This window comes from Sarcophilus harrisii, chromosome 1 (genome assembly GCF_902635505.1).
Source record: "Sarcophilus harrisii chromosome 1, mSarHar1.11, whole genome shotgun sequence".
NCBI classification, from domain to species: domain Eukaryota; kingdom Metazoa; phylum Chordata; class Mammalia; order Dasyuromorphia; family Dasyuridae; genus Sarcophilus; species Sarcophilus harrisii.
The window spans coordinates 336,865,116-336,936,573 of record NC_045426.1 but is presented as its reverse complement, the minus strand read 5'-3'; the positions used below and the strand labels follow the sequence as shown (position 1 = coordinate 336,936,573).

Here is a 71,458-nt window from a genome sequence, read left to right as displayed (position 1 = left end):
TATGGATACATGATTAGAAAAATATATTTAATTTGTACATATATACACTTGCAGATTCGTAAAAGAAGATTCTCTCTTTTTTTTTTAAGCGATCCCATTTTAAAGATCCTATTTTAAAAGGGATGTCTAACAATGATAACAATGTAGACATATACACTTCCTGTGCTACATGACTTGTTCTGTAGTTTAGATTAAAGTACCGGTTGGGCAATGAGAGATTAAACGATTTGCCCATAATAACTGCTGGTATTTATATTACTACTTAATTACTCTATTAGCTACTACTATGCACTGTGATTCAATTAATATGTATCAGTTAAAAGACTTGTTTGTACCCAAGTGTTTCTGGATTCAAGGCCATTCATTCCCTAATCCTGTAGTCAAAGTCATTTTTGTTGCAGATGAGGACACTGAGACTCAGACAGAAAAAGTGTGTTCCTGGAGAGAAATACACTTTATCATAGCACAGACTAAAACTTGATAGTATTTTTATACGAACCACAGAAGTTAATTTGGAATTAGTTAAAACAAAGTCTAATTTCTCATCTATATAACTAAAAGTCTAGCTTTTAGTCTAATAAATAAAAGTTCTGGGGTAAAAAGAAGGCATGGTATCAGAAGTGGGCTTTTGTTTTATTCTTAAAAATCTTAAAAAAAATCTTAATTTCAGGGCTTTATAATTTATAAAATTCCTCCAAACCCTGTGAGTTAGATAGAAGAAGCAATTTCCCCATTCTTTTACAAAAAAAAAAAAAAAAAAAAAAAAAAACTGAAGGAGAGATTAAATGACATGCTTTCTCATTTCAGGTGAATTAGTCTGTGGGGGATCCTATATTCATCCTTAAATCTCCCAAATTCAATTCCTCTTCCCTATCATACAACATACAGAATTGTCTTCCTAGGCTGCTGCTTCTTCCATTTTTGCTCTTATTTATAGTGTATACTACTATCAGATAACCAGTATCTATTCTTAACTTCTGCCACCATCAATCAGCATTTATTAAGCACTTAACTTGCCAGTTGCTATAGGATGGACTTAAAATAGAAAGACAAAGTATTTCCCCTCTAGATGTTCACAGTCTGCTGAGTTGTGGAATGGAAACAATGCACATATATTGGTTATATATAAAATAAAGTAAAAGATGGCTTTGAGAGAGATCACTAGCAACTAGGAAGTGGAAACATATAGAAAGGCTTAATATAGAACTAATTTTTAAAAGAATCTAAAAATTCTAAGAAGCAAAGGTGATGGAGGAATACATTCTGGGTATTGGAGAAATAAAAAAACAAATATTAAACACTTACTGCATGCTCTAAGTAAGTTCTAAGTGCTAGGGATAAAAACAAACAAAATAAAGAGTTTCTACTTTCAAAAGTTCACATTTTAAACAGGGACACAACAAACACATAAGGAGAGTTTCACCATGGGAAAAGTCTCATGTTCTTTAGGTAAAAGGTAAAATTAAAGATACTATAAAGGTATCTATATAACAAGAGAGAAAACAAATTTCCATTAAATTACATTGTTTTTATTGGTGAAATTCAAAATGTAAAAATAATAATTGAGTATAATTATTTGTAATACAGATCTACTAATGAGAAGACTTGGGTTTTTGGGGGGAGATGACCTTTCACTTAATTGGGGTTCAAAGGTAGTGTTCCCCATATACTTGATCATAATCAATTGCAAATATTCATCAATGCTAATATTTATTTCATCTGTAAAAATGTCTTCACATAGTTACTGTTAAATATTTATATCAATCCATGAGCTTATGATTTTAATTATGATTTTAATTGAGTATATTCATCACTTGAAAGGCATTTATAGAATTCGTTTGATATTTTTTTAGTATGGCATTCTAATTACAAATTAAGCACTTTAAATTGAAGTTTAGGTGAAAATTCCTCAATTGCACAGTTAAATAGATTTTCAAATACAGAAATTTCCACTTGCATAGAGATCCAAAAATATTGTTGGAACTCTAGTTTGAATATGTGCTTCATATTAAATGGGGAAATAGATATCTTGCTTCTTGTTTTCTCTTTTAATAGAATAAGAAGTATATAAACAGTAAATTGTCATTATTTGTCATTCAAACATTACTCATCATCAAATTAACTATATCTGGTGTCCAAGGTCAGCAGTGAATATAGTGGAATAATCCTATTCAGCCACCAAATAAATAACTGGGTTGGGCCCTGGGGCAAAACTATAGAGTGGATCAAACTCTCTAGATTCAGTACATGGATTTTGGAGGTCCTAAATGCAGTTTAGGTCTGGAGGTCTAGATCAGGTATATAGTATGTGGAATACTGGTTTAGTAGTAGCATATTGGTAATAGTAAGATAGTCCCAGTGGAGAGCTGAATGGGACAGCATCTCCGAGTTGGGAATCCCTGGATCCACTGTGACTACAGAAATGATGTTGCATACCTTCCTATCCCAAATCCTTTTGCTTTGCCTAATGTCCAGCTCTGCTGGACCTCCAACAGGTCTGTTGGAATCTGAAGGTGACTCACCTGACACATTTGAAACTTCAAGCATAATTCAAGTAAAGCAATTCCATAAGTGGGTATTTGTGGAGGTTTTCTTGGAGGCAGCCTTTGTTTCAGTTGAAATAAATAATTACTCCAATATCGCAGCCAGCTGGTAAAAATGCAAACGTTTATTTCTCCTTCCAAAATTAGCCCGGTTAGTTGAGGCCTATCTCTCTGCCTGGCTCCAAGAGATCTTGCAGCTTTGTCCTTGGCTTCTGCCTCTGCTTTCTTCAGCCTCCAGTCAGCTCTGACTTGTGGCTTCTCAATCTCCAGTCTGTTCCAAGCTCTAAGAGCTCCCTCTATTTATGTGATCTCTCTTTTTTTTTTTTTTTTTTGTCTTTTTTTTTTTTTTTAATTTAATAGCCTTTAATTTACAGGATATATACATGGGTAACTTTACAGCATTAACAATTGCCAAACCTCTTGTTCCAATTTTTCACCTCTTACCCCCCCCACCCCCTCCCCTAAATGGCAGGATGACCAGTAGATGTTAAATATATTAAAATATAACTTAGATACACAATAAGTATACATGACCAAAACATTATTTTGCTGTACAAAAAGAATCAGACTCTGAATTATTGTACAATTAGCTTGTGAAGGAAATCAAAGATGCAGGTGTGCATAAATATAGGGACTGGGAATTCAATGTAATGGTTTTTAGTCATCTCCCAGAGTTCTTTTTCTGGGTATAGTTAGTTCAGTTCATTACTGCTCCATTAGAAATGATTTGGTTGATCTTGTTGCTGAGGATGGCCTGATCCATCAGGACTAGTCATCATCTAGTATTGTTGTTGAAGTATATAATGATCTCCTGGTCCTGCTCATTTCTATGTGATCTCTCAAAGGTTAACTCCGCCTTCTGGAGGGAGAGGGATTCTGGGTTATCTCCCAGAGTGCTCTCTGGTCCTGAGAGAGGTGTGAATTCAGACTAAGCCCTACATGTGTGAACTCCATTGAGTACTTAGATACTTATGAGCTCTCTAAAGGTGTGAACACAAGCATTGTTTCCATCAGTATTAGCAACTTATCACCTTGTAAGGATTCACTCTAAGGTGTGAACCAATAAGCACTGTATCAATTCTATTGAGTTAACACCAGGATTCTGACATCACCCTTGAGTTTTCACCTTGTTTCAAGTTGAGTTGACACTAGGATTCCAACAGGTATTTGCAATAAGAACAAGCAGGAGTAGGACAATCTCCCTTTTTCTATGTTGAAAGACCACTAGTCTGTAGTTTATGAGACAAAACTGGCAAATTCATAAAACTGTTCCCTAAAATACTGAGATGTATTTCTTCAGTGATGATAAAAGTATTAAAAAGATGAAGTGTGCTGCCTGAAACAATATAAAATAGTGAATGTTATATAGAATAGAGAGTAGATTGGCTTCTTTTAACTCTAAGAAGGAAAAATGGTTTGAGGGGAAAGGAACAGGTGCAGGAAGAAATTTAATGATTTCAGGCCAAAAGTGAAAATGAGATGACTCACATCACACCCCACTGCTACAGGAAACAGTGGCGACAGACCACAAACACTCAGTTATCCCAGAGCCAAGTCCAGAAGTTCACTATGAGGGTGGTGGTGACATTAAGCTAGCAGGCAAATATGATGTCTTGTAGTTTAGTAGGGCTCTAGTGTGAGAGAACATAGGATGTTGAATTCTAGATAGGGGTCATTCTGAATTGGGGGCAACATAAGGGAAAACCTTTGGAACTATCTTTACCATGACAAATAATTAGTTCAAAAAAATTCCATATTCCTGAAGAAACTGATTCAATCAGAATCATTATGAAGGACCTTGTTAGAGAGCGTGGTATATTTCATTATTAATAAGTATAAATTCCTTGAAGTTAAGGACTGTTTTTCCTTGCTCTTTATTCCCAGGAATGGAAATGGAGAGTACCAAATATCACATAAAAATGCAATTAATTATATTTTAACAGAAGGGAAAGGATTCTTAATGATATAGGAGTCATTTTTCAACCATCTGTCTGTGTACAATTAGATGGCTGTTAGAACAAAGATCAAAATGATTGTAAACTAGAAGAAAAACTAAAAATTTGAAGAAGAAAAGAAAAAGATGATATGTGATTAAAATAATCCTCTGAAAAAGGAAAATGAAAGATGGGACAATTATTGTTATTAATATAACAATCTTGCCCAAAATCTATCCACTGAAAAATCTATAACCAAATGAGACAAAAGAAATCTAAAAACAGCATTTCCAGGCAGTTGATCTTTTTTTTTTTTTTAATAATTATAACTTTTTATTGACAGAGCCCATGCCTGGGTAATTTTTTATAACATTATCCCTTGCGCTCACTTCTGTTCCGACTTTTCCCCTCCCTCCCTCCACCCCCTCCCCTAGATGGCAAGCAGTTCTATACATGTTAAATATGTCATAGTATATCCTAGATACAATATATGTGTGCAGAACCGAACAGTTCTCTTGTTGTACAGGAAGAATTGGATTCAGAAGGTAAAAATAACCCAGGGAAAAAAAATGCAGTTTACATTCATTTCCCAGTGTTCTTTCTTTGGGTGTAGCTGCTTCTGTCCATCATTGATCATTTGAAACTGAATTAGATCTTCTCTTTGTCAAAGAAATCCACTTCCATCAGAATACATCCTCATACAGTATCGTTGTTGAAGTACATAGTGATCTTCTGGTTCTGCTCATTTCACTTAACATCAGTTCATTTAAGTCTCTCCAAGCCTCTCTGTATTCATCCTGCTGGTCATTTCTTACAGAACAATAATATTCCATAACATTCATATCCCACAATTTACCCAACCATTCTCCAATTGATGGGCATCCATTCATTTTCCAATTTCTAACTACTATAAACAGGGCTGCCACAAACATTTTGGCACATACAGGTCCCTTTCCCTTCTTTAGTATCTCTTTGGGGTATAAGTCCAGTAGTAGCACTGCTGGATCAAAGGGGATGCACAGTTTGGTAACTTTTTGGGCATAATTCCAGATTGCTCTCCAGAATAATTGGATTCGTTCACAACTCCACCAACAATGCATCAGTGTCCCAGTTTTCCCACATCCCCTCCAACATTCGTCATTATTTTTTCCTGTCATCTTAGCCAATCTGACAGGTATGTAGTGGTATCTCAGAGTTGTCTTAATTTGCATTTCTGATAAATAATGATTTGGAACATCTTTTCATATGGCTAAAAATAGTTTCAATTTCATCACCTGAAAATTGTCTGTTCATATTCTTTGACCATTTATCAATTGGAGAATGGCTTGATTTCTTATAAATTAGAGTCAATTCTCTATATATTTTGGAAATGAGGCCTTTATCAGAATCTTTAACTGTGAAGATGTTTTCCCAGTTTGTTGCTTCCCTTCTAATCTTGTTTGCATTAGTTTTGTTTGTACAAAGGCTTTTTAATTTGATGTAATCAAAATTTTCTATTTTGTGATCAATAATTGAAAGATCAATAGTTCATCTTTGGTCACAATTTTTTCCTCCTCCACAAGTCTGAGAGATAAACTATCCTATGTTCCTCTTATTTATTTATAATCTCGTTCTTTATGCCTAAATCACGGACTCATATTGATCTTATCTTGGAATATGGTGTTAAGTGTGGGTCCATGCCTGATTTCTGCCATACTAATTTCCAGTTATCCCGGCAGTTTTTGTCAAATAATGAATTCTTTTTTTTAAAATTATTTTTATTTAATAGCCTTTTATTTACAGGTTATATGCATGGATAACTTTACAGCATTGACAATTGCCAAACCTCTTGTTCCAATTTTTCACCTCTTACCCCCCCACCCCCTCCCCCAGATGGCAGGATGACCAGTAGATGTTAAATATATTAAAATATAAATTAGATACACAATAAGTATACATGACCAAACCATTCAAATAATGAATTCTTATCCCAAAAGTTAGGATCTTTGGGTTTGTCAAACACTAGATTGTTATTGTTGACTATTTTGTCATGTGAACCTAATCTATCCCACTGATCAACTAATCTATTTCTTAGCCAATACCAAATGGTTTTGGTGACTGCTTTATAATAAGGTTTTATTGATCTCCTTTTTTAAGCAGAACAAGAACACAAATTTGGAACAGAAATTCATCTGTAAAATTTTGTGGAGAGGGATCAAGATGCCAAGGAACTAAAAGGCAATTTAAAGAAAACTAGATGAGATTTCCAGGTCATTTTCTCTGGTTTCTCAGAGAAAAATAGATATTTTCTCTGATCCTCACAACCTTTCAAACCTTTTCAAAATTAAAACAAAACAAAACAAAATAATTGCACCTGCCTCTGAAGGTTAAAACCCTAATAATTCTAACAATAGCCCGAAGGATTTTTTCATTAATTTTTTTCCACATAAAGAAAGAAAAACAAAATCCTTATTGCACGTACATTCAAGCAAAATAAGTTTCTACATTGACCATGCTGCCAACATAGTTTCAATCTACACGCAGTCCCTCACTTTTCTATTAGGAGGCAAATAGAATGTTCCATAATGATCCCTCTGGAATTGTGACTGGTCATTGTGTTGATCAGAGTTCCTAAGTAAGTTTGTCAAAAGGAGATGGCAAAATAAAGGCAGGGTGTCCACCTGAGCTCTCTTAAATTCATCTCCAAACAACCATCTTGAAATTAATCCTGGGGGAGCAGGACCAACAAGATGACAGGGTGAAACAATTTTCTAGCCAAGATAACTTAGGTCAACAGGAAAAGTCTGTTTTACTGGAAAGAATGGAGTGCAGTATAGCACAGAATAGACCAGGCAAAGAAGCAGCAGGTCTTGGAGTAATTGAACCTGTGATAGTGACTTCTGGAGCTCTCAGCCCACAGACAGGGCATTGGACAACTGGCCCAAGGAGACTACAGGGATCCTTTGCTGGCACTGGGTGCAGGATGTGGTTTCATTTCTCAGACAGGGATCTGGGACTCAGACCCAAGTCACAGTTCCAGAGCAAGAAGAAGCACTAATATACTAAAGCATGAAGCTTTAGCTTAGGAGGGAAATCCTATTCTCCATTCCAGGGGATGTAAAAGAATGTTTGAAGTTGCTCACAGACCATAACACAAATCTAGAGAGCAATGACTGCACCTCTCTATAGATGATACCACCTTAAAAAGAACTAAAAATTCATAGACCACAGAACTAGCTCTGAAAACAGAAGCAGCATATACACACAGACACACAGACACACACACACACACACACACACACACATGCACACATAATCCCTGAAGAGCTTTGGACAGTGCTCTCTCTGTCCCGCAAGATCAGAATCAACTTTAACACAAAGTTAGAGGACAAAGGCACAGCCAAAGTGGCAAGGAGGAAAAAGACAGTCAGTCATCAGACCTCTCCAATTTCTATTAAATAACTTCGACTCAAACCTTGAAATGAATTCTAGAGCAACAGAACTAACAAAAGCATGGGGTGAAACAATTTTTTAGCTCAAAATAATTTAAGACTGAAGGAAAGGTCTGTCTCATTTGGACAAAGGAAGATGTCCGTGTCTGAGTAAGCTAGCAGGAGATGCTCTAATCTCAGCCTAATAAGCAAATGAGATGCTTTGGTCCCAGCTAAGCAGGTCAACAGCACAACTGTGAGGCCTGCTGCTCCAGTGAAGCAGGCTAGTGATTTCAGCTAAGCCAAGTGATCCCAGCACAACAGGTGAGCCACGAGCCCCACAAACCCTACCAGAGGACAAACCAGGGACCAGGGCCCTGTCCCAGATGCAAAAAAATGTGGAACAATGCCCTCAATGCCTCAGGAGCAGAGCTCAATTTTCAAAGATATAAAATAGGCTGGAAAATAAACAAAAATAAAACAAAACCAAAAAACCTAGGAAACTACTACACTTACAGGGAAGATCAAAACACAAACTCAGGTGAGAACAAAATGCTTACATATGAAGCTTCAAAGAGAAATATAAATTTCTCTGGGGTCCAAAACATCATACTGGAAGGGCTTTAAAAAGATTTTTAAAATCAAATAAGAAAGGTAGGAGAAAAATTGAGGGAAAAAATGAGAATTAGGAAAAAAGAGTCAACAGCTTTGTAAAGGAAGCACAAAAAAATGGAAAAAGATGTACATAACTTCACCAAAGAAAACAACTTAAAAAGTAGAATTGCCATATGAAAAAGGTGGTACAAAATAAAGTGGGCTAAACAGAAAAAGATGTACAAAAACTCACTGAAGAAAATAATTCCTTTAAAAGTAGATTTGGCCTGGCAAAGAACTGGAAATTGAGTGGATGCCCATCAGATAGGGAATGGCTGAATAAGTTATGGTTATATGAATGTAATAGAATATTATTGATCTATGAGAAATGAACAGCAAGACAATTTAAGAAAGACCTGGGAAGACTTACATGAATTGATGCTAAGTGAAGTGAGTAGAACCAAGAGAACACTGTAGAACAACAAGATCTGATAACCAATTGTGATGGACATGGCTCTTTAGGGCAAAACCAACAGACTTGAGATGTAAAGAATCATCAGCATCCAGAAAGAGAACTGTGGGGACTGACAGTGGATTACAACAGTATTTTAATTTTTTTTCTTGCTATTTACTTTTTTTATCTTTCACATTTTTTCCCTTTTTGATCTGATTTTTCTTGTGCTGTGTGATAAATGTAGAAATATAGTTAGAAGAATTGCACATGTTTAACATATATTAGATTACTTGATGTCTAGGGGACAGGGTTAGGGTGAAGGTAGGGAAAAAATTTTGGAACACAAGGTTTTACAAGGATGAATGTTGCAAACTAACTTTGAATATATTTTTAACATAAAAACTCTAAAAGTCAAGTTGGCCAAATGGAAGAGGAGATACAAAAACAAACTCAACAAAATAATTCATTAAAAATTAGAATTGGCAAGCCATTCTCCAATTCATAAATGATAAAAGGATATGAACAATTTTCAGATGAAGAAATTGAAACCATCTCTAGTTGTATGAAAAGGTGCTCTACTCACTATTGATCAGAGAAATGCAAATTAAGACAACTACTACACACCTATCATATTGGCTAAGATGACAGAAAAAGATAATGATGAATGTTGGAAGGGATGTGGGAAAATTGACACACTAATGCATTGTTGATGAAATTATAAACTGATCCAACCATTCTGAAGAACAATTTGGAACTATGCCCAAAGGATTATCAAACTGTGAATACTCTTTGATCCAGCAGTGTTTCTATTGGATTTATACCCCAAAGAGATTATAAAGGAGGAAAAGGGATCCACATGTGCAAAAATGTTTGTGACAATTCTTTTTGTAGTGGCAAGAAACTGGAAATTGAGTGAATGCCCATCAGTTGGAGACTGGCTGAATAAGTTATGGTATATGAATGTTATGAAATATTACTGTTCTATAAGAAATGATCAGCAGGATGATGTCAGAGAGGCCTGGAAAGACTCACATGAAGTGATGCTAAGTGAAGTGAGCAGAACCAGGAGATCACACAGTACATGGCAACAGTAAAAGTATATGATGATCAATTCTGATGGACATGGCTCTTCTCAACAATGAGATGATTCAGGCCAGTTCCAATGATCTTATGATGATGAGAGCCATCTACACCCAGAGACAGGAATGTGGGAACTGGGTGTGGATCACAACATAGCATTTTCACTTCTTTTGCTGTTTGATTGAATTTTATTTTCTTTCTCATTCTTCTTTCTTTTTGATTAGATTTTTTCTTGTACAGCAAGATAATTGTATAAATATGTATGGCTATATTCTATTTACACATATTTTTTCATGTCTAACATATAATGTATTACTTGCCTCTAGGGGAGAGGGTTCGGGAGTGGGGATTGGAACACAAGGTTCTGTAAAAGTCAATGTTGAAAAATTATCCTTGCAAATGTTTTGAAAATAAAAAGCTTCAATTAATTTTTTTTAAAGAAGTAAACAATTTTTTATAAAATTAGAATTGGACAAGTGAAAGCTAATGAATTTGAGACATCAAAAATCAATCAAATAAACAAAAATCAAAAAGTGAAAAAAATAGAAGAAAGTATAAAAAATATCCCATTAGAAAAACAACTGACCTGGAAAATAAAACTTGAGGATTATTGGGCTACCTGAAAGCCAAGGTTAAAAAAAAAAAAAAAAAGAGCCCAGACAGCATCTCTCAAGAAATTATCAAGGAAAATTGCCTAGATACTATAAAACTAAAGGGCAAAAGAGAGATTTAAAGAATGCACTGGGGGGCAACTAGGTGGCACAATAGATAGAGCACCAGCCCTGAAGTCAGGAGGACCTGAGTTCAAATCTGGCCTCAGACACATAACATTTTCCAGCTATGTGACCCTGAGCAAGTCACTTAACCCAATTACCTCGGGGGAAAAAATGCACTGACCACTTCCTGAAAAAGATCAAAATGAAAACTCTTTGGAATATTATAACCAAATTCCAGAAGTCTCAGATCAAGGAGCAAATAGTACAAGGAGCCAGAAATAAACAATTCAAAAATAATAGGATAATGTATTATTTAGCAGCTTCTACCTCAGGGACAAGGAACCTCTTTATTGCCAGGAGCCATCTGAATATTTATAACATCATTCACAGGTCATATAAAATTATCAATTTATAAAACTGAAGCAGTGGGAGGTTGATGTACCTAACTTTCAGCTCATCATTGCCTTAGCAAACTATTTTGCTTGTCTTATGTGGCCCTTAGGTGGGATGTTCCCCACCTCTGTTCTATATTGAAGGCTTGTAATATGATATTCCAGAGGATAAAGAAGCTAGGATGGAAACCAAGAATCACCTTCCCACAAAAATTGTATTTTGGGGGAAATACGGATATTTGATGAAGTAGAAGACTTTCAAGCATTTCTGTTGAAGAGAAAATTTGGCTTTCAAATTCAAGACCCAAAAGAAGCATAAAAAAGTAGACAGAAACAAGAAATAATAAAGGATGTAATAAGGTTAAACTGTTTATAATTCTACATGAGAAGATGATATTTGTAACTCCTATGAATTTTATCATTATTAGAGCAGCTAAAAGGAGTATAAATAGAGGGGATGAGTATTAATTGACTATACTGGGATTCAGGGATGACCCTGAAACGCTAAAAAATCCTTGAAGGAGAAAATCTCCTTCAACCCTGCTTCAGTGAGAGACCCCCCAGGGAATCAGATAAAGTGGTTTACCTAGGCAGGGCTGATTGAGTCTTGAGCTAGACAATTCTAACCCTATTCAAATGTAGATCTTCCATTCAATTCAACTCAAGCTGTACTCAGCCCCATCAAAAGCAACCCCCCAGTTCTTAGCCAACTTGAGCTGTCCCAGCCCCCAATAAGACATTCAATATAAAAGAACCAAATTAAAACCCTCTCTTTGCAGAGGTTTCAAACATGCCAGCTATGCCATGCTTGGGATGCCAAGGAGCCTCTGTCCACTGGAATGTTCTTTTCCAGTATTATCCTTTCTTTATCCTCACCTATTTCCCTAAACAAACTTTATGCCTCTCTGTCAGGATTTCTAACCTGACTTCCAATCTCCATAATAAACCCTTTTATCAATCTAGGTTTTTGGGTCTGTAAATTCCTTTACAGAGAACCTCTGCACCGCCAGAAGGGAGTCCCCAAATCTCCCTATCCTTTTGCCAAATCCCAAGGGGTGAAGGGGAGCCAAACCTCTCCATTTGGTTCCCTGAACCCCAAACCTGCCACTAGACCATATCATTTAACTCCTGACCACCAGAAACCCTGATCTCATTTTGGTTCCCTAAATCAAAACCTTATCAATATAAAAAAAAAAAAATTAAATTAAATTAAGAGGTGAGACAGAAGGATGCACTGGTGAAAGAGTGAAGGAAGAGGTAGAATGAGGTAAATCATCTCACATAAAATATATGCAAAAGAGCTTTTACAATGGAAGTGAAGATGGAGAGAGATGACCAAACTCTTAATCTTTCTCTTTTTGAAATTGGCTGAAAGAGGGAATAACATATAAAAAAGATATTGGGTATTTAAAAAACTATCTTACTCTACAAAGAAGTAGGAAGGGAGAAGTAAAGAAGGGTTGACTGACAGAAGTGAAAACAGATTGGGAGAGGCAATAGTCAGAAGCAAGACACTTTTAAGGAAGGGCAGGGTAAGGAAAGAAGGATAAATGAGAAAAGTAGAATGTGAATGTAGATGGTATGAATTTGCCCATAAAACAGAAATGGATAGCAGAGTGGGTTAATGTTATTGGCCAGAACTTGAAACAAGGTGCTAAGTCATTGAAATTGATAGAGACAATGATTATGTACTTAGAGTTCACACCTTTAAGAGAGCATATATAAGGAGGAGCTCCCACAAGCCCACAGAAGCCCACAAGCCCACTCTCTCGGAGGCAGAGTCAGATTCATTCCAACTTTAACCTTTGTAGTAGTTGGGGACTTCGGGAGATTCATAAGTCAGGATTCAGTCCAGGATATTCACAAGTAAGAAGCCCACAAGTCCACTCTTGGAGGCGGAGTCAGATTCATTCCAATTTCCACCTTTGTGCTGGCTGGAGGCTTTGGATTCAGAGGGAGCTAGAGGCAGAAGCTGGAAGAGACAAAGGACTAGGGACAAGAGCTCTCAGAACCAAGGAGAGAGATAGGCTTCTAAGAAAGCTAACTGGGCTACTTTGAAAGAGACAATAAAGGATTTGGACTTTAACAGCTGGCTGCATTTGAGGTGATTATTACTCTGAACTGAAATGAAGGCTGCCTCCGGAAGCCTCCCAAAAAACCTGCTCACAGAAAACATTATATTTTTAGAGAAGAGAACATTACAGGTTAAAGTCCAGAATCTGACAATATGTTGTTTACAAGAAACACATTTGAAATAGAGAGACACGGAGAATAAAGGTAAGAGATCAGAGTGGAATCTATTATCTGACAAAAACAAAAATATATTTAATTTAAAAGTATAAGCAAGGAAATTATATCTTGTGAAAAGGTACCATAGATAATGAAGTGATATTAGTAAACATATATGCATCAAATAGTATAGCATCCAAATTATTAAAGGAAAAGTTAACTAACTTAGAGGAGTTAATAATAAAATCAGATTAGTAGGGGACCTCAAATTTCCCCTCTCAGAATTAGATAAATCTAATTAAAAAATAAACAAGAAAGAAGTTAAGGAGATAAGTTCAATTTTAGATAAGTTAGATATGATAGACCTCTGGAGAAAACTGAATAGGAAAAAAAAAAAGAATATACCTCTTCTTTCAGAAGTATATTACACTGGGACAGCTAGGTAGTACAGTGGATAGAACACCAGCCCTGAAGTCAGAAGGACCTGAGTTCAAATCTAGTCTCAGACACTTAACACTTCCTAGCTGTGTGACCTTGGGCAAGTTACTTAACCCCAATTGCCTCGGGGGGAAAAAAAGAAGTATATGGCACTTACATAAAATTTGACCATATATTATGGCACAAAAAACTCATAACCACAGAAAAGTAGAAACACTAAACGCATCCTTTTGGGATCATAATACAATAAAAATTACATTCAATGAAAGACTTTGAAAAGAGAAATTCCATTTAAAATAACTAATGCAGTAAAAAATACTTGGGAAATCATGCCATGATTCAGGAACTTTGTGAACATAATTATAAAACACTTTTCACAAATAAAGTCTAATCTGAAAATTCTTAATTATTCATGGGTAGGTGTAGAGGGCCAGAACTTTGGAAAAGTATACTTGAAACAAGGATATTTACAACAAGGTGTTAACTCAGTGGAACTGAGGAAATGATGGTTCTGTACTATACATATACTTTGTACTTAGCATGGTAATGTAATGGGTTCTCTAATTCACACATAATCAGTATGATGTAATGATGTAATTGTAATAGGGTATTTAACGGCTGAGAAAGACTGGAAATGAGATATTCCATTTTTGACCATCCTCCTAATGGCTCTCCTGACTCCTGCACTCCTCCACTAAGATCATTTGGGCCAGAATAAAGACTTTAGACTCTATTCCTGACCATTCTCATTGGTATCTATCCTGCTGAGACCAAAGCCTGTCTAAAGGATCTTCAGAAAGCTAGCCCAAACATTACATTTTGGCTCCCAAAAATGGATGTTAAGGACCTACACTCAGCAGTTTAACTGATGCAATCCTAAGTTCAGTGGAGAAGTCCCTATGATCTGGAAATAGGGTGAATACTAGTCGCTTTCATTTTTTAACTAAAATGGGGCAAATACTAAGTCTTCCCCACCCCAAGGGAAGTGTGTAACAAGCATAGTTACATTAATATAGAAGCAAGGTTTGTTGGTAATTTGGCAGCAGATCATTCGACGCTTGGATACATTAGAATATATGTCTCCTTTGTTCTCTAAGGAAGAAAAATTAGTTCCAGATAAGTAGAAACTAGTGGGAGATCAACTAATTGAATATTACAATGATAATGGTTCTGATTCAATTCCTAAGGAAACATTGTATATATATAAAACTGTAATGGGCTGAGGTTTGAGCTGATGCACTGAGGTCCCAAGTACATGAGGCTAGATAGTAATTGGGCTATACTCTTATTAATATACATGATTGGATTAAGAATGGTCCCTGCCCACTCTCCTTGCAAGTCCTGATGTGTTGTATAGGAAATGACGATTTTGGTGGGTGGAGAGAGAGAGGGAGCAAGACAAGTGGGGAGAGATTGGGCTGAGTTCGAGACTCCGAGCTGCTGGTTGTGTGGCTGCTGGTCGAGCTAGCTTCTTGACTCAGCTGCACACATTGCTATCGCCGATTCTCTTCCACCTCCAATCCTTCTTCACTGAGAATAAAGACTGACGATTTTCCCCTAACCTGAATTCCTGTCTCGTGCTGATCTTAAAATACACGATCATAACATAAAACAATACAATTGGCTTTTCCCATAAGTTTTAAAATAAGGAAAAAGGAGAAAGAGCAGGAGGGGGATAGTACTGACAAAATAGCTTCAATGCATGAAGAATTGGACAAGAAAGGAGTTAAGTATAGTGCTGATGAAATTAAGGAGTGTGGTGCTTCTCAGTCAGCACCACCCATGCAGCAGCTTTGTCCACCCCTTATGACACAATTACAAAAGGCATAAATTAAATCTAAAAATGAAGGACAGGATATCTCTGATTTGAGAATAGAAGTGTACCCTGTGATTGAAGAGGTTGACTCATCAAGTCAAAAAAAAAAAAAAAAAAAAGGAAAAGAAAATACACTCCACTTAAGTTGGAAATTATCAAAGATCTGAAAAAACCTTGCATTCTTTATGGGTCTACATCATCTTATGTTAAGATGTTATTAGAGAATTTGGCTTTTGAAGTTTTAACCTCTAATGATTAGAAATATATACCAAGGACGTGTTTATAAACTGGACAAAACTTGTTGTGGCTTTCTGAGTATAATGAACTCTGTAGAAAACAAGCCCAATGAAATAGACAACCTAGAGTTAATATACCAGTCACCTTTGCTCAACTAGCAGGTTTAGGTCTTTATGCAGACACTTTAGCACAGATTAATTACCCTATAGCAGCATATGAGCAAATTGTTGCTGCTGCTATCAAAGCATGGGGCATCTTCCCAGGAAGACAAAATAGAGGGGATGCCTTCACAGAAATAGTGCAAGGTTCAAATGAACCCTTTACTGATTTCATGGGATATCTAGAGATAGCTGTCATATGAACTATTGGTAAAAATGCAGCAACATGAATAATAATAAGACAACTTGTCAAAGAAAATGCTAATGAGGTTCGTAGAAGAATTATTCTAGTACTACACAAGGATGCACCTTTAGATGAGATCATAAGACACTGTGCCACAGTGGGCACAAATATCTTTTATACCCAGGCTATGATGCAGACTTCTCAAGATCTGAACATAGGAAGACAGGGTCCCTTTTGGCAAGGAAATTCTAGAGAGACTCCTCAATGCTTTCAATGTGATAAAGCAGGGCATCTGAAAACTCAATGTTGGCATAGAAGACAGAGTGGGAGAACAAGACCAAAATCTTATGTCCAAAATGCAACAGAGGCTTCCATTGGGCATCAGAATGTAGATTGACTCAGGGAAATGGGAAGCGAGGCCCAGCTCCATGGCCCCAGGCAAAAAACACTGGGAGCATTATGGCAGCTGGTGTTACACCCAGAGAGTCTTTAGAAGTTCAGTACTCTGACATGATCAATCAGCTGAGAAGTAACCTGATGAGAGAAAGGGATTACATGATCCATCAGCCAAGAAGAATCCTGGTAGGAGAAAGGAATTACAATTGGGGAGAATAGAGTTGTATGCAACTGGGACTACTGAGATATCCCCTGGAGAGGTGAAATCTGTCCCTGTTCAGCCTATAGATCCTTTGCCTCCAGGCACAGTAGGCTTGACCATTTCACCTCCTGAGACTGCTTACAAGACAGTGTCTATCCATACATTGATTTGGGAAATTGGAGAATGTGTAGCTAATATCCCAGTCATTTATACAGGTAGACAATGTGTGACTTATCACTCCGGAGAAGTAGTAGCATCAGGTTTATTGATATACACTCCTGATAGGCAATCTGGTGATATTAACCAGATTTTGACTCCCAACAACAGAATCCAGGAATATTCTGGACTGCACCTGTTATAGATGACCATCCTATGCTCACTATCTATGTAAATGGCATATCATTGAAAGGGTTGGAAGATATGGGGGCAGACTGTACAGTCATTAGAGGTGACAATTGGCCCAATCATTGGCCAAAGATTAAGGCAGACACCTATATGTCTGGCATAGGAGGATCAATAGTAGCTGAAATTAGTGCTATCCCTTTGAGATGAAGGTAAAACAGGAGTTTTTACTCTTTTTATAGTAGAAAAAGTCCCCAAAAATCTATGGGGAAGAAACATCTTATAGCAGTTAGGATTACAACTGAGTACTTCGGTTTTTTAGGCAGGGCTACTGTTGAAGGCCTGCCTGCATTCTCACCTGTTTCTATTCAAAGGAAAACTGGATACACCAGGGTGGATAGAATAGTGGCCCTTAACAAGTGAAAAAATTCAGGCCTTATTAGATATAGTACAGGAACAACTTGACCAAGAACACTTACAACCTTCTCTAAGTCCTTGGAATTCCCCTATATTTGGTGTAAAAAAGTAATCTGGAAAATGGAGGATGTTAACTGATTTAAGAAAAGTAAATGAACAGATGGGAAACTATGGGAACTCTTCAGCCTGGACTTCCATCTCCTATTCAATTGCCTAGAGAATGGCCTCTTTGTTTTTATTTTATACCTCTAGATTAGGAGGATGTGAAAAGATTTGCCTTTTCAGTATCCAGTGTTAATTTAGCTGAACCTTATAAAAGATATGAATGGACAGTTTGACACAGGAAATGAAAAATAGCCCTACTATGTATCAAATATATGTTTGCTGCTGCTCTTGCTCCAGTAGAATTTCCAAAAGTTATGTTGTTACATTACATGGGTGATATCTTGGGGTGTGCACCTGAGGAGCAAATGTTTGAAGAATGTTTACAGAAAACCATAGAAACACTAAGGAAATACAAATTGCATATAGCTCCAGAAAAAAATTCAAAGACACACTCCTTTTCAATATTTAGGATACGAAGTATATCCTACGGTGCTTATAGTATAAAATCTTTCTTTAAAAACAGAGAAGTTGAATGCCTTAAATGACTTTCAGAAATTGATAGGAGATATCCAATGAATATATTCAGTTTTAGGCTTAACTACTATCAATTACAACCACTATATGACATTTTAAGAGGAGACAGTGCTTTAAACTCACCATGTCACCTTACAAAAGAAGCTCAAGAGATTGTGAGAGAAGTTGAACTGGTTTTATCCAATGTAGTTGAAAGAGTCACTCAAAAACCCTTGGAAATATCAATTTTTGCAACAAAAGAGGCACCCAAAGCAGTCCTTCATCAAGGACACTGTGTGATAGAGTGGGTGAACCTCCCAACACAACCAGAACAAAGCCTTACTCCTTACCCAGTGCTTGTGGCTAGAATTTTTTTAAAGGCCATTAAGAGAGTAGTACAATTTTCTGGGATAAGACTTGACAAGATATACACCTTTTATACCAATGCACAAATTAATGTATGCTGTGAAACCATCCCAGAGTGGCAAATTTTATTGGCCACAAGTTCAAATTTTACACATGGGTCTCCATTAAAGATAAACCAGCTATTTCATAATTGGCAATGGATTTTTGAAGAAAAGGTTTCTAAGGTTCTTCTTAAAGGACTAACTATATTTTTTTCCATTGTCATTTTTTATTTTTTTTAATTATAACTTTTTATTGACAGAACATATGCCTGAGTAATTTTTTACATTATCCCTTGCATTCACTTCTGTTCCGACTTTTCCCTTCCCTCCCTCCACCCCCTCCCCTAGATGACAAGCAGTCTTATACATGTTAAATATGTTATAGTATATCCTAGATACAATATATGTGTGCATAACCAAACAGTTCTCTTGTTGAACAAGGAGAATTGGATTCAGAAGGTAAAAATAACCTGGGAAGAAACAAAAATGCAAACAGTTTACACTCATTTCCCAGTGTTCCTTCTCTGGGTGTAGCTGCTTCTGTCCATCATTGATCAATTAGGACTGAGTTAGATCTTCCCTTTGTCGAAGATATCCACTTCCATCAGAATCCATCCTCATACAGTATGATTGTTGAAGTATATAATGATCTCTTGATTCTGCTCATTTCACTTACTATCAGTTCATGTAAGTCTCTCCAAGTCTCTCTGTATTCATCCTGCTGGGAGGATCAACTATCTTAACAGATGCTTCCAAACATAACATTTGTGCTATGTACTCTCATGGCAACTATAAAGAGAGTAGTCAGAACTCCTTTTCAGTCCACTCAGCAGAATGAATTGTATGCATTCATGCTAGCTCTTACTTATTATCCAGGAGATGTAAATATAATATCTGATTTAGTCTATTCAGTAGGTGTGGTACAAAGAATTGCCACAACCCAATAAAATGTGTAGCCTCTAATATATATCAGCTCTTTAAGGAACTTCAAGAGCAAGTGAGAAAGCATCCAGGTAAGATTTATAGTTTGCATGTCCACTCTCACAGTGGACTTCCAAGTCCTATTTTTTATGGAAATTCAAAGACAGATAGCCTTCTAGCCATGTTAGCCAATACTCCTTTATTTCAGGCAGCCCAAGAATCTCATTCTAAGTATCATCAGGCTGCTTGAGCTTTACTTTGCAGTTTGGGATAACAAAAGAGGAAGTTAGGAGCACAGTAAAAGCCTGTACAGCTTGCCTTCCTTTCCACGCTCCTACACTCCCTTCAGGGAAGAACCCTCATGGTTTGAGACCCATTTGGCATGGGCATGAAATTTGGCATGGATGTGACCCATTATAAATCTTATGGTTGTCTTTCATCCATGTTATAGTAGACACCTTTTCAGAATTTACTTTTGCAATAACAGCAGCAAAAGAGTGGTCACTGACAACCCAAGTGGTCATTGAATTCCTTATATAAGCATTTGCAATTATGGGTATGCCACAAGCAATAAAAATAGATAATTGACCTACATATACTTCTAAACATTTTGCATACTTTTGTGCACAGTATCAGATTTTACACACCACTGGCATAACTTCTAATCCTCAAGGACAGGCAATAGTAGAGAGGAGAAACAGAGACATCAAGACACTCCTCCAAAAACAAAAGAAAGGAGGAGCCACAGGTAACCCTAGAGAATTGTTAAATTTAGCTCTTTATACCATTAATTTTTTTATTTTTGATAAAGATGCATTGGCTCCAGCAGACAGGTTTTTATCCACTAGAAAGGAAGTGTCCAGTGTAAGCAGCTCCACTATCTTTAGATAATCGCCAGGTGATGTGGAAAGATCCAGAAAGTGGTAAATGGAAGGGACCAGATAGGTTAACTGCTTGGGGGAGAGAGTTTGCTTGTATCTCTACAGATGGAGAAGGAATCAGATGGGTGCCAATGAGCCGTATTCGCCTTGTCCATCAGAGAGAGACGAAAAAAGAGAAGATCCTTGAAACAGTGGAAAAGATCCAAGAAAAATCAGATGGTTCAGCTACATCCAGTGAGAGAACACTAAGAAATGAATGTGGTCCACACCATAGCATTTACACTCTTTCTGATATTGTTTGCTTACATTTTTGTTTTTCTTCCCAGGTTATTTTTACCTTCTTTCTAAATCCAATTTTTCTTGTGCAGCAAGATAACTGTGTGTATGTATATACATATATATAACTGTGTGTATGTATATACATATATATATGTATATACATACACACACATATATTGTGTTTAGCATATACTTTAACATATTTAACATGTATGGGACTACCTAACATCTAAGGAAGTGGGTAGAGGGAAGGAGGGGGAAAGTTGGACCAGAAGTTTTTGCTCAGGTCAGTGTTGGAAAATTACCCATGCATATGTTTTGTCAATAAAAAGCTATTAAAAAAAGAAATAACGAAGAAGAAGAAGAAGAAGAAGAAGAAGAAGAAGAAGAAGAAGAAGAAGAAGAAGAAGAAGAAGAAGAAGAAGAAGAAGAAGAAGAAGAAGAAGAAGAAGAAAGAAGAAAGAAAGAAAGAAAGAAAGAAAGAAAGAAAGAAAGAAAGAAAGAAAGAAAGAAAAGAAAAGAAAAGAAAAGAAAAGAAAAGAAAAGAAAAGAAAAGAAGAAAAGAAAAGAAAAGAAAAGAAAAGAAAAAAGAAAAGAAAAGGAAAAATCATGGTTCTATCTCTAATTACGTGTAGCAATGAACAACAAAATTTGTTAATGAGACTACTACAGAACTTCAAAACCTACAGGAATCATTGGATTCCCTAACACATAATAAGACTGTTTCAGGATTTCAAAACCTGCAGGAATTATGATGGGACTGTTGCAGGACTTCAAAACTTGCAGGAATCATTAGATTCCCTGACACATGAAGTAATGGACAATAGATTGGTTTTAGACTATCTCTAGGACTTATGGACATGTATAATTCCTCATGTTGATTCATATTATTTGTTACATCACTACTAGCCTGTCTTATATTACTATGTGCTTGTGTAATACCTCCCATGCTGATGGATTTATGTATACCTGTTTCAAGTAAGACGGTTCAGTTCAGAGGAAACCCGCTAACAATATCGGGTTTAGTGTTCTCATCTCCCTGAGAAGTCAGGGAGGGCATGATCACCTCCTTTTTTGGTATTTTCACCTCTCTTCCTGAGAAGTTAGGGAGGGCATGGACCACCTGTGTTCTAAAACGAAAGAAAATGGGAGATATAGAGGACCAAAACTTTGGAGAAGTATACTTGAAACAAGGATACTTACAACAAGGTGTTAATTCAGATGAGATGATAGTTCTTTAATATACATATACTTAGTACTTAGCATGGTGATGTAATGATTCTCTAGTTCACACATAATCAGTATGATGTAATGATATAATTGTAATAGCATATTTAAGGGCTGAGAAGGACTGGAAATGACTTTCTATCTTTGACCATCTTCCTGGTGGTTCTCCTGCTTCCTGTACTTCTCCACTAAGATCAAGAGTAAGTCAATCAGAATGAACAGACTGTGAAGGACCTCCTCCAGCTAGCCTAGACATTACAATGCCTGAATTCAAATCTGTCCTTAGACACTTACTAACAATGTGACCCTGACCAAGTCACTCAATCCTGATTGCCTCCAAAAGGAGGTAAAAATAATTTTAAAAAGCTATTTCAAGCAGGAAGTGGTTAAATGTCTAGCTCAGGGTCATTAGTCAGTATAACTGAGAGTGGATTATAAAAGCAGATCTTCCTAAGGCTAAGATCAGCTTTAACTATGCTATGATGCCTCTCACCTGAAATTCTTAATTGAAATTTTCTGAAAAAAGTCTGACTGACCACTTCTCTTAACTTGTCCAGATTATCTTGCAATGAGGTGACCCTTCACTAACATCTGATAAGTAGTATCTGTTGTTTTTCTTCCCAGATCTCAATTTAAAACTAGACTGAAACATGATACTAGATGTCCTTGATAACTGGAAGATATTAGTTGAAGGACAAGGTCTCACATAATTTAATTTTTTGTTTGTTTGGTTTTAGTTTTGGTTTTGGAGGAGTAGCCATCTTGGACAGGTAGGTTGAACCAATATAATAAAAATGATAATTCTAACTAAATTAATTTACTTTAAAAGTACAAATGCTACTAGTTTTGCATTCAAGAGTTTTTTTTAAAGGAAAAGAACCTATTTATGGAAAAATATTTATAACAGTTCATTTTGTAGATGCAAAGAATTAGAAATTGGGTGAATGCCTATCAATTGAAGAAAGATTGAACAAGTTATGGTATATGACTATAATGGAACACTATTGTGTCCTAATAAATGATGACCAGGATGCTTTCTGAAAAACCTAGAAAAATTTACATGAACTGATGAAAAGTGAAATAAATAGAATCAAGAGAACATTAGACATTGTAACAGCAATATTGTACAATGATCAATTGTGAATGATCTCACTATTCTTAACAATACAAAAATCTAAGACAGTTTTGAAGAACTTATGATGAAAAATGCTATCCACCTCCAGAGAAAGAACTGATGGAATCTGAATACAGATAAAGACATATTATTTTAAACTTAATTTTTTCATAGTTTTTTGCCCATGTTTTTTTAATAACATGAATAATACGGAAATATGCTTTTTATGTCTGTACATGTATAACATATCAAATTACCTGACTTTTCACTCAGGAGGGAGGAGATGAAGGTAAGGAGAGAATCTGAAACTCAAGATATTAAAAAAAAGTACTGTTAAAATTGTTTTTACATGTAATTTTTGAAACATTAAAGTAATTAATTTTTTAAAGACTGACAAAAATGAAAATGAATAGCATCCCTTACATAACAACCCCTATATTCTGGCAGAGCTGCAAAATGGGATTCATGGGTGTGTTATTTGGAGTCCATTGAGCAATCTTCTTGCTACTGCTATAGTATCTGCCAGCATATACTCTCACCTCTGCCATAACTCTACCATTTCATGGTAACAAACAACACATTCACCATGTAATAAGGAGATGCAGGTATAGAAAAATGAGAACATCCTTTTCTTGGGTAGCATCATGTAAATTACTTTGCAGCAGAATTGAGCCAGAGAACTGAAGAACCATGATAGTTTTGAAGTATTATCTTCAAGAAACTTGCCATCAAAGGAGAAGGATTCAGAAAATGAATAATAAGGAAAAATAAGGGAAAAGCCTGAAATTACTTAGTGTCTCTGGAGGAAAAAACATATAAATCTTGACGACAAGCAGAGAGATCATGAGAAAAGATATTAATAACAAAAAGAAAGAAGACACTCAGGACATCTAAGCAAGATCATATATTTCTATACAAATATTTCAAAACCACGGAATATGAATTAATGTCAAATGAGACAGAAGACCCTGTAGATTTCCAAGAGCACATGGAACCACAGCAAGATATTCCTGAAAAATTTAAGACAGAAATAAGAATTTTGAAAATAGAATGTATGATCTACACAGCAGAAATAATTGACATAATAGAAAAGTTTGAATCCTCAGTGACAAGTCTTACCAAAGAAATAAAAGTGACAACAACTTATTAGAAATACAAATCCATAAAAGTAAAGGAAAAATCTGATATGAAAAAGCAAAAAGCAATGATGTTGAGAACATGTGATTTCTGTACTAGGTAAATGTTTTGTTTTTTGAAAACAAGGTACATATATACTGCTTAAAGATTCTAGGTCTTCTGGAAGAATTTGACACCACAATTTAAAAAGTAATACAAGAAAATTTCCCAGAACAACTGAACACAGAAAACAAATTATCAATCTAAAGAATCCACAGATCAAATACAAACAAAACCAAACAAAAGTTATGCAACAAATTCCAAAACAATATTTTAATTTACTAATTCTAATAACAAACAACAAATTCTGCAAGTGATGAGGAAAATTTTTTTTAAATATAAAGAAAAAAGATATTAAAATAATAGTTCCCAAAGCAAAAAAAAACCTTGGATGCAACACAAGGTGGCCTACTCTGAAAAACTTGAACTAATCATCTTTGAAAAAGGATGGACTTCCAATAAAAGAGAAGCATTTGAAGACTTTCTACAACAACAACAAAAAAGAAAACAAACAAGCAAACAAACCCAAACCCCGACATGAAGAAATTATTTGCTTTGCAAACACTCCTGAAAACAGAAACACAAGAAAGGCAAATGAAGCAAAGAAAGCAGAAACAATAAATTACCCTAGGAAAGAAAGTCATGAAACTAAAATAAATAAATAAATAACTACATAGTATATAGTTATATAGTATATATTAATAACTAATAAAATAATAACAAACTATTAAGTAATAACTTTCTATAAAATTCAAGAGACAAGGGAGAAAACAGAACTTCCATAGAAATGATAGATGAGGAATAAGATTGGCATACTATAGATAAAGCCTCCCAACAACACTCTTCCTACAAGTGAATCAATGTTTGTTTGTTTTTTGTTTTTTTGTGTGAGATTAATGTGCAAAACAGGAAACTATATAAAAAGAGAAAGGGGTGGGGAAAAGAAGAATGTGCGGTACACCTTAATCAATAGTAAATAATGTATGAGCTGATGCAAAATGAAATGAGTAGAGCCAGGAGAACACTGTACTTATTAACAGCAATATTATAAAATTGTCAGCTGTAATTGTCTTGTTATTCTCAGCAATACCATGGTTCAAGACAACTATGAAGGGCTTATGGTGAAAAATGCTATCCATACCCAGCAAAAGAAATACTGGAGTCAGAACTCCCAGGTCAAGGAGAAAATATTACAAGTATCCAGAAAGAAACAATTCAGGTACATGGAGCCACAGTCAGGATAACACAAGATTTAGCAGCTTCTACATAAAGGGTTTAGAATATAATATTCCAAAGAGCAATGGAGCTGGGATTGCAACCAAGAATTACGTACCCAACAAAATTATAATCCTTCAGAGGATTCAATCCTTCAGGTTGTCATTCAATGAAACAGAGTTTTCAAGCATTTGTGATGAAAAGACCAGAGCTGAATGGAAAATTTTATTTTCAAATACAGGACTCTGAAGAAGCATAAGGAGGTAATCAGAGAGTGATATCATAAGGGACTCAATAAGGTTTATCTATTTACATTCCTACATGGAAGGATGATACTTGTAACTCATTAAAATGTTCTCATTATTATAGCTAGCCAGAGGGCACAGGTGTAAATTGAATATGAAGGGATGATATATATATATATATATATATATATATATATATATATATATATATATTTAAATGATGAAATGAAGAGATGAGAGATGAATGGAGAAGTGGTATGGTGCAAATTATCTGCTATTAAAAAAAGGGCAAGAAAAAGCTTTTAGAGTGGAGGGGAAGAAGGGGAAGGAGAGAGTGAGTGAATGAACCTTACTATCATCAGAAATGGCCCAAAGAGGAAATAACATATTCATTCAGTATAGATATAGAAATCTATCTTATCCTGCAGGAAAATAGGAGGGGAATGGGATATAGGAAGGGGAAGATGATGAAAAAAGAGAAGGCATATTGGGGGAGAGAGTGGTCAGTAGCAAATCACTTTTGAGGAGGGATAGAATAAAAGGAAAGAGGATAAATGGGAGAAATACAATTAGCAATTATAATTGTTTAAAAAAAAATGGAAACAAGTTTCTCTGATGGAATATTATTGTTCTCTGGGAAATGACAAGCAGGATGCATTCAGAAAAAACAAACAAACAAACAAACAAACAAACCCAAACCTGGGAAGTACTCCATTAGCAAAGTGAAAGATACTGTATACAAAGTAACAGCAATATTCTCAGATAACCAGATGTAAATGACTTTGTTATTCTCAGTAGTATAATCATCCACAACAATTCTAAAGGACTTATGGTGAAAAATCTTATCCATACCCAGAGAAGGAACTGATCAAGTATGAATACATATCAAAGCATTCTCTATTTCTCTCTATTTTTAACTTAATTTTTCTTGAGAATTTTTATTTACATTAGGGTGAAAGATCTTTGTTTTTTTTCACAACTTAACTTTTATGGAAATGTTTTGCATAACTCCACATGTAGTTTCTTAATTGTGGGTGGGGATAAGGGTGAGAACCTAGAATTCAAAAATCTTAAAAATAAATGTGAAAAAAATAGTTTTGAATGTAATGGGGGGAAAATATTAAATAAATAAATAATTTTTGGAAAATTTAAATTTTTGTTAAAAAAAATAAAAAATCAGTGATAAATAGCAAAAAGAAAATAATACTTATAGCCCCTCTAGAAGAAGAAGAGAATGGATGAAGGAGAAAAGACATGGATTTAAATGGGTAGAAAAAAAGAAATCTCAATTCAGTGGGAAAGTGTCCCACTGAAGAATATTTCCATGGTAAGGAAAGAGATATTCTAAAATGGAAGATGTGGACCTTCCAATAGGCATAATCTGAAATGATTCCATGCTCACAAAGATCATTATGCTTGCATGAATAATATGGCTCAGAAGAAAAACAAAATCAGAGCTCCTGGGGCAACTGATTTCCTGTAGGACAGGAGAGAATGAAACTTGAGATATTTCATGGCAAATGAGAGGAAAATTATCCTGTGAGGGGCAGAGGTATAATGAAAGGCATAATCAGGGGCAAAAGAAAACTTCATCAGTAGGGAAATACTTTTATACTTTCTATTTCCTGTGGGAAATGTTACTTCTAAATGAGATACAACAGGAAAAGGCTGGGGTTTGGGGAGGCAACCAAAATCTACAAGGTAATAACATAGGAATTGTGTAGAAGAGGGAACTCAAAATTTTAGATACAACAGGAGCTTGAATTCTATGAGAAACATAAAGATTATGGAAAGAAAAAAAGATATATGGACTTGAATTAAAAAATAAATCTGGAATAGCCAGAAAGAAAAGAGAATTGTAAAGAGAACAAAGGAAAAAAAATATTTTTCTAACAAAAGACTCAAAAATAGAAAAAAAAAATCTAACAAATAAAGGTGAAGGGGAGGAAAAGGGAAATTTTACTTGAATATTTAACTGAGAGGGAAAAAAAGGAGAATTAAGTTAACTCAGTAAAGGAATAAAGTAACGATTTCCTTCACAGGTTAATTGTACAATATTTCAAAATCTGATTCTTTTTGTACAGCAAAATAACTGTTTGGACATGTATACATATATTGTATTTAATTTATACTTTAACATATTTAACATGTATTGATCAACCTGCCATCTAGGGGAAGGGGTGGGGGGAAGAAGGGGAAAAGTTGGAACAAAAGGTTTTGCAATTGTGAATGCTGAAAAATTACCCATGCATATATCTTGTAAATAAAAAGCTATAATAATAAAAAACAAAATAAAATAGAAAAGAAATAAATTAAAGAAAAGGTTAATAAAGCAAAGGTGTGAGGGCTTGAAAATGAGGGGGAAAACCAGCGGGAATAAGATTGCCTTAAAGTAGATAAAGCAAAATTAATGGAAGAGACAAAATAATGTCTTTAAAGATAAAGACTAACAGAAGTATCATAATTCAGGGGGAAAATAGAAGAAAATCTAAACCTGTCATAGCTTTAAATGTTAAATAGTCTATTAGAGTGACCAATTAGATATGAAAACAAAACTTCAAAATACTTTGCTTACAAGAAATACATCTTAAAAACAAAGACATACAAAGAATAAAAATGAGAGACTGGGACAAAATTTACTATGCATCAGGTAAGTCTAAAAAAATAGGAACTGCAATTACTATTAAGCAAAACAAAAACAAAAATTCACAACATAAAAAGATGTAAATAAGCAAACTACATTATGCTGAAAGATTACAAACCAAGAACACTATTAAACTGATATGTTCCAAATGCCTTACCCTTATTTAAATTAATAAAAGAAAAATTAACTGAATTGAAAGAAAATATAGACATTAATATGATAACAGCAAGAAACTTTAATGTCTCTCAGTTGTGGACAAATCTAGCAAAGAGATAAATAAAACTGAAAGTATAGAATTGAATAAATTTCTGGAAAAGCTAGAGTTAATATACAGGGTTTTTCTAAAGAATATAATTATTTCCTGACCAGCAGGATGAATACAGACAGGCTTGGAGAGACTTACATGAACTGATAGTAAGTGAAATGACAGAACCAAGAGATCATTATATACTTCAACAACAATACTGTATGAGGATGTATTCTGATGGAAGTGGATTTCTTTGACAAAGAGAAGATCTAACTCACTTTCAATTGATCAATGATGGACAGAAGCAGCTACACGCAAAGAAAGAACATTGGGAAATGAATGTAAACCATTTGCATTTTTGTTTTTCTTCCTGGGTTATTTTTTATTTTTACCTTCCGAATCCAATTCTTCCTATGCAACAAGAGAACTGTTCGGTTCTACACATATATATTGTATCTAGGATGTATAGGACTGTTTGCCATCTGGGGGAGGGGGTGGAGGGAAGGAAGGGAAAAATCGGAACAGAAGTGAGTGCAAGGGATAATGTAAAAAATTACCCTGGCATGAGTTCTGTCAATAAAAAGTTATAATTATTAAATATATATATATATATAATTATTTCCAAGAACCAAGTGAAACGTTTACAAAAATTGACAATATATTAGGGATAAAGATATTGCAAATAAATGTATCAAGACATTAATAGTAAACTTATCCTTTGTCTGTTACAATGTAATAAGATAATAAATACTGATGTAACACAAACAAAAGACACATACCCAAATGAAGACTTACAATGAAATCCAAAATAAGGGAGTCAAAGAACAAATCACAAAAACAATTATTAGGTGAAAGGAAATTATTTTAATGATACTATATAACAAATTTCTCAGATAAAGCTAAAGCAATCTTGAGCGAGAAAATACTCCTCCACAAAGGAATATTTTCCCATACTTCTTCTTTGTCATTTTATAACATCCACTTTTGATAGTTTTGTGATCTTTTGATTTACAGCTCTATGTGTGTGGATACATACATATATATATATATATATATATATATATATATATATACACATGTATGTGTGTGTATATATGTATATATAAAACATTAAATAGAGAGTATATCATATGTGTGTATAATATATGTATACATACATATAGTTTTTTGTCTCTGCTTAACTTGTTCTATATCAGATGTGTAAAATATTTCAATGTTTTTCTGAATTCCTCATATCAATAATTTGTAACAACACAGTAATAGCCACTGTACCACAATTTGAAGTAACACTCATATATTTGACTCAGTATCTTATATATCTTGGAATTAAAAATTGCTACAAAAATTTTCCTAGTTTTCTAGTTCCTGTTTCATCTTAACTGCATTGGCTTTATTTGTGCAAAATTTGTTAAATTTTATGTAACCAAAATTGTCCATTTTATCATCTGTCATCTTCTCTGTCCCTTAGCTAATCATGAACTCTCTCCCTTTCCACAGCTCTGAAAGGCCATTTTTACTTTGTTCCTCTAATTTGTTTATGATATAACCTTTTATGTTTAGGTTATATATTCATCTAGTATTTATCTTAACTTAATTTCTGCTATATCCCAGTTTTCCCAGCAGTTTTGGTCAAATAGTGAGTTTTTAACTCAGTAGCTGAGGCCTTTGGATTTTTATCAAATATTCTAGGTTTTTTTTCTGGCTTTTAAAATCTTTATTGTTCAACCAGTTCCAAACATTTTTTATTATTACAGCCTAGTCCCTTTCAGAAGAAACTGAGGCTGGTCATTTATTCAACAAACATTTATTTAGCACCAACAACTATACAAGTCTTTATTCACAGTGCTATGGGGAATATAGAATTGAATAGGACAGAGTTTCTGCCTGTAAAGAGTATAAAGTCTAGGAGGAGGATTAAAAGCAAGTATAGTGATAACCAAAAGACAAAGTAAGATATGTGTGTTTACTCCGTAAATGAGATTTTAAAATGTTATAGAGAGCATGAGCTCACCTGAGTAGATTCATGTTCAATAGCATGGATGCTAGATAAACTTCTTTTATTCTATCTACTCAATAGACAGATGGACAGAGGATCTGTGTTTTTGCCTCTATCATGCAAACCAGGGCTGAAGACAGGTCGAAGAGGATCAGAGGAAGAACCAGAGAAAGGGAACGTATATATGTGGGATCTGGCAGTCACATTGTAAAAGGAAATATCTCCAGCTTCATAATCCAGGAAAATTCCCACACATCTTGGGGGCTCTCCCAAATAGAGTGGGGTTGGTGGAACGGTGGAGGCACTGTACTCATTCTTCTTTGTCATCATTACCAACCAATACCCATTTCCTGGTGAAAAGGCTATACTCCCCTTCCTGTTCACAGAATTTTTGCAAACTCCCAATGTCCACATAGTCTTGTCTCCCACGTATACCTGCCAATACCGTTTCCCTGAGACAAAACTTGGAGATCCCAGAACAAAGAGAGAATTATCAAATCTTTGTGGGACATTAGGCAACTTCTGGCATTTCTTCCCAAGTCTCACACTTTTCTGCTCATCAAATATGATAAGTTGAGGATGTGCTGTTTCCGGATCCAGAGTCACATTAGCTACAATGAAAATCCAAATAACCAATGAGAAGTTAATGGTATCTCCATTCCCTATCCAATAAGTTCTAGGCAAAAGTAAGATTAGTGGAGGCAAAGTTGTCAGCTCCTCAAGATAAAATAATGTTCAAGGGAATGTGTGGAACAATTTTATATAAATTTATGATATATGTGTGTATGTATATTAGAAAATTCTTTTCTCCATGAGCCAGAGGTATTTATTTTGTATTGTTACATATATTGTAGTGTAGGCTCAAAGAATTTAGTGGACAGCTTACTGTGTGTTAACACAGAGACAATATATGAAATTTTCAAACATGACCTAAAGTAAATATATGCCTTTTTCAGGCTTTAGAACTGGTATTTGTTCTTCTAGGGCCTAAGAGTAAAGAACAAGGTGATCCTGGTTTAAGGTTTTTGCCACTATGAAAATCTCTGACTTTAGCCACTTACCTGTATACAGTTGGACTTCTCTCAGCTGTAAAACTAAATAGACCAAAAAAAAAAAAATAATAATAATAAAAAAAGATGAAAAAGAATCTAAGTGTAAGCTGAGGTAAAGATCTAACTCTGTTCTGATTTCTATAATGAAACATGGAACTTAATTTTAGGAACCTCCCCAGGACAGTGGGTTCTTGGAATTTTCATAAATCCTTACAATTGATATATGTGTTTCTCTTTCCCACATTTAGCCTGACTCTTGATTTGGGCCTAGAGTAGGAATAAGCTAAGGGAGGGAAAGTTTTGGAAAAGCAGGAAGAACACTATCAAGTTTTACCAAATGACAAAGGTATTAGGGGAAAACTCATAGAACCTAACCAAAGAAATTGGGAGGAAGAGATTCATGGCTCAAAGTCAGGCTGATTCCTTGATAATATGCCAAATTTATTTAGGAATTTCCAAGTATACCTACCAGTAGCAACTTAGCCAAAGGGGAATAAAAAGAAAGGCCAGTATAGGTGACCTTTGGGGGATTTCCACTGGGAAATAATCCTTTTCCCCCTCAGTTTCTCTCTCTAGATGACTCAAAGAAATTAAATCTGGAACAATATAAAATTATGCCCTCCCTCTTTGGGTAAGCAGATCCAGACACTCACTTTTGAACATTTCCATTTCTGATTGCAGACTCTCTAGGAGAAAAAGGATATGAGATGAGTTCTTATGACCTCTTGCAAGGGAGATTTCAAATGGAAATTAATAGTGTTGTTAAAAAATGGAAGAAAAAAAGAGACCAAGATAAAGATACTGAATTCTGCTTCAGGGATTCAGGGATGAGATGGCTATGCTGTTTCCAATTTCTCTAATACCAAACAATTTTATATACAAACCTATGAACTTCCTCATGCTCTTCTGCATACACTCTGATTTCCAGAATATAATGTGGACTTTCTCTTTCAACTCAGGAGGCACAGCCCACTCTTTAGGGAAAATCATCCATTCTGCCCTGCAGATACAACAGAAACAAACAAACAAAAAATGGTGTATGTCACAGTGGAAACAGCACTGGGGCAACTCCAATCTCACTTCACAGATTTACTATAGGAGTGGAGGCCAAGAAAATTCCCAGTTGATCTCAAAGTAGGGACACAGCCCCTTACTACTTTTCAAACCACTTAGTACATTAGGCAAATGCCTTGTTACCTTTTGGCTTCATTCTAGTCTCTAATAAAGGACTTTCTTCTTTCTAGATCAGAGCATCAGTGAAAGTCCTGAACCTCATTTATCTTCTACAAATTCTGATCTTATAATCAAGGATTAACACAGTAGCAGTGTAGAAGGAGCCTCAGTAGCCATAGAGTCCAATCCTTCATCAAATTTCTTTGATAACATGTCCAATAAGAGGTCATTCTACTTGTGCTGGAAGATCACTGAGAAAAATATACTGCCTTTAGTTGCAGCGCATTCCAAATTTGGACAGCTCTACTTGTTGAAAAAAAAATTTTTTTTAATTTCAAACTTAAATTTTTCTCTATGCAACTTCTACCCCCCCTCCTCCAACTTCTGTGCTCTGGAGCTAAACTGAACGCGTCTCTAATCCATATACCCACATGACAGCCCTACAAATGCCTTATGATAACTACCATTATCTCTTATTCCTTTTCCAAGTTAAACATGTCAAGTTCCTTTAGTGAAACCTCATATGGATAAACTTGATGCTCTTGATTATCATGTCTGAATTCCAGCTTATCAATGGCTTTTCCCTGTCTTGTCAGCACTAAGTTCCTGAAATCTTCCCCTCTAAGCATTCTATCCAACTTTCAAGATCCAGTTCAAAAATCACCTATTCTATGAAACCTTTTCTGATACTCTATTCAGAAATCATCTTTCCTGATCTAACATTACTTGCTACTTCTCTTGTGTACTTCTAAAATCTGTGTACAGATTTTAATTCATAGTTACCTATGTACAAGTTTAAACTCCATTACTAGATGGCAAGTTTCCTAAAGGCAGAGAGCATGTCTTATTTATCTTTCTTTTTTCTCCAATACCCAACATTGCACTAACACATAATCGACATTTCATGAATGTTTATGGATGAGTGACTGAAGCACCAGATCAGGGCAGGGTAGTCATAGAGCATATTGGTCTGAAATTTCGATTCCCATGGATATGTCCCTAAAAACTACCCTGAAACTAGGAAATGATCAGAAAGGGCACTACTGCTTCAGAACATCCCAAAGGGAAACCCATTGTGGACAGTTGTAGTGATCTTTATCTTTCCTGAGTCAGAGTCATCTCACTTCCTTTGGAAGGAAATATTTAGATCAAATCAGAGGTTCAAGAAATACCTACCCATTTGGAAAGAAGGGAATATAAGAAACCCTCACAGCAATTAGGATCCAGAATAGAAAGTTCTATGTTACAGAACCCAGGGTGCTGGGTCTTCTGAATGTTCAGTCTCTTCTCAGAACTCTGTGTGTGTGTGTGTGTGTGTGTGTGTGTGTATGTGTGTGTGGGTGTTTTCAACTGTGTAATTACCTCATCAGGGTGACTCTTATGTCCTAGGAGGGAAAAAGGGAAACAAGTTTATTAGTCTTGCTCTGAAGCTATTCCTTATACTTAGTAAACTCTTGATTTGATATACTCAGCTACAGGATGGGATTACTCATTTCCTCATTTCCCAATCTGCCACCCCCTTCTACTTTAGGAACTCCTTCTACAAATGCTGCTGACTCTAGCCTGTTCCCAATGCCCTGGACTTTTCCCATAGTTTTGCTATAATAATTCCAGAAAGACACACGACGCAGTTTCAAATCTCACCTTCTTCTTTGATTTTAATAACCCTTAAGGGCAGGTCCTGACTCCTAATAGTTTATATCATATATAATAGAGTAAGCCCCTTGCTTACAGGGCTTTAGGAGCCATTTCCAAGGTTGCTGTCATTTCAAATAGCTTAAGACAATTATACTACACGGTACAGAAAAGCATCTTGACATACATCATTTTGATTCAGATTTGGCCACACCTTCCATCTTCTACTTTGTGGGTCCTATACCATTTTTTTTTTCTTTTCAAAGAGATCTGATTTTAAGGGTAGGAGAAGATTAGCCTATATTCAGACCAATATGATAGGGAATGTAGAGAAAATTTTGTTCAGCATAAATCAAAGTACCCCCTCAAACTGTGATAAGTACTTTAAGTTTGCAGTTGTGCCTTTCCTTATTGATTCAGAAAAGTCAATATATTGGATCAAAGGGATCAAGAGCAAAGATATTTATGAGTTTTTGTTTACAATGAACATTTGACAGCTTACACCTGTCATTAATCTAACCTTGGCCATTAGCAGGAACATGTAGAAACTGGCAAGAAAGATGATTTGGAAATCCTTAAGGAATTTTCAAATGGCTCCTTCCCATTTTTAGGTTTCATCTCTCCCCAAAACCAAACCAAACCAAACAAAAGTTGGTTGGTTCCTTGAAGTTTCTATTAGATTGAATACAAAATTTTAAAGATTCATATGGGTGTAAGCTATTAATGAAATAGGAAGGAAGAGTATATGTTGAATATCCAGTTCCATCTGGACTAAAGACCTCCTTCTTTAAGGAGATCTGAATGTGTTGGAAAATGGCTAGAAAATTATGAGTTCCCAAGGGGTCTTACAGACATCTGAAGCCACTCAAGAGTTTTACTAGAACTTGTCAATTGGCACAGATATGCTGAGCTTTTCTCCACTCACATCCTAAGGAAATTAATTAAGCTTCAGGACAGGGCAAGAAGTCAAAGGGGTCACTCATTTTTACCTGCAGGAGTTCCCATGGTGACTGTTTCTGTTTTTCTTCCAATTCCTCCATCAGCTCTTCAAGAAGGGAGATTTCCTGGGATGCTTTAATGTTGTACTCTTCCTTGCTTCTGATAATGGTTCTGGATAGTTCTTCCATCCAGGCCAGAAAGAGTTGCTCTTGTTCCTCTAAAAACTGATGCACCTGCATCAGTCGGGACAAAATCTGCTCCTTCTGAGTTTCTGTCTTGTTCTTGGAGCAACAGGATTAGGAGAACAGAGGGACAGTGTGTTAGGGATGGTTCAAGGACATTATCCATTTGAGGTTTTCACTATGAGGATGGCCACTGGATTCATTTTCCCATTACTATGATTCATTGGAAGCCTATAAAAGTTAGAACTCTGAATATGTGCTAAAAATTCCCATTTTTCAGAGTGGGCCTGAAGATAGTTCTGTCCATCCTTTCATCCAACAAGAATGATATGGGTATTTGTTTTATTTGACTACTATTATTTGCTACAAGGATTTAATTGTTTTTTTCTTTTCCTTCTTAAGTGGAGGTAGTGTAATGCTGGAGAAACTGAGGTAAGATAGAGATTAGAGAGTTTTTAATATTTTAGTTGGATTTCTGAGAGGGAGAGATTGTGTTGGGGGCATCATGCCCCCAGGGCTGATGTCCAAAGCATGCAAGCTGAGAATGTGAGTTCTCAATGGCATATATATATATATATATACACATCCAGCTCCAAGCTTGGGTAGCTAAACAAAGGCAGGGAGTGGAGTTCAAACTCTGGTGAACAGGAATCTCCAAGCAGGAACCATCAATCTGGTTCTGACAGGTTGAAGGAAAGGGGGTAGGACCATAAATTCTAACAAACTGGGAATTAAGGAGGTGTCCAACTAGAGTCAGAAAGTCTAAAACTTAGAGTTATAAACAATGTCAATTAGGTATCTGAGATAGAACATCTAGAGTTTTATCTTTTGGAATGCCAGATATCCACAGCCCTAATTATCTCAGTTCTAATGAGCAGAAAAGGGGGATTGCAACCAGGGAAACTGAGGCAGCACAATTCAAGGAAACTGAGGCAGGACAATTTAGGGAAACTGAGTTAGGACAATAAAAGGGAACTGTGGCACAATAGTAGGTATGAAAAGGTGAGAAAATAAATGCTTATAAATTGAAAAATAAAATGAAAAAGCAAAACAAAATATATAGTGGTTACTGGAGCTGGTTCACTTTCAGTGTGACTATGATTCCTATTAAGGAACACTGTTCTCATGGCTTACTCCATTCTTCTGAATGATCTGTCCACTATACAGTAATCTCTTCCACATAGAGACTTCTCCCATCAAGGTTTTTAATGTATTAAGATTTAGCATAAAAAATTCAAAGGGAATTTTGGGAGAATTTTGCAAAAGCTGCTATTGATGTAGTATATTTCCTAGGGAGGATGTAGCAATAATCGTAAATCTACCTGGTCTTCACCCTAAAGCCACCTGACCTTGGGAGTGCTATAATTCCACAAACAATGCTGATTATCAGATAACAATCTTTTTGTTCAGTAATAACAAAATTTCTGAAACAGTCTAAGCCATAGAATTCAATACTAAGACCACACCTCAATTCTACTTCTAAGCCAGAAAATTAGCATATCAGTGACATGAAGCAACAGATCTTTCTAACTTCTTCCTATAAATTTATCTTCTTGCTCCTGATTCTTTACTAAATTCTTTTGGAACTTGGCCTGCTTCAATTGGCCTTATAATTATAATAAACTTTGCCTTTGACTTGGAGATGTGTCTGAGACTGCAAATTCTTTTATTTTTTATTAAAGCTTTTTAATTTTCAAAACATATGCATGGATAATTTTTCAAAATTAAACCGTGCAAAACCTTGTATTCCAGTTTTTCCCTGACTTCCTCCAATCCTCCTCTCCTAGATGGTAAGTAACCCAATATATGTTAAACATGGTAAAAATATATGTTAAATCCAATACATGCATATATATTTATATAGTTATCTTGGATGCACAGGAAAAATCAAATCAAGAAAAAAATGAAAAAGAAAATAAAATGCAAGCAAACAACAACAAAAAGAGTGAAAATACTATGTTGTGGTCCACACTCACTTCCCATAGTCCTCTCTCTGGGTATAGATGGCTCTCTTCATCATAAGAGTAATTGGAACTGACTTGGATCATCTCATTCTTAAAATGAGCCATGTCCATCAGAATTGATCATCATATAAGGTTACTGTGTACAAGATCATGCAAATTATTTTGAGAAACCTTGGGAGACACTGAGTTGGATCCCCAACCTTTCTGGGGTCTCCTTTGAACCCCAATAATGCAGAGGCTATGACCAAATACTTAACCCAAAATTTACAAAAAATTATTATAAACACCTCATAAAAGAAAAATAAAAAATTTTTCTCTGGTGTGAAGGGAGGGTCAAAAAATTTTATGAGAATTTTCCAGATTATTCAGGGTACCATGTCCCTAATCCTCAGATGTGGAAGAGATAATTATAAAAGGAAAAGCAATAATTTTATAGACATTTTCCCCACTCTTCTTAACTACCAATAAAACCCATCTGAATTTCTATGCTCTCTCCATTTTCCCAGGAATCAGGAAAGAATCTCAGGACGGCTTAGGTCCTAGTCCTACTCTATCCAGAAGCAAACTTCCCTTCTGTAATTCCCCAGATAGGAGTGTCTGTAGAATGTTACTGGCCTTACCAGGAAGACTGCCATTTCCTCATCTCCTTGTGATTTCTTCTCTTTAGCTGCTTCTCTTACTTTCTTAAGATGCTCCAGACGACTCCGAATTTGTTCCTGGTTTAAATTTTTTTAAATGTTGAGGATTGGGGCAGCTAGGTGGCTCAGTAGATAGAGTACCAGCCCTGAAGTCAGGAGGACCTGAGTTCAAATCTGGTCTCAGACACTTAACATGTCCTAGCTGTGTGACTATGGGCAAGTCATTTAACCCCAATTCCCTCAGAAAAAAAAAAAAAAGGGAATAAAATAAAATGTTGAGGATCAGAATAAAGGCATCCCTCCTTAACTTGCTGTAACCTAAGTTCCACTTAAATGATGAGATAGAGACATACCTTCAATGTGTAAGACCCTTAATAAAGCAATACTAAAACAATCATTTCACATAATTTTTAGCTGGGTAAAGATTAAGACTCCCAAGGCTATAATGGCCCAAGACCCACTAGGTCCAAGTACCCTAGGACAATATGCCATAATAGAGGAGCAGAGTGAATAGAAATGACCATGAGTGATTAAGATAAAGACAAAAGTTGTTATTGGAAAGGACAAGATGAAGGTCTCAAATTCAAAAAGAAAGATGGCAGGTTAGGAAGGGACCTTAGAGGTTATCAGATACATACTCCTTATTTTTCATATGAATAAAAGGCCCAGAAAAGCTAAGTGATTTGCCCACAGTTATCTAGACATTTATTGACACAACCAGAATCAGATCCCAACTCCTCATGCTCAAAGCCTAGCTCTTTTTCACCAGGTCATTCTGAGGAAGTCAGGAGCTAGGAACAAAAAGGTATAGGAATAATAAGGATACAGTTGTTTTTTTAAAGTAGTTTTAAGAAGTAAGGAGAAGTTGTATGAACTGATTTTTTTTTTAAAGTGGTACATTAATAACAATCAGGAAACATTGCTCCAGTTCATTCCTCTGTCTCCATGTTAGACTGCACTGAACTCAAGTTCTTTTCTTAGAAATGTCTAGCGATGGGTTTTTGGATAACTTAAGAGTAACAGTGTAGGATTTATAACCAATATAGGCTATCCTTCACAAAACTTCCTAATTAGTATACAAGTCAAAATACTTCACTTTACCACTCAAAAACTTTTATTGTGTCTCAATCGTTCATCAAATAAAACTACAAACTCTTTAACCTGGTATTAATGCACTCTAAAATTGAACTCAAAACTACTATTTCAGTATTAACTAATACTACTTCCCTTTAAACCTTTGGGTTCCTACCAAAGCAGACTAGCTGTTTTCTAATTTTGTTTATCCTGTTCCCACCTCCTTATTTTTGTCCCATATGCCTGGAGTTGTTCCCCACCCTCATCACCAATTAAAGTCTTCTACTTTCTTCAAAATCCATCTTGAATGACACCAGGTGAAAATTTCTCAGAGACTGTAGGACCCTAGGCCTAAATTTCAAGAAGTTATATGATCCCTATTCTCAGAGAGTTGTAAGGTAGAAAAGATCAAACCCTAGATCTAAGCTTTAGTGACCCCCAGGAAGACGGTGTTGTTGACCATTGGTCAATGGTTACTTCCTTTTCAGTCAATCTAATGAATCTAAAAATTAACAGGAAGGAAGGGTTATATCCCGTCTTTTCTGCCATCTAATTCATTCTTTACTTCTGCCATGTGCCATATACCATGCTGGACTGTCTGATCATTCTGCTTGGACCACTTCTTGCAAGGACCGAATTAATGCTTTCTGTTTGTATCTGGAGACGCCTCCAAGTAGTCAATTTGGGTAATGGAGTCTAGCACCCATACCACACAATCTCAAGTGTCAAGCTTCTGCATCTCCCAAAGTAGGAGTAATCTCTTCATTAACTTCTCATAGCACTTAATAGATGTTATGGGCTCTACTTGTAAGTAGAACTCTGTATTTGAAACAAGGATTCTTTTAAGGTGCTAAGTGGAATTGATAAGAAAATGGTTATCTAGTTTAGCATGGAGATTAATAGTTCTCTAGTTCAATATGATTGATTTAATCTTACAACAAATAATGTAAAGAAATGAGAGGCAGGGCCCAGCTCCAAGACCTCAGACAAAAAACAGGAGGGTTTACACCCAGAATCTTTAAAATTTCAGTACTCTGATATGATTAATCAACCAAAAAGCAATATGATGGGAGAAAGGGATTACAAATGGGGAGAATCCAGGCTTTTTAACCCAACAGAAGGGCAATGTCCAATGTGAGCAGCTCCAATATAATCATCAGGTGATGTGGAGAGATCCTGAAAGTGGTGAATGGAAGGGACTAGATAGGTTAACTGCCTGAAGACCGGGCTATCTAGGTCTCAGTGGAAGAAATGCAGGAGTATGAGATGGAGTGAATGAATCTAGCTGAGTTTGTCCCAGCTTATATGCTCTATTACAGTTAAATCCATTCATCATACTGAGTATAAGCTAATCATTATATCACTAGGGAACTATTATTTGTTGTAAGATTAAATCAATCATATTGAACTAGAGAACTATTAATCACCATGCTAAACTAGATAACAATTATCTTATCAATTCCACTTAGTTAGAATTAGTTAGAATCAACTTGTAAGAATCCTTGTTTCAAGTACAGTGTTCTGGCCCATAACAAATAGGGATCACTCCCATGTGCTTATCATATTATAATTTTTATTGTGGATATTAATATATTTATTTTATCCTCTTTACTAGATTATGTAAGGTCTGTGTCTTGTTTCCTTTGGACAATGTATATGATAGGCTCTTAATATATGTTGGATTGAAAGATCTGTTGAATTGACTGTTCCTACGCTGCTTTATTAAGTGCAGAGTACTTTCTTCCAATATCATTATAAGATAGGATGTGTAAGCATTATGCCATTTGACAGATGAGAAAATTGAGGCTGAGAGATCAAGTGAATTTTCCAATAGTAAATGGCAAAACCAGGATTTAAATTTAGGTCTTCTATCAATCCAGGTTTATTTCTACTATACCATGCTCCCTTATTGTCCTATCCTTGGCACAGTCTATACTGTTTCCTCCAGATGAAACCTTTGAGAATGTGATACAGGTTTTCAAAGATCCCAGAAGGAATTTCTCAAAGTTCTCATAAATCCAGGACAGATTTATCCTAAAAGGGAAAAAGGGATTTGCTCAATAATCTAGGGACGGTCTTAGGTAGAAGAAAGGTAGGCAGCCACTTATAGGATATGATTTAAGGGACAACCAAAGGGCTCTTACAACAAATAATCTGTCTCTCCAACTTATTCTGATATCCAATTAATGTCATTATTTTGTTCTTAGGTCTTGCTGACCAAAGGAAAAAAATAGCACACCAAGTTATTGTCAGTCATTAGGACCTGAGTGTAGATTACCTTATGTCATATTTCCCATTTCTATGTCTGTCTTTTAAGACTCTCTATAATTTCTATTTGAGACCCAGTCTGTTCTAATTTTAGCTGCATTAGTTTTATTTGTGCGAAAATCTTTTAATTTTATGTAATCAAAATGTCCATTTTATCTTATATGACCCTCTTTATTCTTATTTGGTCATGACTTCTTGTATCATAGATCTGACAGGTTATTTTATCTTTGCTCCTCTCCTTTATGATGTCTCCCTTTATGTCTAAGTCATGTATTTTTATTTATGCTGATATGTGGTGTGAGATGGTGGTCTAAACCTAGTTTCTGTCAGCATGCTTTCCATTTTCCCAGTAGTTTTGGTGAAGAGATGCCACAATAGCTGGGATCTTTGGATATACCAAACATTATGCTGTTTGCTTATTTGCATCTATCTATTAAGCAACTGATCTTTTCCACTGACTGACCAGTCTAGTTCTTAACTAGTACAAATGATTTGATGACTTGTAGGATATAGTTTAAGATATGGTACCCTTTATCCCACATTTTTTCATTATCTCCCATTAGAGTTTTGACCTTTTGTTTCTCTTTAAATAAGTTTCATTATTATTTTTTTCTATCTCAATAAAGTAATTCTTTGGTAGTTTGATTTGTATAGAACTAAGCAAAGTAATTCAGTATTGTCATTTTTCTTATATTGACTCAGACTACCCATGAGCAATAAATATTTCTCCAATTATTCATATCAGTTTTTATTTGTGTAAAACACGTCATGTAGCTGTACTCATATAGTTGCCATAAACTTGCCCCACTTGATTACTCATTGCTTCTCAATAAGCTTTGTTTCAATATCACTGTCCTCAGCACCAACTATACCCATTCCCATCTCTGTGTCCGTACTTACTTTTTTGCAAAAGTATGGGAAATATTTCCCTTTCCAATATAAATCTTAGCTCTACTACCTCAAATAAATCTACATATTCTGACCTTTTTTCTATCTTTTCTGCTCTATTCCACTTGTAGTCTACATTTATACAACATAGCATTTAATTATAAGCCCTGTATTTTCCTCTAATTGTTTTGTCACTTTTGTCTCCTGATTGAAACTATGAGCCCCATGAAATAAAAGCTTATCTTCTGTATTTCTGTTATATATATCATTATGCTGAGTATATAATAGAAATTCCATAAGTCTTTTCTAATTAATTTCTTGAGGATAGTAATCTAGCATTTTAATGAAGAATGGGCATGTATCAGAGTTTATAAGGTAGAAAAGGTTTAGAGAATATAACACTTCTCAAAATGTAGGGGTGCTCAAACCATGTGATCTAGGTAGCTAAGGGGAAGTTAGGAGATGCAGAGTATTGCAACAGAATAGCCACAAAAGTAAAGAGAGGAAAAAAAAATATGGTGTAATAGGGTGAATCTTAGGGTAAAAGCCAGGATACCTAGGATCTAATACAGGTTCTATCACTCATTAGCCTAGTGACCATGAGCACATCAATTATCTTCTCTGGGTTTCATTTTCCTCAATTATATAATGACAGGGTTGTATTTAAGGAATTCTAAGTTCCATTCTAATACTAGTTAATATTCCATATTCTAATATTTTAAGTTCTAAGATCCCCTCTAATTGTAACATTCTACATTCACTATTGTAAATTTCCTTCCAGTTTGCAACATTCTTTATTCTGTGATTCTAAAGGGAAAGTAATGTATTAATGTAATGGATTACTATTGTTCTATAAGAAATAATGAAAAGAATAGTTTCAGAGAAACCTGGGAAGAAATATGAAATGATACAAAATAAGATCAGCAAAACCAGGAAAACAAGTAATATTATAACAAGAATATTGTAAAAGTAAATTATTTTGAAATACTTAACTCTGATCAATGTAATAATCCACAATAATCCTTGAAAACTAGTGCTGAAGAATGTTATCTACTTCCTGACAGAGAAGAAATGAACTAATAGAATAAAATGAGACATACTTTTTGAATATGGTTAGTATGGGATGTATATTTGTTACAAGAGTTTTTTTAGAGTGGAAAGAAGGTCAAATAAATGCTTGATAAATTTTTAAAAAATTATGTTGTTATTTTTTTTAAGAAACAATTAAAAATAATTGGAGATTAAATAATTTCTAAAGAGTGGATCAAAGCATAATAAAGATTTTTTTTTTCTAATGGAGGAAGAGAGGTAAGAGGAAGACAAAATAAATACTCTAATTTTAAAAAAAAAATTGAAAAAAAATACTTAAAAAGGAAGGCAGCAGAACAACAAAGACAAATTTGACCTATTTCCCAAATTTGCTGAGGGTCAGCTCTACTCATACACTAAAGTGAATAATGGGCCCTTTTCCAAAGTGGTTGACAAGAGAATGAATATTCACCTCCCATTTACACAGTCACTCCAGGAACATCCATCTAGTGGATATCCAGAACCCAGCTAGCTGTGTGGAAGGAGATCCGGCCTTCTAGAGGCTCCTACCTTATAGCTTTGAGTAACCTCCTCTACAGTGAGTATTCGATGACCTTTGTGCTCCGGGGACATACTGCAGTTGAGACAAATGGTTTTTCCATGATCCTTGCAGAACAGTTGTTGGAGCTGCTTTGGGTGGTGTTCACAATGAGGCGTGGAACCAGGACTTTGCATTGGCTCCTGGAAATCAGTGGGTATGTTTCCTAGACTCTTGCTATGGTGGAAATTCTTAGAAAACATGATCTTGCATTTGAGGCAGACATTATACTCATTATTGCATTGGTATCTGATGTTGTGACTACAGGAATTCCTTGACGGTTTTCGCACCATGTCCTGACAAATCGAACACGATTCCTGCATTTTCCTCAGGGATGCTGCTCTGACAGGAGCTCCTGTGCTCCTTCTGATGTTGAAGGCTTCAGTGGGTATCCTGGTCGGTGTCAGCACATCTGAAAGAATTAGACCCAGGGACTATAGGGATTGTTGTTTTCTCTTAGCTCTAACGTTCCATGGCATATATTCATAGCATCATGGGATTTGAAATATCCTTAGAGATCATCTCTCACAGAAGTTCTTAAACACTTCTTTGTTATGAATCCCTTTAGCAATCTGGTGAGGCCCACAGACCTCTTCTCAGAATATTTTAAAATGCATAAAATAAGTGCAAAAATTACAAAGGAAACCAATTATATTTAAATACAATAATCAAAATATCTAACTCCAGGTTAAAAATTCCTGCTTTAGGTCAACTTTATTTTACAGGTGAGGAACTTAATAAAAAACAGTCCTTTTTCATTATGTTCTAAAGTCCCAACTCTGATAGCTGGAGAAGTCCCTTTCAGCTCAAACTTTCTATTTGCAACACTCCATTGTCCCTTCCAGGTCTCACATTTTAAGCTCTTAAGGTTCCTTCTAATTCTTAACTTCTATTGTCTATGATTTTATGTGGGGGGGTGGGAGTGAAGCCAGATGAAAAAGACAAGATACAGAATCTAGAAATAAGAAAGCTGAGAGAAGAAATGAAGCAACAAAGTTTAGATAAAATAATTGAATGATAACAACAGCTGGTGCTGACTACAGTTAATTTACTCCTACAAAGTACTTATACAACAAGTACAAGGCACTTCTTTCTAGGCCTGAATTTACTAAATCTGCAAAAATGAGTGGTTTGATTTAATCAGGATTTCTTACCCTTTTAAATTTCATGGCTCCCTTTGGCAGTCTGGTAAAATCCATGACCTTTTCTCAACATTGTTATCTACATTCATTATTAAAGGAAGTATTAATTTTGTTAAAGATTAGTAAAAGTAAAGGTAGATTTTTGTCTATCCAAGTCAAATATCTTGAAATCTTTATGAACTCCTAAACTAAATGATCACATTCTCTTTCTCTCATTTAAGGTCTGTGAATCTTCCTATGAGCCAACATTTATAAAAAATACTGTGGAGAGTCTACACATGATACTCATGATATCATGTGTAGAAAGCTAGCATCTGTGTCATAAAGACCTAAATGCAAGGTCTGGGAAAATAATTTAAATTCTCAGTGATTTAGGCAACTCCCTGAAATTATAAGTTACAGAATAGTCATTCATCTGCATTGGTAGAAGGAGCTTTCTCACTGGGCATTATATAATAATAAAGTCAAAATCTGGACAAAAAAATCACAAAAGTTATAAATAAGGTAAATATAGATTTGCTTGCCAAATATAGACTAGGAGAATGTGAAGAGTCTGGTAAAGCTTGAAACAGTTAAAAAAAAAAAAAAAAAACAAGAAGTTTCTCCTCTACAAATTAGGATAAAACTTATGGAGGTCATTATCCTAAATATCTGATAACAGGCTGAACATACCAACAGATTGAATAGACAAATTTACATTTAACAAACCACAAAGTTATTAAACTGGGATTTTGAAAGCTACCTTCAACCTTTGAGGAAGATACCCACACTTTCTCACAGGACAATAAAGCAGTTTGTATATAAAGGCCTAAAATAAGATGACTAATTAGGACAATTAGAAAAGCCACTGTTGTTACAACAAAAGCCTAACAGAATCAAGTCTAGGCCAATTTGGAGAATGTGTCAGTCAGTCAATTAATAAACATCTATTAAATATCTGCTATGTGCCAGGCACTGTGCCAAATAGTAAAGCTATAGAGAAAGACAACGAACAGCTCTCGAGAAGCTAACAGTCTCACAGAGGGAGACAACATGCAAACAACCATTTACAAACAAAATATATACAACGTAAATTAGAGATAACCAACCAAGAGAAGGTACCAGAATTATGGATATCAAGAAAGGCTTCTTGTAAAAGATAAAATTTGAAAGAAGCCTGGGAAGCAGGAGGTAGAAATGAAAGAGAGTTTGAAATATGGGAGACAGTGAGGGAAAATGCCTGGAACTGGGAGATGGAGTGTCTTGTGGAAAGACCTTCAAGAAGGCCAAATATCTTGCATACTTAGAGGTGAGCAAGTTGTAGTAAAACTGAAAAGAGCCCTGAAAAGGTCATAGGTTATGAAGGACTTTGCATATCAAATAGAGGCTTTCATATTTGATCTGAGCAGATAATAAGCCACTGTAATTTAGTCAGTAGGAAAACTACATGAGAACTCTCCTCTCCTTATTAGTTACTGAGATTGTCTAATAGGCAGACATATTCTTATGGGATGGAGCGATACTCTAAGGCCCAGAATTTCTTGAATGGCTAGCTATGGGTCATATATTGTGACCTTACTTATCAAGGCTGGCTAAGCTGTTCAAGATATCAAAAATTTCTTCCAACCTATGGCCACGGGGTTAGGACTAGAGAATTTCAGTCATTAATTGCAGTCATTAATTGTGTTCCTTCTATAATTATGCTCCAACGAAGAGAATTTTAGGCTTAACTCAGGGACTCTCAGATGTTTGCAAATCCTCCAGGGGACTCTTGTTCCTTCATAGTAATTGGTCTGGAATAATTCCAGGCCAAAGACTGTTTGACATGATATAGGGAAACGTATTTTACAATACGTACAAAATTCTGAGACAAGGATGTAATTGCAATTCTGGGTAAGATTCAATAAATTTGACACTCTCTAGACGAGAGGTAGAACTATGCTAGAAGAATTAGTATATAGATCCAGAATCTCTCTTCTGTAATAGCTACAACTAAGAAGATGAGATTATCTCCTGGCCAGCTGAGCAGCAAAATGAAGTTTTGCCTTTAAATTGGATTATCTTGATTCCAGGGAACATTATTAATCTGCAGAGCTGTCTGACTACTGTTTAGGAAATTAAAGGGCTAGTTAGAAACACAAGCATTTTTCAATATTGAATTTTGTCTCCACCTAATAAAGTGCTTTCTATATTTCAATTAGAAGCAATGAAACCACTGTATTATGTCACTTGGTATACTATATTTTAACATTAATTTTGCTACACTCAAAAAAAGCAAAATGTAGAAAACTCCCTATTTTTTGAGGAATTAGAATAACATTTTGCTCTTGATTAGTGGCTATACAATTGAGATTCTAGAATTAATAAATAAAAATTATGCTTCAAATAAATTGTGAAAGAAGCACAAATGGGGAATTATGAAAGCATAATAAAAATCTCCTCTTGAATTTCTTTAGAAATGTTAAAAAATAAACAAAATAGAATTTCTCTAAATTCCTTTCCAGACTCCCTAAGAAAAACCCCTTGGAGAGTGAATTAAGACTAAAAAAATAAGCAGAGTATTTAAGGAAATGGATTAAGGTTGGTACTAAACCTTTCAACAAAAAACTCTTGTTTTATATATATATATATCATTACTTTCTTCAGCCTTGAAGTAATTGGGTATTTGACCCCATCTAAGGGAAATTTTTTTGTTGTCGTTGCTATTGAGTTATTCCATTCATGTCGGATTTTTCTTGATCTCACTTGAGGTTTTCTTGGCAAAAATATTGGAATGGTTTGCCATTTCCTTCTTCAACTTATTTTACAGATGAGGAAACTGAGGCAAACAGGATAAAGTGACCTATTGTAGAAAGTGTTTTGGTAGACTTTTTCTAATGAGAAAAGATTAATATATCAATGAAAGAGAGGAAGTCCTTTTGTTCAACTCTAGGAATGAGGTCCAGGTGGAAAGAGATAGTAACTTGATTTTTAGAATGTTAAACCAAATTCATTTTAAGATAACTTTTCTTTGTTCAAGGTTCCTATAGATTTTATCTGAAATCTTAGGAGAAAGAATCATGGCATAAGATAGAAGGATCTATACCAGTATGGACATATCTCCAAGTCAGAAATAATGTAATTGTAGATTAATATTAAATAAGTGAAAATATTTCTTGCAAATTATTCCTTGGTGCCTAAATGCAGGGTTTCATATTAATATATTTTTACATAAAGAATATATTCTCAGAGGCAACAGCTAAAGATATTTACTGTTTAGATCTAGGTGTTGGCAGATCTAATGCACCTGGCAAAATGGGAAATTTGGTATTAGAAAAACAACAACAACAACTTTGACTCAGTAGACAAGACAAAACCTCCCAATATAGTGGATTACCAGGGCAAAATAGGATATTTACAGAAGTCTACAATGGGAATTAGAAGCAAGAGGGACAAAGAACTTAGGATCTCACTTTCCACAAGTATGGAAGATGAGGGGAATATTCAAATAACCTTCAAAGATATTGACATTTTTGCCAGAATCAGAAAAAAAAAAAAACCTTCCTGTGCACAAAATAAAGCTTAGTTTCCCTAATGAAAGAGAAGATGAAAGGCCTAGAAGACTAATTCTTTAGATTATTCGGTATGATCAAGTGTTGCTTGGGAATGGAATATGAGCTTTGAGGGGGAAAATAAGATAGGGGAAGAAATCTAAAGAAGCAAGAGGGAATTTAAACTTATGTAAGGAAGATTTAAGGTAGAAGAGGACACACAGAGAAGGAAAGACCACAGTAATGTCAGTTATTTTGCAGGTTTGATGCAAGTAGAAGTAGAGCTAGTTGTCTTGAACAGGGATTATTATTGAAGAGGAATAAATATTCTGTGGAATGATAACGTCAATTTGTAGGTTACCCTGGGGACCTATGGGGGAAAGGACATCCAATACTGGTCACAGAAAGAAGAGATGAGTGAATTGTCATGGTTATTTCCAGTTAAGGACTATGTGGATAGTCATATGTCAACTTGACATTTCTTTCTTCAGCTCATTTTACAGATGAGGAAACTGAGGCAAACAGGATCAAGTGACTTATCAACACATAAGTAATAAGTGAACAATCAGGACAAAGCTATATTCCTGGGGTATGTATCCATGATATAATTTAGAGTCTCCAAATGTTATCTAACAAGATGACCATTATCTAAGCCTGGTAATTTGTGGGAAAAACATGATGAAGAGCTTTTAAGAAACTGAAGAATGAGGGGGTTGGAGTAGATGATGCTAGCACCTATTTCACAAACTTGTTGTAAGGATCAAATGAAATAACATGTAAAACATTTACAAACTATGATGAGCTATACAGATAGTATTATCATTATTAGGATCCCTCTCATCTTTAGAGGTAATAATGATAATAATACTGATGGTATAGAGTATACTAGCCATCAATCAGTCAGAAGAACAAAACAGACAATAAGTTCTGGAAACATCAAAAATCTAACATGGCAATATGATATAGTAGTATGGGGGTATTTCAGCTATTTAAAAATCTTCTAGAACTTTATTTTGACTAAAAGCAAAACAATTTGTAAATTACTGATCTGCCTTAATTTTATTTCATTCTTGAAAATATAGAGTAAGCAATGAAAGCAACTATTCAGTAATTGATTTTGAGCAATAAGATTTGTGTTTGACACAGTAAGGAGGAATGATTAACATACTGCATGATAAAATTGAGATTTTAAAATACATAAACAGGTTAGAATGGTAAACAAATCTAAAAAGATGAAATCTAATAGCAATTAATGTAATAAAATCTAATAGTAATTACTGTAATACCTACATTTGGAGCAAAGCCCCTTATATACTCAAGTAAAGAACAGGAAGGATATGTCTATACAACAGTTCATGTAAAAAAGACCTGGGGTTTTTAAGTGGACTCCAATATAAGTCAACAGTATGAAATGTGAACCAGAAGCTGAAGAAAGAGAAGCACACAGAAGGAGGGAAGTGAGAATCAAATGAGGATGTTTATACTGTTCAGGCACATCTGAAGTCTTGTGTTTAGTTCTGATACTGTGATTACAGAGGAACATTAAAAAACTGGAGTAGACCTAGAGAAAGGCAATCAGCAGGATAAAAAAACTGGAAACCTTTTGAAAGTGAGCTTTTTGAAAGAACTGAGGATGTTTTCCATAGAGAAGAGAAACTAGAATGGGAACATACCACTGTCCTCAAACATTTGAAGAGTTATCAGGATTAGACCTGTTTGGCTTCTACTCATTTATCCCAGCTCTGGATTTTAACTGAAGTTGCAGAGGCAAATTTCAGTGTAACATAAGGACAAGTTTCCTAATAATTTGAGTTGTCCAACTGGGCTGCAATTAATTCTCCAACATTGGAGGCCTTCAAGTAGAGGATGATCATTTGATAGGGATAGAGAGGTTCATTCCATGGATTCCAGGACTTTCTAGTTCTATGACTTTTTTAATTTTATGATTTCTTGACCACCACCACCACCCCCAACTCTGTATTCTGTATATGATGGTCCAACCACTTTTTCAAGGCTTCTAACTTGTCCATCCATGTTATTTCACTCTTGCCTAGATTTGGAGTCTGGGGCCTAAGTTGAAATACCAGTTTTGATACTTACTATCTATTCAACCATCTTTGGTTGAATAGATCTTTGGTAAAAATGATAGAGATAGATTGACAAGATGACCTCTAAGATTATTTCCAGCTCTAAATAAGATCTCATGATAAAATTATGACCTTATCTCTCATATCCTCTGACTCTTTACTTTTCTAAGCTTTCTGCATGATTTCTTAGTCTTTTAGAACCTAAATAGAAGTATATTATCTTTTAGACCTTTAATGTTATCCTCTCCACATTCCTCTCCTAAGAAAATTTACTTATAATAATAAGACTTTGAGCCTAAAATTTAATAACCAAAAGTCTTCTTAAAGAATAATATTCAAGTAGCATAATTTAAAAGCATACAGTTATTGCAAAAAAAAAGAATTTTTGTACAAATCCTACCACTAAGGACATAAAGAAATATTACAAGAAAATAATATATAATACTTCTAGGGCCAAAAATAAATACTGTGAAAAATACCTTCAGAATTTTCTTTTAAACACTGGTTTCCAGTACTCTTAGGTTCTTTTTTTCCTGAAGATAGGGAAGTATCCATATTCACAAGTATTTTTTCCCCCTGGGATTCAGGGAGTACTACTTGCTCCTCCAAGAACATAGAAACTTCTGGATTCCCAGGTCTCTTATTCACCGATTTTTGATTTGAGTAGTAATTTTGCTCTCCTAAAGATGCACCAAATCCATGCTTCTCTAGTTTCTTCTCTCCCAAAAAAAAGAAAGGCTTTTGATTCCTGTTTGCTTTTTGCCCTAAGATGACAACTTCTGAATATTCATATCTGTTGCCTTCTGGATTCACAGAATGGTTCCTATGTCTCTCCTGAATTTCAGTCACATGTGAGCTGTTTATAGTCCTCTGATCTTCCTGTTCCCACTGGAATTTCTTCTGACATTCTTGTTCAGCATACAACTGGTGGGACAGAACTGGAAGCTGCAGCCCAGCTATGTCAGCTTCATGTGGATCCTGCAAATCAGCATCTGGATTCTTTATTGCTCTTTTCAGAGGAACAGTAGTTTCCAGTTTCTTAGATCCTGTTTCCCTTGAGAAAGTAGGGATTCTCAAGATTTCTCTAACACTCTCTTGAGTCAAATGTTCTGTAAGAAGACACCCAAATACCAAATCATTAAAAACTCATAAATTCACAATAGATTTGGTAGTAAAGGGAGGAGGTGGGAGAGAACCACTTGTCAAAATTAGCTAAGGTCCAAATTGTTAAATATTTTTGAGAAATTAAGTTTAAATTTTACTTTTAAGTGAGGGCTACAGATACATTCAATTTATTTCCTTTATTTCTACCTTTAACGAGCAAAGTAATTTATAATCAGCCCCTAATTTTTGGTATGCAAGGAATTTTGGTTAAAATTAATATTAAATTTCTTTAAACAATTTGTCTACATCTTCAATTAAACTTTAAAAAGGCTGGAGAATCAAAAAACTTGGAATTGAGCTCTGACTTACTAGCTGTGTAATCATAGTTCAACCATTTGACTTCTTGAAACCTTAGTTTTCTCATATACAAAATATGAATAATAACAGTTTCATTTCCATCTTATTTTTTTACTGAGATCCATGAGTATGGTAAATTGCATTTATTTTCAGATTCTAAGACAATTCTAAAGAATTCTAAGACAACTACTCCTGGCTCACTCACCTCCTAATTTTGTCAAAGTCAGAATCACATAACATTTGTGTTGGAAAGGAATTGAGAGAGGAGGAAGCTGACAGGTAGGGAAGAGAAGAGCTGTGCAAGGTCACAGGGTTTTGTTAGTAGTAGTAGCTAGTTCTAAAACCCAGATTTCCAGATTATTCAGGTCATGCCTACTTACTTGGATTTGAGTTTTCTAATATCCAGAAGAGTAGGTCCTATGAATACTTAGTTTCAAATACAAGATATCTGAACTGTCATACAATCACAACTGCATTTGAATAGAAACATCTTATATCTCTAGAGTTCTTTATGCACTTTGTTTCACTTGGTCCTCCTAACTGCTTTGTGAGATAAGTGGGATAGTTATTTTCATAACTACACCCCTATTCCCAACCTTTAAGGTCTGACTTGGGTCCCATCTCCTTCTAAAGTCCTTCTTTGATTTACCCAGCTTAAAGGGACTCTTCCTTCTCAAATTTCTCATAGCAATTGTCCTTTCCTTTACATCTATAACATTCTGTAACATTCTACTTTTTACCATGGTTACAAGACCAATTTTCCACAGGAAAGAAAGGAAACAAAGAACAGGGAGAGATCTGTATTTCTTCTAGAAGGGAAACCAAAAACTCCTCTTCTAGTATGAAAACCTGTATTAGTGAGCATCATCATGATTGAAGAGATACTTATGGAGTCAGGGACTGGAAAACTAATCAAAGGGGCAAATTCCTGGAGAAACAGATGTAACCAGGAGCACATATAGGAAGGCAAGGGAAAAGGTCACTGTTTTCTCAAAGACTGAAGAAGTGAAAAGAATGGTGTATGATGTTAAGGAGAGTTGAGGTATGGAATTGGGGGTAGAAGTATTCATGATGGATGATCTCAATTAGTCCAGTAAAATAAAAGGTGAGTTCCTCTGCTAAAAAGGAGATGGGAAGAGTGGTATAGGTGGTTTGAAAAGAAAAGTTTTCATTACAGAGATTCTTACTTTCAGGAAGCTAAGGAACTGCTGTAGCATTGCCAAGGATATGAGGATTGGGATGCTGGAGTTAATTGCCTACTGGTTTTGCACAGAGGTCTGTCTTCATTTTCTACTCTTCCTCAATGTCCCTGGGAATTTGTCCTAACCTGGGGATTGGTGATACACTCCAAGCCTTTCAGTTAAAGGGATTAGGGGTAACACATTGGCACTGACAGTAGAGAAGAATGGGGTGGGCAGTGTCCTAAAAAACAGAAGAGTTAGGAAACTAGAAGTCATGTAGGGAAAGAGTGCTGGCTGAGATATCCTCAGCAGCAGACTCCAGCCTGAGAGTTGTCAGGACTAATGCTATGTCTGAAACTTACCTATGATTGCAGAATAGACATAAATGGCTCTGTACTTTCCTTTCTTGCCTTCCCCCCTCTTTTCCTCCCCATCTCCTTTTGGAGGAGCATGCCTATCTTTCCTCCTTAAAAGTTTGTTTTCTTTATGTCTTGTTCTGTCTCTCAAGTTGTCTACTATAAGTATTTTAACCATTTCATTGCTAATCTATGTGTCTCCTCTCTCAAATATAAAAGAGAGGGCCCATAAAGGAGCAAATGGAAGAAAAAGAGAGAAAATTACATATTTTGACACTTCAGTGCTCTAGTTGAGGGCTTGGAACTGAAAGAAAAAGAAATATTGATTCTTTTTTATTCTTCAATTTTTCAAGACAGAGGGAACAATCATACCAGGATCTCTCTAAGCAGCAAGTGAATAATATGGGTGGGATGTAGAAAGGGATAAATATAGATGGTATTTGGAGGAAAAGCATTTACTGTTTTCTTTCCAGTTTTCTATGCTTGGATTAAGAAGCAAACTTCTCCCTTGGTGGGAAAGCTGTCTAGTACACAAAAAGGCAGGGGGCAAGAAAAATGTATTGACAACTTGCTACTTATAGTCATGGAAGAATAAAACATCTAGTATATAGCCATGAGCAGCTGGCTGATAGTAGATAACAAATTCATAGTGTATCCAGTTAGTATCATTGAATAACTTTCTCTAACAGCATCCAGTAGTATGCAAGAAGTAGAGAAGGGAGGTAGTAGAGGTAATCCAGGATTGGAGCATGACAAGGCACAGGCAGTGATTAAAAAAAAAAATTGGGATTCAGTATATAATGGAATAGGTAGCTAGATAGTTGACACTTTCCAACAAGGATCTTTTTGAAACAAGGGGAAGAGTTAGAAAAAATGACACAAAATTCCAACTATCTTTGATGATCAATCTTTAGAAATTGGAACTCTAGACGTGTAAACAAACCTATATCCCTAGCTGGGCTCTGCAGTGTTTGTCTGTTTGATGCAAGAGATTGTTCTCAGAAAAAAAGGGGAAGGAAGCTATTGATGATCAAAAGGATGGTCTTCAGTCATATCTCATTCTTCATGGAGCCTGGGGATTTCCTTGGCAAAAATACTGGAATAGTTCAGGCCCTGAATTCTATCCACTGAGTCACTTACCTGCCAGAGGGCGGTACATAGGAACAAGAGGAAAAAATGAGAAACCAAAGAGGAAGTGAAACCAGAAGTTTCCTGAATTAATGATCTGGGTCTGAGACTTTCCACACAATTAGAGTTCATTCTTCTGCCTCTGAGAAGGAGGAACACTTAGATGACTACCAGCTCTGATGAAACTTAAAAGTTATGAAGAGAAACCCATTAGCACTCTGACCTAATGGAAAGAACCTGGGCTTGCAATCTAGGTTTCCATTTGGGTTTAGCTATTAACCAATTAATTTTTGGACAAATCACCAGCTCTGCAAGTTTCATCATCTATCAAATGGGCTTATTATTTACTTGCCCTGTCTCAAAGAGCCAGTGTAAGGTACATTCTGTTGTGCAAAGAATATTGAATTGGGAGTCAAAGACCTAATTCTACTAATTAGTTCAGTAAACCTGACACTTTATTTATTGGTTTCCCCCTTTGTAAAATGTTCTCTAATGTCCCTTCCAGCTTTGCCACTTTTATGATTTCTGTTTTAATGACTTTTATAACTCTGGCATTTTGTGGTTTATATGATAAGATCCCTTGTAGCTCTAATATTCTGTGGTCTATTTCCTAAGATTTCTCCTACTTCTAATATTCTATGTTGTATATTTCAAATTTCCTTCCACTTCTATAACATGTTCTATGGCGAGAGCTCTTAACAATTTTCGTGAGTCAGAATTCTAACACTAACACTCTATGTTCTAAATTCTAAAAATAAGGCTTCTTTCAGTTCTTACCTTCTAGATAACAGAGGGTGAGAGTGCTTTGAAAATTTGAAACACAATACAAATACAAAGAGGTATTAGTATCATTTTGGAAGGGGGAAAAAAAGAGAGAGGCTGCTTATTATAGCTACCAGACTTACCTGAGTTAGTTGCTTTTCTGAGCTCCTCCATCAGGAGATTTTGGTTGATAGCTTGCAACACCTGCAGGGTCAACTTCACGGCATATTTTTCCCCATAAGAATTGACCAGAAGTGCAGCAAGCTTCACTGGTCCATCAGCATCTTGAAGTCTGCCTTGGGGAATCCGATCTCTATTTTTATCCAAGTTGGCATTTTGTAGTTTGAACTTAAACTTTTCCAGATCATAGGCCACCAGGCTCTCTAAGGTATGCAAGAGGTGGTCACTCAGGGTCTTTGCCATAAGACCGGATCAATGCCGCTTGAGCCAACAAGCCAGGCATCAGTAAGGCAACAGAAATTTCGAGCCCTGGAGCTATGAATAAGATTTAGAGAAGTAAAAAGTTGTGAAATAAAGGAAGATGAACAGGAAGAGGAGGGAGGACCAGTGGAGTACCAGACTCCTCCCATTCCTATTAATGTGTAATTTCTTTTGTTATGACAGAAGTCTGGCTACCTCATCCCAACCACCAGCTGATCAATCACTACTCTATAGGCATGGAAATATCATGAAGAATTTTAGGTGAGATAACTTCTATCACCTAAATGTGAAAGAAACAATCAGATGCTAGGAAGGCCACCACCCTGCTATTTTAGCCAGATGGTTGTAGAAAGATCCAAGAAATAATGATAATGATAAGAACAATTAACATTTATATGACACTTTGCAGTCTACAAAATGTTTTTCACACAATTCTTTGAGGCGGGTAGTGTAGGTTTTATTACAATACATTTTCTAATTATTTATCAAGACAATTTTTAGCATTCATTTTTATAAGATTCTAAGTTCCCCAACCATTCTGGAGAGCAATCTGGAATTATGCCAAAAAGTTGATCCAGCAGTGCTACTACTGGGCTTATATTCCAAAGAAGGGAAAGTGTAATGGGCTGAGGCTTGAGTTGATGCACTGAGGTCCCAAGCATGTGAGGCTAAATAGTAATTGGACTATACTCTATTAATATACATGCTTGGATAAAGAATGGCCCCCACCCACTCTCTGTGCAAGTCCTGATGTGTTGTATAGGAAATGACGATTTTGGTGGGTGGAGGCAGAGAGACAGGAAGAGAGGCTGGAGAAGAGTGGGCCTGGGTTTCATTCTGGTAGCTGCTGGTCGGGTGGCTTCTGGTCTAGCTAGCTTCTTGACTCAGCTGCACACATTGCTATTGCCGATTCCCTTCTACCTCAGATCTTTCTTCACTGAGAATAAAGATTGATGATTTTCCCGTAACCTGAATTCCTGACTCTGGCTGATTTTAAAATACGCGGTCATCACAGGAAAGGGACCTGTATGTGCCAAAATGTTTGTGGCAGCCCTTTTTGTGGTGGCTAGAAACTGGAAAATGAATGGATGCCCATCAATTGGAGAATGTTTGGGTAAATTGTGGTATATGAATGTTATGGAATATTATTGTTCTGTAAGAAATGACCAGCAGGATAAATTCAGAGAGGCTTGGAGAGACTTACATGAACTGATGCTGAGTGAAATGAGCAGAATCAGGAGATCATTATACACTTCAACAATACTGTATGAGAATATACTCTGATGGAAATGGATATCTTTGAAAAAGAGAAGATCTAATTCAGTTCCAATTGATCAATGAGGGACAGAATCAGTTACACCCAGAGAAGGAACACTGGGAAATGTGTGTGAACAGTTTGCATTTTTGTTCTTCTTCCCAGGTTATTTTTATCTTCTGAATCCAATTCTTCCTGTGCAACAAGAGATCTGTTCGGTTCTGCACACATATATTGTATCTAGGATATACTGTGACATATTTAACATGTATAAGACTGCTTGCCATCTAGGGAAGGGAGTGAAGGGAGGGAAGGGAAAAATCGGAACAGAAGTGAGTGCAAGGAATAATGTTGTAAAAAATTACCCATGCATATGTACTGTCAATAAAAAGTTATAATTATTTAAAAAAAGAAAATTAAAAATTTCAATAAAAATAAAAATAAATTAATTTTAAAAAAGATTCTAAATTCCAAATTTTTCTCCCTCTCTCCTTCACCTCCCCTCTTCCTAAAATGATAGGCAATCTGATACAAGTTAAACATGTGTCATAAACATTTCTATATTATCATAGTTGTGAAAGAAGAAACAGATCAAAAGGAAAAAGCCATGAAAAAGAATAAGTAAATGAAAAAAAAGTGTGCTGTGATTTGTATTCACAATCTATCCAGTTCTTTATCTGGATGTGGATAGCATTTTCCTTCCTTCATTAGTCCTTTGTACTTGTCATGGATCATTGTGTTGCTGAGAAGATATGAGTCATTTATAGTTCCAAATTGCTCTTTAGAATGGTTGGATCAGTTTACAATTCTACCAGCAATGCATCAATATTACAACTTTCCCATATCCTCTCCCACATTTATCATTTTCCTTTTTTGTTATCATACTAGCCAATCTGATAAATATGAAGTGGTACCTCAGAATTTGTTTTAATTTTGCATTTCTCTAATCTGAGAACAATCCTATTCATTGGACAGATATATACACACTCTAAAATCCAGCTAGAGATATGTGTTTGTTCACACGTCTAAATGGTCATCAAAGACAAATGAAATTTTGTATGACTTTTTCTAACTCTTCTACCTCAACCTTCCCCTTGTCTCAAAATGATCCTTGTTGGAAACTGCCAGCCCTCCCCACTTTAGTTAATATTCTTCCCTCCTACTTTTTTGTCAGTTAAGAAAGATTTCTGTATTCATTTGATTATGTATATTATACCTTCTTTGAACTATTATTATTGAGAGTAAGGTTCAAGCCTACCTTCCCAACTTTTACTAGTTTTTTTAAATGGATTTTCATGTGAAATAATTTATACTGTTCTACCTTTCCTTTCCATTCCCAGTGTTCTCTTCTTTTTCAACTCTTGATTTTTTTTGTCATTCCCTCAAATCTACCTTATACTTGTACCCTCTGTCTATGTAAATTCCTTCTGCTGTACTATTAGTGGTATAATTTTATTTATTTTTTTATTTTTGCTGAAGCAATTGAGATTAAGTGTGCAGGGTCACACAGCTAGGAAGTGTTAAGTGTCTGAGATCAGATTTGGGCTCAGATCCTCCTGACTTCAGGGCTGGTGCTCTTTCTACTGTGCCACCTAGTCGTCCCTGGTGGTATAATTTTTAAGAATTACAGGTATCATCTTCTCATGTAAGGATATTAACAGTTCAGTTCCATTGAATACCTTATGTTTTCTTTTCCCTTTTTACCTTTTTGGGCTTGTCTTGGTTTTTGATATAGGAGATCAAATTTTTTGTTCAATTCTGGTCTTCCTCTTATGAAAGTTGGAACTCTTTCTATTTCATTGAATGATCATTTTTTCCCTTGAAGTATTGTACTTAATTTTGGCAGGTAGAGGATTTTTGGTTGTAGTCCTAGCTCCTTATTCTTTTGAATATCATGTTCCATGACCTCTGGCTCTCTAATGTAGCTGCTAAATCCTGTGTAATCCTGACTGTGCCTCTACTATCTCTGAATTGTTTCTTTCTGGCCACTTGCAGAATTTTTTCTCTGATGTGATAGTTCTCTAATTAGGATCTCTTTCCTTGAAGTGATTGATGATGTGTTCTTTCAATGCCTATTTTATTCTCTGGTTCTAGGATATCAAGGTAATTTTCCATGATAATTTTTCAAAAGATGTTGTCCAGGTACTCCTTTTGATTATGGCTTTCAAGTAGTCCAATGAGATTGATATTGTCTGTCCTAGATCTATTTTCCAGGTCAGTTATTTTTCCAATGATGTATTTTATATTTTCTTCTTTTATTTCATTTTTTGAATGTCATAGAGTCATTAGTTTCCACTTGCCCATTTCTAACTTTTAAGGAATTGTTTTCTTCAGTGGATGATTGTATCTCCTTTCCCATTTGGCCAATTCTACTTTTTTAGCAGTTGCTTTCCTTTTCCAAATTGTTCACTTTTTTTTTTTTCATAATTTTCTTGAATTACTCTCATTTCTTTCCCCAATTTTTTTCTATCTTTCTTATGTGATTTTTAAACTCTTTTTTTTTTTTTTTTTTTTTTTTTTAGCACTTTCTTAAATCCTTCCTGGGCTTGGGACTACTTCTTATTTTTCTTTGAGGTTTTGCCCAAACCTCAAACACCTATGTTTTGATATTGTTGTCCTCTTTTGAATTTGTATCTTGATCTTCCCTATCTTAATATCTTTCTATGGTCAGATTATTTTTTGGGTTTTTTTCCTCATTTTTCTTTGATGTTTTCCCTTTCTTTTAAACGTGAATTCTGCTCCTGAAATGAAAGGAGCACTATCTTGTAATGCCGAAGAAACTGAGCAAGACAGAGATTAGAGACCAATTCTATAATTTATTAAATGGAGAGAAATACTGGGACCAATGGATCCATGTTGATCCTAGGGCTAGATGAGACTATCATCTCAAAGAGTCTAGCCCCGAATATCGGGGCAGCGAACTTTTTATGGAATAACAAGAATAATGACATTACTGATATTCTAATGACATCTGAAATGGATAAACCTTTATCTTGTCAAACATTAAGGAATGTCTATAAAACCTTTATCTCAAACATTAAGAGGGGACAGTTATAACCTAAGGCAGAATAATGAAATAGGACTTTTTGGAGGAACTGGGTCACCCCATTAAAAGGGTTAAGTGATTTGCCCAGGATCACACAGCTAGGAAGTGTTAAGTGCCCATTAAAAGGGAACTTTGGCATAACAATCTCAGGCTTCTTGTGCCTGGGGCTGCAGGCTCTGATGGTTAATGCTGCAGTGATGTACCCAGGAGTCCATAAGGACCACACTTCTTGTCTGGTGCTGTATTGAGGGTGTGGGAATGGGAGTGGCTGGTACTGCTGCAGTAAGCCATAGGAGTCTGGCAGCTTATATGGTGCTTAGCTGATGGTGGTGGTGTGCTGAGGTGAGTGAGGTGTTTCTGCATTTTCTTCAGGTTTATACTGAAGTATATGGTGTTTCTTGGAGCTGGAGTCTGCCCATTCTGCTAGCGATGCTGAGACATGTGGGGAGTTCTGTTGTCAGTATTTGCCTGCTTCTCTACACTGGGGTTCAGGATCTTCCACTGATTTGCTGGACTAAACTCCTCTTTTACCCAAGTGAAACAAACCTTTCCTGATGATTTCCAAAGTTTCTTAGGCTCAAAGATTACTTCACTTCATCTTTTTGTTGGCTTTGATGTTCCAGGATTTGTTTAGGGGCAGTATTTTATTATTGTTTGAAGGTAAATATGGGAGAGTTATGGCAATTTACTGCTTACTCTATCCTTGCTTCCAGGAAGTCCCTAATCTACAGTATATCATTTAGAAATAATTTCCTTCAGAGAAGGCAAGCAACGTTCCCATAGTCATCATCTAGTATAAGAACCAGGATTCACAGAATGTTTAGAGCTAGAAAGGGCATTATAAGCCATTTAAAGAAATGAATTTTTAAATAAAATTTAGAGGAAACTGAAACCTGGAGAGTTTAAGTGATTTTTTTTCTTTATTTGTTGTTTTGCTGTTGTTGTTTTGTGAGGCAATTAGGGTTAAGTGATTTGCCCAGGGTCACACAGCTAGAAAGTGTTAAGTGTCAGATTTGAACTCAGGTTCTCTGACTCCAGGAGAGATGTTCTATCTACTGCACCATCTAGCTGCTCCTAAGTGATTTTTTCAATGTCACCTAAGTTAGAATGGATGATCTACTCCCCCAAAAGAGCATTTAAACCTACGCCCTCTAAATCCACAATCCAGACTCTTTGTACTGTGCCACCTGGTTTCAGAAGTCTGTTTTTCCTAATTTAGGTCTAATATTTTCTATACTCCATCATAAGCCTTTTCTAGAACAAGTCCTAGAAGACCTACTTATTGGACTAGTATGCCAAGTCAGACATTGATAAATTCTATAAACCTGTAGTATTTGGAACTCAAAAAAAACTGGCTAAAGTCCACTTCCCTGAAAGGGATGAAAGTTTAAAAAAAAAAAAAAGAAAGAAAGGGATGAAAGTTAAGGAAGAAGAACAAAAACTCATTCCACTCTTTTCTTTTGACAGGATTGGTAGAGTTTTGATGGGTCAAGGTTTACAATAGTGATAACCTTAGAACACTAGAAGTCTTAGGAAGGTTGTCTGCAATTGAAAAAAAAAAATTCTGTATCAATTTGGCTAAATGAAGATTCATTTTGGATAAATGATTTGCAATTTGAAATCATAAGTGCCCTGAAAAAGTTGAATTAACTAACAATTCACTTCTACTTCATTTTTCTTTTAAAATCTAGATATAATGAACCCCACTGAGAGGATGAGAGTTTTGACTGAAGATGAAAGAGAAGGTAGTTTTAGCATCTACTACCTTTCTCAGGAAGGTAGATCTAGGTAGAATACCATCTCCCCTTCTAAGGTGGTAGATGGAATCAGACAACCAGAAAGCATCCTGAGAGTACTAAGAATATAAGGGACCAATGAGATGCCCTAGAATGTAGGCAAGAATAACACTTCCTAGGAATAGGATAACAATTCTGATCCATTTAGGTTACTAGTGCCTGAGCTCCATGCTATCAAAATGAGACACCATGGCCCCCAATATTAGCTCAGTAGGTATTTTAAGGATAGAATTTCAAATTAACAACTACCTAAATCTACTATTTTTCTAGCCCTATACTAAGACTGTGGGGCCTACAGAAGTAGATGACAATGTCCATGCCCTCAAGGAATTTAGAATCTCAAGAAAAAGATCACATACAAATCAACTGAGTAAAATGCAAAGCAGTGAATGATTAATTCTATTCCACAGAGCAGATTGTATTTTAGATTAATTCCTTTGAGATGAAGAAGAAAGAGAATATATAGTATACTTAACTGGTCAAGAAAGATTTCTTGGTAGAGATAAAGCTGGAATTTTATCCTAATGCAGAAGATCTGGATGCAACATGTTGTACTGGAAGGTACTAGTCCCAAAGGCTCCAATTAGGCCAGGCTCCAATATTTACTGCTTATGTACCAATGGGCAACTCACCTTGCATCTATGAACCTTAGTTTCCTCATTTGTAAAATGAAAATAGCCATTTTCTGTGTCTCTCTTTCCCTTCCTTCCTTCCTGCTAATTCATTTATCAAATGGGAAATTGGGTCTATCTTATAAATTTCAATGAATTCCATATATAAGTGCATACACATATGCATATATATACCCATATTACATGTATATGCATGTATGAAAAAGGGCCTGTCATAGAGTTTTCCCCCATTTACCTTCTCATTTAAGCTGCATTGGTTTTCTCTTCAAAAATTTTTTTTTAATTTTGTATAATCACAATTACCTAATTTATCTTCTACAATCTTCTCTGCTTCTTGAACTCTTTCCCTGACTATAGATCTGCCAAGGAAAGTATTACTTGCTTCTCTTATTTTAACCTGATTTTTTATATCTAAATCATGTGTCCATTTTGAGCTAATTTTGGTGTAGAGTATGAAATATTTGTCTAAGTTTCTGACAAATTGCTTTTCAATTTTTCCAGCAGTTTTTATTGAATAGCTAGTTTTTTTTACCTCTCATTGCTAGAGTTGGGAATTGGGGCTCCATCAAACATCAGGTTACTAGATTAAATTGCTTTTATATACTGTGTATCTAATCTGTTTCACTGATAAAACTCTCTTGTTTCTTAACCTGTCTCAGCTTATTTTAATGATTACTGCTTTGAAGTAGAGATTAAGATCTGGTACTGTTATATCCTTCCTTCCCATTTTTTGGATTAATTCCTTTGAGATATTTGACTTCTTGCTTCACTAGATGAATTTTGTTAGTCTATAAAATAATCCTTTAGTAATCTGATCAATGTGGCATTGAATAAATAAATTAGCTTGGCTAGTATTGTCATTTTTATTATATTGGCATAATCTATGAGCAACTAATATTTCTCCAGATATTTGGGATCTCTATTTTTATAACAGTGTTTTATAGTTCTATTCATATAGTTCTTATATGTGTGTTGGTAGGCAGACTCTCAAGTATTATATGCATTCTATAGTTATTTTAAATAGAATTTCTCTTCCATCTCATTCTGTTAGGTTTTGTGATAATGATGAAGGGAGCTCTGAAACTCTAAAACTCCTTGAAGGACAAATTCTCCTTGGATCCTGCCACTGTAAAGAGCCCACTGGAGGATAAACAGCTTTATTCTGTTATCTAGGTGGGGCTAGCTGAGTCCAGAGCTGGAGATTCAAACCCCATTAAATTAAAGAAACACCCATTCAATTCCAAGATTTTCTATTCAATTCCAGCTCAAGCTGAAACCCCCCTTGTAGATAAAAAGAGCCAACTTGGAATTCATTCCTTGCAGGGGAGCTAATATGCCATGCCAAGGAAACACTCTCTTCCTGGCATAGCAAACTCTGTCCACTGGAATATTCTCTTTCAGTGTTACCCTCTCTTTATACTTACCTATTTCCCTAACGAGGCTTTATATCTCTCTGTTGGGACTTTGCCACTAAGGAATTCAGCTTTTCTATTCATACATAGCAAAGGCTGACTTCCCAATGCCAATAATAAACTTCTTTTAATCAGTCTACCTTTTTGGATTCTCAAATTCCTTTACAAAGAACCTCTGTGCTACCACCAGAAGGGGGGTTCCCCAAATTCCCTACCTTGCACCAATCCTAAGGGGGTTTAGGAGAGCCAAACCTCTTCATTTGGTTCCCTGAACCCTGAAGCTGCCACTAACCTCATCATTTAACACCCTGACCCTAATCTCCCTATTCTCTAATCTCATTATTTGGTTCCCTGAATCTAATCTCATCAATAATATACAAGAACCCTAATCTCATTATTTGGTTCCCTGAATCTAATCTCATCAATAATATACAAAAGTTCTGATAATTAATACAGATTTATTTTTCTATTCTAAAACTTAGATGGAATTGTTTCAATTAATTTCAATTTGATTCTCTAGGATATTTCTTCTCTTCTATTTACTTCCTAACTTTCAGCTCTCCAAAATAAATTAGAATGACTTGTGACCAAAGCTTTTTTCCTTTTCCACACATTTATGAAGGCACCAAATATTCTTACACATACTTATTTGCCTTTCACAAGGAGTGGATGAGGACTAAGCAGATTAAATGCAAATAACTTTGAGGAAATTCCTACATTTCATTTCTCATGGCTTGGTCATCAAGTAGTCATAAAAATTATTTTCCCAAAGTTATATGAAATATTCCTGTCACACATCCAACTTCCTCTTTCCTTCATTTACAAACCTGGGTATTTCTCTTCTTTTCAGATAAGAGCCCTAAATTTTGAGAGCAAGATCTTTCCAAAACCGCTCCCCCCCTCACTTTATATAAGGGACCTTCTACTCAAATATAAACAGGAGTTTAGTAGAAGGAATGGAGAACTAATTACTAAATGAGGTCACAGAAATGAATCTGAAAGGAGAGGAAGAAGAAACCATATCTGAAAGAGGAAATTGGTTCACTGATTTTTATGATGACAATACTTGATGAGCAAGAAGAAAAAGTCAATTGAGGAACACTACAGGTGAGGCAGAGAGAAAATCAGAAAAAAACAATAGCGGCTAGGAGGCAGAAAGAAGAGGCTAAAAGAGAAGATAGAGAGGCTGAGGATTGCTGGAGGAACCTTCACTCTACTGATCTGACAGGTACAACTCATTTTAATAAACTCATTTTCAAGTAATCCTAAAGTCTACTCCAAAAGAAAGTTTCTAAGAGTAGATAAAAAGCCTGAGCAGAGACGGAATATAGAACATAGTAGAGAAATTTGGGAATAAAAAAACAAGGATTGGAACAGAAGGAAAGCAGAAGTGAAGGACTTCAGATGTGTCACTATGAGAGAGAGGCCTTCCTTAAAGTTAGTACAATTAATTACAGAAATCTACATTCTATGCTTCCCCCTGCCACAAAAAAAAAATAAATAAATAAACAAAACAAAACAAAACAAAACAAAAACCACACCTCTTCTAGGATTCCAGGTCACACCAATGCTGCATCCCATCTAGAATTTTGAATCTTGGTGCCACCAAGGGACAATCCATAAGAGACCATGAAACACCAAATACATGAAGCTAGTGAATGAGCACCCAGCAGATAGAGAGAGAGAGAGAGATCTAGGTTCAAGTTCTGGCTCACACATACTGAATGATGGATGTTGGTAAAGCATGTCACCTCTCTGAGTATTGCTTGTCAAATAGAAATAATATTTGTCCCATTACTTAACTTCAAGATGGGGGAAGCACTTTGTAAACCATAAAGCATTATAAAAACTTGAACTATTATTTCACATAATACTATAAATTGGATAATTATAAAGTTTTTTAAGTATACATTTCCATTACCTAGAATTAGTGTTAAATATCTTAGAAAGAACAGGATAACCCTGGGGAAAACTTGTTTGATTTGGGTGAGAAGACAGAAAACTGTCCAGAGTTTCATCCAATTCACTATTTTGTCTAACACTAATCCTAGATAAGTGATCCTCAATAAATATGCTTCTTGGAATGGATGAGGCAACAGTGCTTTTGTTCTTGATTTGACTCCTGGTTGCCCCCATAATGTACTGGTTTTATATAGGAAATTAGAAGATATTTTAAAGCTCTTGATTATATTTTATTGTATACTATGTGCCCTCCTTGAGATTGGTAGAACTAGTTATAGTCAGTCCTATGCCATGTCAAGGAAGGCATCCTGTTACATTGGACTTAAATACTTTTGCCATTTCATCAAATCTATTTTAAGGAGTTTACTTCAGATAATTTCTGCTTTTCCTTTTCCAAACTTGCCAAGTTCTCATTTCCTTTTCCCATTTTTCTTCTAACTCTTTTTTAAGATCCTTTTTTTAATCCTTCCAGAACACCTTGTGAAATGGGGACCAACTCATATCACCTTTTGAGGATTCATGTGGAAATGATTTGACTTTAGAATCCTCAGGGTTTGTCTTCTCTTTCTCCATAAAAGCTGGAAATGATTTGACTTTAGAATCCTCAGGGTTTGTCTTCTCTTTCTCCATAAAAGCTATCTACGGTCACAATTCTTTTTGCTTTTTTGCTCACTTTTTTAAGGTTGAGGTATGTTCTCAGGCCAAAGAGGAGATGGCCTGCTTTAAGTTGCCCTGGGGCCAATGCTGCTGACTGACTTTTGGTGCTGGTAAGTATGGTTAGGTCCTGTGTTTTTCAGGGGTTCAGAGGCTCACTAGTTGCCTTTTGTATTTGCTTTGGATGTCTCATAGCTAATCTGCTGATATATGATGTGGAAGCCACAATCCCTGGCTCCATGCACTGGGTCTGCACTGGGATATGCCCTTTTTTTCAGACCTTTTCTGAAGTTCTTCCAAAGTATCTTCTGCTGGAAATTTTGTTACAACCCAAATATTTATGGGTTCTATCACTCCAAAACCAGTTCAGAGGCTTAATCTGGTGTTTATCTGAGGGACACTAGGAGGAGTTCAGATAAAGATATGTCTACTCTCTTGCCATCTTGGCCCCACCCCCAGCCTGGTATATTGAAAAGAAGACTGGATACCTCACAAGATATAACAGCTCCAAATGGATACATGAACTAGACAAAAAATGTCCTATCAAAAAGAAATTTGAGGTCAGGTATGGTATCAAACCTCTATAATCCCTACAACCAAGAAGGCTGAGGCTGGTGGATCAAGCTCATGCATTCAGAGAAGTGATTAAGCCAATCAGGTGTAGGCCTCAGTCTAACACCAATACAAAGAAGGGCACCAGGCTTCCTAAAGAGGAGATAACTGGCATGGATCAGAAATGGAGCATATCAAAGCTCCTTTGCCAGGCCTATAAGAATTCTCCTGGAATCAAGCTTATAAAAGGATACTGAACTGTTAGCCTGAGTAAGATAGGAAGACCTAGTCCTTTTTTTTAATAGAAGAATAAGGAAGAAATAGTCTTACAGATCTATGAATAGAGGAAGATTTAATGACCAAACAAGGGATAGAAAGGATCATAGAAGATAAAATCAACAATTATGATTATACTAATTTTAAAAGGTTTTGCACAAACAAAACTAATGTAACTAAAATTACAAGATAAACAGTTGACTAGGAAAAAATATTTATAGCAAATTTCTTTGATAAATTTCTCATTTCCAAGATATATAAAAAATGAATTCAAATTATATGACTAAGAGTCCTTCCCCAACTGATAAATTGCTAAAGAGGATATTAATAGGAAAGAAATCTAAGCTGTCTCTAGCCATATTTAAAAAATGTTCTAAATTACTAATAATTAGGGAAAAGCAATTTACAGTAACTTTGAGATTTCCAGGAGATAGGATGGTGGAATAAACAGGAAAGATGAAGAAGCTAAGACTATAACCAAGAATCACCTATGACATGAAACTGAGCATGATCCTTCAAGGGAAAAAATGGTCATTCAATGACATAAAAGGCTTTTATAAGGAGAATACAAGAGCTAAACAAAAACTTTCATTTCTAATATCAGGACTCAAGAGAAACATAAAAAGGGAAATGGGCCTAAACTGTTCCCTACATGGAAAGATGATACTTATAATTCTTAAGAACTATATCATTTATTGTGTAGTTAAAAGGAATACACAGAGACAGAGGATATAGGTCTAAGGTGAATTTGAGGAAATGACATAAAAATTAATTAAAGTCTGTGAAAGAGGGTTACACTGGAAGCAGAAGGAAGAGAAAGGTATAAAAGGTTAAATTATTTTGCATGAAGAAGAGGAAAAGACCTATTACAATGGAGGGGAAAAGTGGAGGATGGGTGGTAGCTATCACCTGAACTTTACTCTCATCAGAATTGGCTCATAGAGGGAATAACTTATAATCAATTGTGCAGAGAAATTTATCTTACAAAACAGGGAAGCAGGAGTAAAAGAAATAAAATAAGGTAATATAAAATAAGAGTGGGTGTGTGGGAAGGTAGAGGGTGTAGGAAGAGGAATGGGGTGGGAAGGAAAAGGATAACAGAAGAGAGGGCAGGCCAGGGGAAGCAGTGGAAAGAAGCAAAACACTGATGAGGAAGGAAAGAGTGAAAGGAGAAAAAGGACAAACAGAAGGAAAAATAAGATGGAAGGAAATACATAGTTAATAACAATAACTATGAATGTGAATGGGATGAACTCTCCCATAAAACAGAAGTGGATAGCATAGTTGTTATGGGCCAGAACTTTGAAACAAGGATTCTTACAAGGTGTTAAGACAGTAGAATTGATAAAGACAATGGTTATCTAGTTTAGCATGGTTCAGTGATTGATTTAATATTACAACAAATAATGGTTTCCTAGTGATATAATGATTGGTTTATACTCAGTGTAGAACACATAAGCAGGGACTGAGAGCCACAGAAGAGAAGCTTTCAGAGGGCAGAGAAGACAGGTGGGAGCTCAATCTCTCGAAATCAAGAACAGACATTCATTCCATCTTCAGTTAGGCTACTGGTGGCAGGCTCTCCTCCTGCATTTCTCCACTGAGAACAAGGCAGCTGAAAGGCTCTCCAGAAAGCTGCCCAGCTCCAGGAAGGAGATAATAAAGAATCTGGACTATAAGAAAGCTAACCGGCCCCCAGAAAAGGAGACAAAACTTTGAAAGAAATAATAAAGGATTTGGACTTTAACCCCTGGCTACTCTTGTTGTGATTACTCTCCTGAAAAGAATGCTGCTCCCAGAGATACCAAGAAAACCGAACCAAAAGAACATTATACATAGGGGATCAAAAACCAGAATTCTACAATAAGTTGTTTATAAGAAACACACTTGAATTGGAGAGCTATACACAGAGTAAAGGTAAGGAGCTGGAGCAGAATTTATTATGCTTCAGCTAAAACGAAAAAAGAGGTAAGAATCATGATTTAGGACAAAGCAAAAGCAAAAATATATCTAATTAAAAGAGATAAGAAAAGAAATTTGTAATGGGCTGAAGCTCGAGTTGATGCACTGAAGTCCCAAGCACATGAGGCTAAATAGCAATTGGACTATACTCTATTGATATATGCTTGGAGAAAGAATGGCCCCGCCTACTCTCTGCAAGTTTTGATGTGTCATATAGGAAATGACATAGAGACTATCTTGGTGGGTGGAGAGAGAGAGGCAGAGAGGCTGCTGGTTGGGTTTGTGTTGTAATTGCTCTCACTTCCTATCTCCCTTCACCTCCACAAAGAATAAAGATTGAGGATTTTCCCTTAACCTGAATTCCTGACTCCAGCTGATTTTAAAATACTCAGTCATCACAGAAATTACAACTTGCTAAAAGGTAGGATAGACATTAAAGTAATAACGATATTAAACATTCATACACCTAGCAGTAAAGCATCCAACTTCTTAAAGAACTTAAGTGAGTTACAGGAGGAAATAGCAAAACTGTACTGGGACGGTAGAGGAGAGAGAAAGGAACTGTCTGTTCTCAGAAGTTGGTAAGTCCAATCATAACTTAAACAAGAAAGAAACCAAGAATTTTAGAAAAGTTATATGTGATGACTCTTTGGAGAAAATTGAATATGAGAATAGAAAAGAATATACCTTTTCACAGCAGTAGGCATCTACACAAAAACTGGCCATGTATTAGCATAAAAACATCAAAATCAAATGTGGAAAGGCAGAAATACCAAATGGATGCTTTTTGTAACATAATACAATAAAAACTACATTCAACAAAGGGTAGTGGAATGATAGATAAAAAATTAATTGGAAACAAAATAATCCTAAAAAATAAATGAGGCAAAGAACAAATCATCGAAACAATAATTTCATTAAAGAGAATGACAACAATAAGACAACATGCCAAAATTTATGGGATACAGCCAATATTGTATTTAGGGGAAAATTTTATTTCTCTAAATTCTTACATTAATAATATAAAGAGCAGATCAGTGAATTGGACATGCAACTAAAAAAGCTTAAAAAAGAACAAATTAAAAATCCCCAATTGAGCACCAAATTGGAAATCTTGAAACCAAAAGGTAAGATTAATAAAACTGAAAATATGAAAACTAACATATATTGGATTTAACATACATTTTAACATGTTTAACATGTATTGGACTACCTGACATCTAGGGGAGCAATAGGAAAAGGAGGGGAAATGACCCATGCATGTGTTTTGTAAATAAAACATTTTATTAAATGTTTATTAAATACCTTAACTAAAAAAGAAAAAGAAAATATGAAACTATTGAGCTAATAAATAAAACTATGACCTGGCATTATGAAAAAACCAGTAAGATATATATCCATGGTTAATTTAATTTTAAAAAATAAACTAAATATCCAGTATCAAAAATAAAATGAGTTTATTCACCACTAATGAAGAAGAATTTGAAGCAATCATTAGGAAATATATTGTCCAATTAGATGTCAATAAATCTGACAAAGTAAGTGAAATGGATGGATATTTACAAAAATATAAATTACACAGAATAACAGAAGAGGAAATTGAATACTTAAATAACCCCTATCTTAGAAAAAGAAACTGAACAAGCTATAAATAAGCTGCTTAAGAAAAAAAATCTCCAGGACCAAATGCATACATAAGTTTATTAAATATTTAAAGAACAATTCCAATAATATATGGAGCATTTGGGGAAAATAGGCAAAGAAGGAATCCTGCCAAATTCTTTTTCCAACACCAATATTGTACTAATACCTAAAACAGGAAGAACAACAACAGAGAAAACTATAGATCAATCCCATAATGGATATTACGACAAAATTTAAATAAAACACTA

General features: G+C 35.4%; 1 protein-coding gene across 4 annotated transcripts; it reads right to left on the bottom strand.

Annotated features, from left to right (window-relative positions):
• Positions 1-30,304: 30,304 nt before the first annotated feature.
• MEFV (MEFV innate immuity regulator, pyrin) lies at positions 30,305-56,121 on the bottom strand. Of its 4 annotated transcripts, XM_012543162.3 has the most exons (10): positions 55,722-56,119; positions 51,170-51,799; positions 43,925-44,364; positions 38,078-38,173; positions 35,362-35,592; positions 34,100-34,122; positions 32,449-32,564; positions 32,218-32,250; positions 31,574-31,606; positions 30,305-31,123 (listed from the first exon to the last, which is right to left on the bottom strand). In XM_012543162.3, exons 1-10 carry the CDS (start codon positions 55,999-56,001, stop codon positions 30,579-30,581), a joined length of 2,427 nt encoding a protein of 808 aa, XP_012398616.1. In that variant the 5' UTR covers positions 56,002-56,119; the 3' UTR covers positions 30,305-30,578. The 4 variants fall into 4 exon arrangements, with proteins under 4 accessions (XP_012398616.1, XP_012398617.1, XP_012398618.1 ...); XM_012543163.3 differs by lacking the exon at positions 32,218-32,250 and having other exon boundaries at positions 55,722-56,121; XM_012543164.3 differs by lacking the exon at positions 51,170-51,799 and having other exon boundaries at positions 55,722-56,101.
• Positions 56,122-71,458: the final 15,337 nt, after the last annotated feature.

Excerpts from the sequence above, each read along its gene's own strand:
- MEFV (XM_012543162.3), bottom strand. The coding sequence starts at position 56,001 with ATGGCAAAGACCCTGAGTGACCACCTCTTGCATACCTTAGAGAGCCTG. Across the intron at positions 35,593-38,077 it reads AGGAAATGGCAGTCTTCCTG|AACAAGACAGAAACTCAGAA; the intron begins GTAAGGCCAGTA and ends TGTTGCTCCAAG. Across the intron at positions 32,565-34,099 it reads ATAAGAGTCACCCTGATGAG|GGCAGAATGGATGATTTTCC; the intron begins GTAATTACACAG and ends TTGTATCTGCAG.